The sequence below is a fragment of the Nycticebus coucang genome, chromosome 1, assembly GCF_027406575.1.
Source record: "Nycticebus coucang isolate mNycCou1 chromosome 1, mNycCou1.pri, whole genome shotgun sequence".
Classification (NCBI taxonomy): domain Eukaryota; kingdom Metazoa; phylum Chordata; class Mammalia; order Primates; family Lorisidae; genus Nycticebus; species Nycticebus coucang.
The window spans coordinates 171,102,110-171,174,198 of record NC_069780.1 but is presented as its reverse complement, the minus strand read 5'-3'; positions in this window follow the sequence as shown (position 1 = coordinate 171,174,198).

The window sequence follows — 72,089 nt, the reverse complement described above, 5'->3', positions numbered from 1 at the left end:
GCTGTAATAAGTTCATATGACTTAGCTTAGCTAAGTAGCTTCTTTTAGCCTTCTTTAGTACAATATAAGTATTTTTTTCTGTCTTCACCTATTTAAGGTCTGTTAGCATTGAAAGTCCATCTTACCTGATAAATGGAAATGTTTAATCAAATAGAATTTTGAACTTTAATTATAGCTTTCAGACAATGTCTAGGAATTATCTCTTAATTTTTTGAATTCTCAGCAAGTAGCACTTACCTGCCAATTAGTAGTCAATACGTAGTTAATGAACATGTAATCTTTATTATGTGATCAAATAAATGTTTTACTAAAGAATGAAGCACTTCAGTTTTCAAAATCTTTCAAAATATTGATGGCAAATAGTTCATGGATCAAATTTATTAGCTTATATGAAAAGGTACCTTTTTCCTACCTCTTGCTTGTTATAATAACCTTTTAGGTATCCTTGGAGTTGGGGATATGTATTTGAATCTACTGTACAATTTAGTAATAGAAGGAAAACTTTTTCAGATGCTAGCAATAAGAATGCCAAAATGAAAAGTAAAAATATTTTTCAAAGATAAATTTTTGCTTTAGAAGGATACTATTTTGCTCCACTTGGATTTATTGATCTTTCCCCTTAAATTGCTTTTCCTGTGTGTTACCTCTTAGCCTGTTCATGTAATCTCAACTGGAGCACTTTAGAAAAAGAGTTGTAAAGTTGAAGTAATTAAGCTACTTTCTATAATAGGAATATTTTGTAATGTATAACGCACACTTTTCCTCTTACGTTTTTGAGGGGAAAATAAGGATGAGCAATAAGGATGAGCAGGGCTCTGGGCTCCCTGGGCCACTGTGCCCTCCTGCCTGGGCCTGCAGGTACATGGGGTTCCAGAGCAGGAGGATCCAGAATCCAGTGGAAGCAGGAAGGAGCGGCCTCCTCCAGGTGCCACGGTCAGGGGAGAGGGTGGTGTAGGGCTGGCAATGTGGGTTGCAGCTGTGTGGAGAGAGGGCCCAGGCCCAAGTCTCAGACACACAAAGGAGGCCAGGAGCCCCATGCAGACCTTTTGAGGGTGAGCAGGGTGAGCAGCCTCAAAAACCCTGCCAGCCATGCCCATGGCTATCCTGGCCACAGCCCATGACACAATGGGTAGGGAGGGGTTACTGGGAGATAGGAAAGGGGCAGCCGTCACAGAGTGGGCTGCAAGCAGAGGGTGGTGTGACCGGCATGGTTAGCAGGGGAGTGACAGCCTTCCCCAGATGTGTCTTTCCCATTCAAAAGCCAACCACTTTCTTGGGGAGCATTTCCCTGAAAATCTGGGGAAAAAACAGGGGTGTGCATTATACACAGAAAAATATGGTGTATTATACTTTAAGACATGTCTTGATGAATAAAAATAAAGAAATTAATTTTACAGCCTTATTTTATTAAATAATCATAGGTACCCTCCATCATCTTCCTGTTATATTTATTGATGATAACTGTCTTATTCTAATTGTATAAAGCACAAATAGCCAATGCCCAAGTTGTCTGAACACAATGCACAAGAATCTACCATCATCCTAACACAGCCCGCATGTGTAGTGGAGGTCTCTTCCCAGGTCTGAGCACAGGAGTCCCAGGCACACACTCACATTCTAGCTGCTCTCTTATGATCCCTTCCAATATTGCAGCACTTTTTTTCTTCAATTATTAATTTAAACAATGAAATAGAGAGAGAACTGCCCTGGCTTGGTTAACAGCCTTTGATTATGGAGTGAGAATGGAGAAACTAAGAGGGGATTCCAAGTTGTCTCAACAGCATGCCGAAAAGTGTCTAAATAACATTTCCTGTTAACTAATCAGAACCATCTGAAAGTCACCAGGTCACATTCACAATTTGGTCCAGAAAAGCAGAGCACTGTTAGTGGGGAATACGCACAAAACGCTTCATTAGACAATCACTCTCTTTGTGCACAAGAATAAAGGGGACACGTGTTTATAAAAGACCAAGTTTTGCTACTGCCATTCCTATAGTTGTCTAGCAACTATGGACGGTGCCAAAAACATTGCATACATTTAAGAAAGAAAAAAACTATATTAAAATTGTAATACTCAATATATACCAATAACAAAAGATGAATACAGATCATGTTTTAGCACCTCTTATAATTGCAGAAGTGAAACATAACTTGGTATAACAATTTTAATATAGTTTTTCCTTTCTTAAAATGTGTATACATGTTTTTGGCACCCTCTGTATGTTTAAGTAACTTTGTCATATTGTTACATTCGAATTGTAGTTTCTTTCAGTCTTATGTTAGTGACAGTTGTAGTGAGGATGTTTGTTTATTTTTCTAGAAAGTTAGCAAGCTAGAAGCAAATATGACACATCATAGACTTCTAACTAAAGGGAAGTTAGAAAGGAATTCAAAGAATTTCAGTCATATTTTGTTGAGTTGGTTCCTTGAATCCATTAAATGTTCATTGAATGAAAATCTAAATTGAATTCAATCCCAAAATTTATTCACTTATTTACTCTTTTAATAACATCTTCTTTTGATAGGAATTAATGAACTAATAGGTGATATATAAGTTATTTTATTATATACAACATCCCCTCTTTATCACAGTTCTGCTTTTCATGGTTTTAGTTACCCTTGGTCAATTACAGTCTGAAAATATTCAATGAAGAATTTCAGAAATAAATAATTCTTAAGTTTTAAATTGTGTGCTGTTCTGAGAGCCTGATCAATCTCCCATCATCAGCTTCAACCTGCCCGACACATCAGGGTCTCTTTGTCGAGGCTGTATGTCTACTCTGTAGATGCTTCCTGCCTCTTACTCAGGTACATCTGGGCTTGTGTTCAAGTTGCCCCTATTTTATTCACAATAGCCTCAAAATGCGAAAGTAGCATTGCTGGCAACAAAAGCCATAATGTGCATCTTTTAAGCAACAAAATGAAAGTTATCGACTTAATAAGAAAAGAAAAATGATGCATATATTGAGGCTACTGAGATCTATGGCAAAAACAAATCTTCTACCTGTGATATTGTGAACAGTGTATTGTTATAATTGCTCTATTTTATTACTAGTTGTTGTTGTTAATCTTTCACATTGTCAAACACAAAGTAAATTTTATCATAGATACATATGTATAGAAAAAAGCATAGTGTATGTAGGGCTAAATCCACAGTTTCAGGTATCCTCCGAAGGTCTTGGAAAATACTCCCCCAATTAAGGGGGACTACTGTATCCTATACATATATAATGCATTTATTTTTCTATGTGTAAGAACAATGCTTAAATAAGGTAACCATTCCAAACCATCAGAGCTCAAAATTTTAAAATCTATTAACATTATTGAGATATTGAAATCAAGGTGTTTTAAACAATTTAAATATATATTACACATATTTATATACAAGTATGTAAAATATATTCCTAGACAGATTAATATTTTGATAGAATTTTACAAAGATGGAGAATAAAACAAATTCTCCTTCTTGAAGAATTTAGTAGTGGCTACTAAAGTGTGTTTTGTAGTATCTGGAGATAATTACGTACACATATGTCCCAAATATATAAATAGCATTGCATTACATCCTCTTGTTGCAATGATTTCACTTCTAGCAAGCTGTATGTTCTAAGAAAGCAGTTGTTTTCTGTGCAATACGCATCCTTTGAACAAATTATTTATTCAAGGTGAAGTCCATTAAAACCAGCTGTCCCTTATTACTTACCTATTACTCTTAATCTCATGTATAGTAATCATTCCCTCTCTTATACTCCTGTACTTTTAAAACATTGTTCTGTAACTCTGCCTATGAATCCATCTTCCCTTTTGTTTAAACATCTGTTTATGTGCATGTAGTAAGGATTTAGTACTAGTTTTTTTTTGTAGTATGTAATAAATTATTCCATTTACTGAGACTCAAAAAATTTGACTTTCTGATATGACTTCCAAATGTTTCCTTTTTCCATTCATTCTTTTTTAAATTTATTTTTATTTCAAAGTATTACAGGGTACAAACACTTTTGATTACCAGGCTTGCTTTTACAATGCTTGAGTCATGGATGTAAGTGTTCATTGTACCTGTTTGGTGGGTTGTCACCATTCTCTTCTCCTCATTGCTTTATTTCTGACGAGTTTTACTTCCCTCTGTACATATGTGCTCATTAGTTAATTCTTATTTAATAGTTAAGTACACATGGTGGTTTTTTTTTCCATTCTGTAGATACTTCACTGAGGATAATTGACTTCAGTTCCACACAAACTGTTGCAAAAAGCATTAAGTCATCTTTCCTTGTGCTGAATAGTATACCATAATTAATATACATATACCATGTTTTGTTAATCCACTCATGAATTCATGAGCACTTGGGTTGATTCCCCAACTGTGCAATTATGAACTGTGTTACAAGTAACATTCAAGTGCAGGTAGCTTTTTGATAAAATTACTTCTTTTCCTTTGAGTAAATACCTAGTAGTGGGATTGCTTGATCAAATGGTAGGTCCACTTATAGTTCTTTGTGGAATCTCCATACTGTTTTCCATAGAAGTTGTACTAATTTGAAATCCCACCAACAGTGTAGAAGTGTTCCTTTCTCTCACACCAGCATCTATTGTTTTTGGATGTTTTAATAAAAGCCATTCTAACAGGAGTAAGAATATCTCATTTTGGATTTAATTTGCACTACTGTGATGATTAGTGTTGATGAACATTTTTTTTCATGTTAACTGGCCATTTGTCTCTCTTCATTTGAGAAGCTTCTGTTCATGTCTTTTGCCTGCTTTTTGATAGAGTTGTTTAATTTTTTTCTTACTGATTTGCTTGAGTTCTTTTTAGATTCTGGTTATTAGCTATTTATGGCTTGTGACTATCTTCTCCTATTTCGTATGTTTTCAATTTGCTCTGTTGATTATTTCCTTGACTTTGCAGAAGCCTCTTTATTTAATCAAGTTTCATTTATTTATTTTTGTTGTTGTTGTGATGGCCATTTAATTTTTCATTAATTTTTTTGTTGTTATTTTTCGATATAGGGTCTTGATTAGTCATCCAGCCTGTGAATGAAGTTCAGTGGCATGACCCTGAGGTTCACCACACCTCAAACTCTTGTACACAAGCAATTCTCCTACCTCAGCCAACTAAGCAGCTGAGATTACAATTGTGTGTCACCACAGCCAGCTAATTTTTTAAAATTTACTTTTTGTGGAGACAGGGTCTCACTATGTTGGACAAGCTGATATCAACTCTTGGTCTCAAGCAATTCTCCTGCCTAGGACTCCTAAAGTGCTGAGATTACAGGCATAATCCATGGTATCCAGTCACTTAATCTTTTAAATTCTGTGTCATTATCTCCTGCTTAGAAGTCCTTCAACTTACAGTTTTTCCCATACTAAATAATGCCTTTATAAACCAATAGTGCTATGATATCATGCTTCCACACTAAAAATCCTTCACACTCCTTATCTTCTACCAGATAAAATAATTCTATCAAAAAATTATTTATTGTCTGGTTGGAAGAAAACCCTAGAAACAAACAAGCATTTTTTGTGTATTTTCCATGTGCCAAGATATCATTTAAATATTCAAGTCCCTCTGAATTTGACTATAATCAGCATTTTCAACAAAATCTCCAAATTTCTGACCTTCTTGAATTTTAAACTATAGCTAATTTTCTTTTATTCTCTCCTTTATAAATATCTTGTGCCTTTCCACTTTCCAGATTTTACACATTATGACTACTCTTTTCTTTAATAAGTAATCTAATTTTAAGACATAATCAAATTTCTGCTATTTTATGAAAGTTTTACAAACCATTACAGATATTACTAATTTATTTTCTGTTGTACTTTATTGTATTTTAATTGTAGGCTGCCTCCAATGTATTTAATTTTATTGTACTGATTTTTATTATGGAAGTCAGAGTTATATAATAATTAAAAATGCTTTAGAATTGGTCATCTTGGTCACATGTGAGTTCAAATTTTCAATAAGATACAACTGATGTGATCTTGGATAAATTAATTTCTAAATGAGTTTTCTACCTGCAAAGTGAAATGAGTAATAACTACTTCCTATATTAGAAGATTTCAATGACATAGCTTTGGTACTAAGTGATGACAATTGTCTACAGTTTTACCTTTTTATATTTCTGTTTTTCAACTAGTTTTTAGCCCTTGAGAGCAAAAGAGTCATTGCAATTTATCATATTAATAGATGTATATACTATTAGAAAGAGTAAAATCATAGAAAGCAGTTGTATCATTATGGATTATTTAATTTTCTTATACGTACAGGGAGACAGTAAATTGTGATACAAGAATATTAGAGAAAGATATTTCCTGATAAGTGATTAATATGCCAAATTATATATATATATGTGTGTATATATTATAATTTTGTTTTATGTATTTTTACATATAAATGTACATGTGTGCTATATAAAGTGCATACAGACATATATGTACTCAAACGTGTGTAGATCTATATAGATGCTTTAATCTATACATAGATATACATCACACACATATACTCACATACAAACATAATTAAATCAGATAAGAAATTATTATTTGGGGTATAAATATTTTTAGAAAGCATAGTGCTATTGGAAATACACTTGGAAGTAATAATGCACTGTTTCAGAAGGCAAAATATCAACATTCTAATGCAGATTTCAAGACTTCAATTTGAAGAGGGTTGGAAATGCATATTTTGAACTGATCAAGTTCAATTATATTTATTAAAGGAAGATCAATAAGTAGTAAAATATATAAGAATCTCAAAATTATGCTAATTGGAAAATTATTTCCCTGAAATTTGCTTTTAAGAAACATTTTTGGATTTAGGAAGAATTTTAAGTTTAATCTTACATTGCATTATTGATCAACTTGATGAAAGGAGAAACTTCCATTTTTCCCTATTTTATTTCTTACATTAAAATCCAAGCACACAGTTCTATGGCATTGTCCTTCATTTGTTCTTCTCAATTGGAATGCATGGCTAATCTCTCAAGGGAATATTCTTGATATTTGTTATTGATTTTATAGCTCATTTTATAAGTGGGCAGTGAATGGCTGGATTGCAGATAAGGAAATAACCACTTAGAAGAAGAAGCCAGCTGGACACTTGTGATAAATTGCTATTTTCTGTCTGAATTTTATACCTAGTTATAGGTAGTTTACAGAATTAAGCTCCATATGGACAAAATGCTACTGAGGAGATTACAACACAACGTGTGCGTAGTTACAGATGCTTCTCTCACTCTTTTGGGACACATTGTAGGAGAAACATGTCATAATTGGGGATTTAGAAATAATGAAAGATTTGGCTTTCATCTGTTTTTCATGGATTTACCAAAGCTGAGATAAAGGAAATAAACATACATAAATGTTAGGTGTGATAATATTAAAGCAGACTAAACACATTCTCATTGAGTGTGATTTCACACACATACACACCTCATTCCACTTCTACCAGTAGCACTGCAATTCCCAGTATAGAAATAGTTTGAATGGTTTTCAATAATGTACAAAGAAATTATCTGTTACAAAAGAAAAGGATCATGATGATTTACCCAGTTTTTTTTCTTGACATTATTATTGTATTAGTCAGATCAGGCTGATAAAACAGACACCTTAGGCTGGGTATTATGAACACCAAATGTTTATTTCTCATGGTTCTAGAGGATGGAAAGTCCAAGATCCAGGGGCTGACCAATCTTGTGCCTAGTAAGGGCACTCTTCCTGGTTTACAGATGGCTGTCTTTTGATTGTATCTTTGATTACAGAGAGTGGAGTGGGGTGGGGGGTAGGAGTAGAGAGAGAGAGAGAGCAAGTATGTCATTGCTTATAGGAGCTCTAATCTCATTCATTAAAACTTCATCCTCATGACCTAACCCTCTCCCAAAGACCCTATGTCCTAATACCTTAGTACTGGGAGTTAGGGTTCAACCTAAAAGTTTTAGGGGGAGGATACATACATTCAGTCCTTAACAACTATCCAGTCTAAACCTAAGTAACATAGATTTCTCAACTGTGATATGTGAAAATCCCTTCAATATATAATAATGATTTTTAATTATAGATTAAAAGTCTATAAAATCAATGTAAAGAATGCGTAATTTCGGTCTTAACCAGGAAACTGGAACCAGGTATTAGAAACTGACAAAAAATGTAATTCAGAGAATTTGCTATTATAGAATAACTAAATTTTCAAATGAGTGAGAAGTAGCACAGAGATTATCAAAATTATAAAGTCACTATTATTCACAGGCTAAAGAGATGACAGGAAGGGATAGGTAATAATCAGTCTGGGATTGGCCTGATATTTACAGGAGACATGGGTTTAGGCAGACCTTTCTAGCACAAGCTGGAATGATAAAAAAATATAATTCTTTCTGGAAAAACTACCCAAAGCAAAGAGGTAAACTGGATTATATCCAGTTACCAACTAGTACCTTCCTCTCACTAAATCCAGCCAGAAGCCAACAATACAGGGGAAACACCTCCTGCTGGACCAATAGCCTTCTGATTTTCCTCTCTGGGAAAAAAAGGAGTAATTTACCTGAGGGTAAAGAGATCTAAAACAGCATGAAAATATATCATTTTTATATTATAATTTATCCAACATCAAACTCTTTAAAATGCAATATATTACCTTGATATGCCTGATGCATATAGAATTTTATTATCCAACTATAAAAAATAGAAACAAAAAATATATTTGTCTTACCACAACAAATAAGTAAGCGAAGAGATGGATATGTTAATCAGTTCAATGTAAGCATTTCACATCGTATATCAAATCAGTACACTGAACCCCATAAATGCAGTTATGAGTTAATAAATAAATAAATAAATAAATAAATAAATAAATAAAAAACAGAAAAAAAAATTGAAGTTAAAGAAAACTTGTTTGCATGCTTGGAAATTTTAGTCTCTTCTCTTGTCAATGCCAACAAAAGCAAGTCAATTGTTATTGTAGTTTATCAGGCAAAGATAATAACTATACTACATCATTTAGACAAATATAACAATTACATGCTTTGCATGTCCTCATCAATATATCTTACTATTTATGTGACTGTCTTTTCCTAAAATCAACATCATGAGAAACAGGAAAATAGTAGTAGACTTTTAAAGTCAATTTGGTTCAATTTCATAGTTTTGTGAATTAAATATTAATTTACTTGATTTTAAAATCTTAACCTATTCCTAAGTTTTTAGTTGCTTATTATTCAAGAAATAACTAACCAATCCTCTTAAGGACAGACCATAGATTTAATTTACTAAATGCTTCACAGTGTGTTGTTCTAGCTATAAGTTAAAAGGGTCAAAATATGATGAAATCTTTCAAAATAAATTAAAAAGGATATTTTTGGTGATATACTCCAATTAAAAATCACTTAAACCCATGGGAATGTGATCAATAGAAATAAGCTTGTGGCATTTTTCTCAATTTATTTCCTTTAGTCCCTGGTGTCACACTGAAGGCCTATGTCTTTTAGTAATTATTTTCTGGCAAATAGTCTTACAAATTCAAGGAGAATATTTTTAGTAGAAATTAGAATTTTTACAAATTTCAGATGTAGTTATCTCCATTACATAACAAACTGTTTAATTATTATATGATGGCACAGAGAATAGTGAAAAATGACAGATCCTAACAACATCATAGGCTATCAGGATTTAGCACCTAAATCAGTCTTAAAATATTTGAAACACATACTCACTTTCTGCCTGATAGGTTAACCTTGAAGACACTAAATTTCTGCCCAACCTTGGATTACCCTGTAAGACAACAAAACACAGCAGACAATCAGGAAAAATCAAATGAAACAAAAAATATAAACTTTTCAAAAAATGAGAAAACGAAGAATGACCCCTGGCAATGTCTTTATAAATTGGCTCTTACTTAGACTTCATAGGAAATATACTAGCAGAACAAATAGAGAGCACTTATCTATGAAATACATTTAGCAGAATATACTTGATTTTTATAGAATATTCCTCTAAAAAAACCTGAAATGTTTGGGATTATTTAGGAATAGTCTTTGGCAATGTTGGAGAGGAAGCACGCTCTGGGAGCTGTGCTAATGGTGTTGGGCTTCTCCAAAGGAAGAAGCACGTGCCTGTGCCCTGGAATTGCTCATGGGTCTAATTTTACAATTTGATCCTTCACGTTATCTCATCATCTTGTCAAATTCTAAAGTTTCTTTATTAATTAGTGAACATAAAGTTGGGAAATAAGACAATATTCAAATGAAGAAACTGCCAACATTAACAGTACCTGCCATAAGACCTTAATAATTGTCATCCATTCCCTATGTATGACTCCTGCTTTTGCCCTACCTAAAGTCATGTCATCTCCAGGATATTTCGTGATATGGGGGAAATACAAACATTCTGCACTAGTTCCGAGACTAGATTAAAAAAAAAAAAATCTGCACCAAATCTTGACCTATTCTCACACAGCCATTCTCTTCCTCATATAAAGAAACATGGAATAATGAGATTAGAAGTCTAGATCATCATTCCTTAAGTCAAGAAAGTATACCCATTTGTGTTCACTACATGTTCATAAATACTTAGAAATATTTCATTTCCATTTCAGGAGGAAATACAAATCTGGATTAGTCTGTCATCTCATCATTATTTCCAGTTTATGGAAAATAAATAGAAATTAGAGATTTAAATATCATCTGATAATTAGCAAGCTTGGAATAGTCTGCTTTTGAAAGAGTCTACAATATTTTTGAATGATTAAAAAATAGTATTAGTCAAAAAGACTACAAGGTTTTGATATAAAGGATGTACTGGAAAGAAAACAGAAACCTCAGACTCAGAGATTATTTAATACTTTCATCTCTCAAGTGGAAGAAATCCTAAACACAAAGATTGCACAAAGATGCCTACTTTGGCCAATGAATCAGAACAGATGGGGCTAATGGACAAGGAGAAAGAAAAAGCAATGAATAAGCAGGTGAAAAACACCTTTTTTTCTTGTTATTTTTGCTGTTATTTAATCAGATTTTTAAAAATAGTCTTATTTATAAATTAACAGAAACAACAGACTTAATCACAAAATAAAGAGAAAATCAAACTCCCTCCATAATATGGATAAAAAGTGAGCACAAAAGCCCCCAATCCATAATGAGAACACTTAATAAGTGATAAGATACACTATAATCTTAGTCTTAAATACATTTATAGAAATCTACATATGCAGATATCTCATACTAATTTTTAAAATATGCCTTCCAATTTTGTTTAAAGATACAAAAATATTCTACACCAAGAGACACACATAAAAAAGTGATAAACCTATGTGTAATTCTAAGTTGATCAATAATATTCATCCACAGATACAGATTACAGTTGACAAATTTCATTTGTGTCTGCTATAAGCAGAGGAGCACAACACATGGTCATATTTATGTGCATACATGCAATCGACTTCTACTTACACATACTCACATAAACACTTTCAGAAGAGCTCAGTGATAGTTTAGTTACAGAGGGTATGAACTAGTGGTTGTAAGAAAAAGAAGCTTGTTTAATAAATATACTCATAATCCAAAGTAGAACTAGGCAACCACACTTCAGGGATAGAAATCTGATCGGACATTAGTAGCTCAACATTATAGTTTTCCCTCTTGAGCTCTGCTATTAATATGGTTTAGCCACCAATTCCCAGTACCTGTTTCTTCAACCGAGAGGAAAAGTCCAGCTTAAATTGGGCAACTGTCCATTCATTTGTACACTCATTCAGAAGTTACTGAGCTTCTACAATACACAAAGATAGAGTGGTCCCAGTTTGTCAGTTACCAATTCCCATGGGAGGACTCCCACTACATACAGAATAGCAAGGATGGTCACCATCAACCACCAGGAATAGCAGTCCAAATACAATCCCCCCACCGCATCTTGGGATACAGTGTTACCAACTATCTGAACCCAGTGAAACAGAACACTCACCTACAACAAGGTATTTAAAATGAGTTTATTACTTACTGATAGGGCCCAGGAAACAAAAGAAGCTTAGGACCCATCGTGAGCCAGTCTCCCAAGGTTTAAGAAAGTTGTCTAGTGGGGGCAGAGAAAGTTTAAACTATGAGTTCCCACTTTGACGTTCAAGGACTTCTAAAGTCCTCTGTGCCAGTTTATATGACTTATTGTATAAAGTTTTGAAGGGTATCTTACTTCCAGAGTAAGGAGGAACAAAGCCTAGGGTATCTCAGACAGTTCTTCCTTAACTCAAGACATTAGATTCCCTTGATGGTACAAGAAAAAGGCCAGGCTGATTCAGACAGTTTTTTCCTGTATCCCAGGATATTATAATCCAAGCACATTGTACAGTCATTTAGAGAGCTACAGGAAGGAAAGTGAGGGATAACTAGGTAGGTCTAAGGCGACCCAGAGAAGTGTCCTGCAAGTAGTACAAAGTATTGGATATACTGATATCCACAAATCAGACATGCTATAACCATGAAAGTGGCCGGGTGGGGCCACACAGGAGAAACATAGGACCTAATTTTTGAGAATAGAAAATAATGTGCAGATGGCCAAATAGGTATCCATCACATAGATAGAACACGTAAGGTAAGCAGAGGAGACTATGTGGTTAGTCAGACAAAGGAAAATAATACCAGGAGATAAGTGAACAAGTTGCCTGTCAGCTATTCTAAGAAACCACTTCCCAGCTAGACATCTAAACTCCATGTCTTCGTATTCTTTCATTCATCTGTTAGTTGCTATTAGTAAGGAATTTAGATTCAGTGAAATCAAATTCATCATCTGGAAAGATTTGATGACAGAAAGAAATATATTTCCATAAGAGAAGTTTCTTCTTTGGCCTACTACAGTTGAATTTCCAAAAAGTCAGCATCCTATTTTGTGTTTATAAGTGTTGTGAAATTTCACTAATAAAATACAACTCTGAAAAAATGGTCATACACTGTTGTCATTAATACTGTATAATATAAACTTCTCTTGTCACTTATACTGGTAGTTTCAAGTCAAGGAAAACTTAAATTTGAGGAATCTATTGCTTAATCTCACTTTCTCATCATACAACACATTCTGTTAGATTAGAGAATTACTAATTATTTCATGTGCAGGCAACACAAAATTTACAAATTCTCTAAATCTTTTCATATAGGATTTATTGGTAAAATAAGATAAGCATGCCACTTATCTTTTTAACTTATTTCACTCATTAATCAGGATCTTAATATATTTAAAGGAATATTGCATGTTTACTAAGGAGAAATAAACTAATCTTTAATTAATATAAATGGCAAGTAATTTTGAAACTTCTCTCTACTTCTTTCTGGCCCAACAGCATTACATTAACAGAAACAAAAATGAAACAATTCAGATTTTCCAATTAAATAAATCTAAGGCACCATGCATAATAAAGTAACATTTTGAGGTCACTGTGAGTGCACATAAAAATCAAACCATGACTCATTTTTTTTCTAAGAAAGACAATTTGAAAGATAGTAACCATAAGATTGTGGAGTTTGAAATATTAGAAGATGTATGAGAAAGATAAAAAATATAGACTTCAAATTAATAATTTTATAAAACTCGTAACATTGATAGAATAAAAAAGTGCAGCATTTTACCTCTCTGAGGGAATAGTTTCTCTCTGAGACATGTTGCCATGTGGAGAAAATGAAACCATCAAAAACTATACAGACAGTAACTTGTGAATTAATTTATTTTATAAACAATGATTACATGCATCCAGGTAGGTATAAAAAACAGACAATATAACTTCACAGAATAACTAATAAAGTCAACAGCTTAGCCAAGAGGTCAAGAGAGGCCACTGGGTCAAGTTAGGAGAAGGTCATATCTCACAATAGTTTTAATTGGCATTTTCCTAATGATCAGTGATACTGAGCATTTTTTTCATAAATCTGTGACCATTTGTATGTACTTGTTTCAGGAGATATCTGTTTAGATTCTTTGTCTATCTTTTTAACTTGGTTATTTATTTTCCTACTATTGAGTTGAGTTCCCTATACATTTTAAATATTAAATGGTTTGCAAATATTTCCCCCCTCTTTGAATTGTCTACTCACTTTGTTAATAGTTACCTCCGCTATGCAGAAGCTTTTTAGTTGGATAATTCCATGTGTTTAATTTTGTTTTTGTTGCCTGGACTTTTAGGTTCATATCCAAATAATCATTGTCCAGACCAATATCTTGGAGCTTTCTCCAATGTTTTGTCTAATAGTTTTACAGTTCAGGTCTTATATTTAATTCTTTAATACGGTGAAGTTGATTTTTGTACATGATATGGGATCATTCTTGCTCATGTTGTTATTTGTTTTTTCCACCACCATTTATTGAAGAGGCTGGCCTGTGGTGTGTTCTTGGCACCTTTGTTGAAAATCAACTAATTGTAAATGTATGAGTCTATTTCTGGGTTTTCTATCCTGTTACCACTTATTCATGTGTCTGTTTCCTACACCAATATCATGCTGTTTGGGTACAATAACTTTATAATGTACAAGGTCAGACAATTAACTTTGTGAACTCATCCAAGAAAAAGTGATAAATACCACCTGGCTGAATGTCACTATGGTCACCTTTAAGATAGTCCCCTTGGAAAACTATGCACCAATACCATCGTCTAGTCTACCCTTCAAAGCAGGTTTGGAATGCTTTTTATGGAATGGTTATCAAAGCCATTGTACTTTCTGACAATGAAGTTCACAAATTCATCCTAGAAAAAGTGCTACATACCTCATTACTGAACATCACTATGGTCACTTTCAAAGTACTCTCCTTTGCCATCTGGTGGCCATGGAGATATGAAGCAATGAGGTATGAACCACTTTTTCAGGGATGAGTTTGATCATTGTTAGCCCTTGTACAATAAGACCTCTGACGGCCATTACAGAAAAAGAGTTCCAAAATCTCTTTGAAAAGTAGACTAGGCACTGCTATCAGTGAATAACTTCCCAAGGGGAGTACCTCAAAGGTGACATTCAGCAATGAGGTATGTAGCACTTTTTCTAGGATGAGTTCATAAATCTAATTTTCCAACATCAGGTGTAGAATATAAAACAGTTGAACTCATAAAAGTAGAAAACAGAATGATGGTAGCTGAGGCTGGGATTGCAGAGGGAGGAAATGGAGAGGTATTGGTCAAAGGAAACACAGTTTCAGGGAGACGGGGTGATAAGTTTTGAGATCTATTGCATATTGTTGACTATAGTCAATAATATTGTACACTTAAAAATAACTAACAGAGTAAATTTTAATTTCCTCATTACAAAAATGATAAGTAAATGAAGTGATGGACATGTTAACTTGATTTAATCATTCCATATTTTATACATACATTGAACCATCATTTTGTACCTCCATAAAAATATAATTTTGATTTGACAATTAAAAACAATATTAATTTTAAACATTAAAAAAAAAGACTAGTAGAAGGAAAAGAGAAGTAAGAGACTCCATAAGAAAACATGGGCTAGGAAGTGAACCTATTTGGAAGAAGAGAATGGAGGCTAGGCTGCAAAGATATTTTGAAGTTCAGACCTGAAAGATGAGTCTGCCTCAGGAAAAAAAACAAAAAGTGAATAGGGGCAGTAGGGCTGCGGAAGAGGGCTTTCTAAGCAAAAGACTGATTATATGCAAAAGGTCAAAAGATCAGGAAGACTACAGAAAATATGTGTTTGAAGACATGAAAGAAATTCAGTAGGGCTAAAGCTAACCACATTAAGAAACTTTTACTTTTCCCAAGATAGATGGAAATAACCATGGATTTTCAGACAAAAACTAATGTGATGAGATTTCCAAAGATTTTTTTCTTTTGAAAAGATTCCTTGGACAGAGATATGATAGGATGGGAAGGAATAGTTAGTAGGTTTTCTCACAAGGGTGGATGAGAACAGATGAAAGCCCAGTGGTAGGGTGTCAGAGGAAGGAGAGAAATGGATATTGGAGAGTATTTTGAGATTTGCATTGATATTGAGAATTAATAAAAAAGAAAAAGCCAAAAATGATGTCTAATCATTGCTTAAGCAACCCAGTGGTAGTGTTATATGTTAGCAAAAGGGCAGTAGGAGAGTAGGGTCTATGTCTCATCATTCCCTTCTCCTCCCCGAAATATGAAGACAATAAGCAAGCAGATTAATGGTATTCAGTTTTGTATTATTCTAAGAGAGAGAGATAATTCAAGGAAGTCACAATTATTCAAGATGTCATAAAAATAATATTAATAAAGGAGAATAATGTTAGAGATGTCACAGTGGAAAATAAGACACAACAAAAAGTAAAAATAATTATATAAATGAGTTTGAAAACAGAAGGTTAAGAAAGGAAAATATAGCAGATTTGAAAGGTGAGCAAAAGAGAGGTGATGTTTGCAGTGTCAATTTGACTATTAGTTAACCATATGCAAATCTGACAAATATCTTGCAAAAGAAAATCTGGAAAGGAATTTAAAATTAGATTTAAGCAGCTTCAACACTTTAGAGGTTTTTAAATCATGTATATTATGTACTGTGAAATACATGTCAGAAACATTTATCCTTAAGAATATTCTTTTGAGATACTAGGTGACCGAACAAGACAAAACAAAATTGGAAAGAGTAATGCTTTGTAAAAATGAGAAGATGTATCTAGTGAGACATAATTCTCTTCCTCAGAAACCTAATGAAAAATGTTTTCACATATTAAAGCAGGCTACACATATTTGTCAAAAATAAATTGTGTCAAGCACAGTGTTTTTCTTTGATCTTTTAGGTAACAAAATGTAGTATATGCAATGTGGAAATTAGCCTGGTTCTGAACATTCACACTTGGCAAACAAAGATTGGCAAAAGAGAAGACTGATAGTTTTCTGGCATATCAAGAAAGTCAAAGAAGAAGTTGTAAAATTAGATAAGAGTTTTTATTGAATATAAAACATGGAAAACTTCAAAGAAAGGATTATTTCTTACTGTCACAATGAAAAAAATAAATCCATATGAGTGAATTTAATGATGTAGACTTGTTTCTTTCCACTAATTTAAAACTTTATTTTTGTTGAAACCAAATGTAAGAATTGTAAAATGGTGGTTGTCAGTTTTTTCAATTATTCAACAAGTTTTAAGTGCCCACTGTGTACCAGGCAAGGCTCTCTGAGGACAGAAAGATGAAAGGTATTATCTCTATCCCCACGGCACCTCATGGAGTCAGCAAGTAAACAAGCAATTGCAGCTTATGACTGACAAAAGAAAGACAAGGCTCTGTGCACATATCTGAAAAAACAATTAATATTATATAGTATGGAAATCTTCCCAGAACAAGGAAAGCCTTACTGAGATTTACAAAATTAACAGAAGCTCCTCAACAAAGAGAAGAAAAGTTTCAGACAGAAGGAACAGCCCATGCCAGTGCCCAGTAAGAAATTCTGTGTGTTCCAAATTGAAGTACAGAAATGAAAGAGGGTAGTAGCAGGGGATATGATAAACCTATATAAATACATTAGCAATCTTTATCAGAATTTCGTATTTTACAGAAATTAACGTTGTATGTACACTAGCATGGTTTACCTAATATGTCACAATGACTCAGTGGTTCATTGAACACCTTCTCAAAATAATAGGAAAAATACCTCCAGATATCTTTCTCAGCCAAATATCTTTATGACCATTTTTTAATTTCTGAACAATAAAATATTAGTTATTTGTACTGAGTTAATAAATAAAAAGATAAATAGTATTTTTATAACTTATTAGCCAATTAAAGCATTATCAAGTTCAGTGCTTTATCATTCTCGATGCTTTGTTTTTGTACATTTCTTTTTATTTATTTATTTATTTTGTTATTAAATCGTAGCTGTGTACATTAGTATGATCATGGGGCACCATACCCTTGGTTCATAGACCATTTGACACATTTTCATCACACTAGTTAACATAGCCTTCGTGGCATTTTCTTAGTTATTTTGCTAAGACCTTTACATTCCACATTTACTAGGATTCACATATACCCTTGTAAGATGCACCGCAGGTGTAATCCCATTAATCCCCCTCCCTCCACCTCCCTCCTCCCTCCCTCCCCTCCCTTTCTCCCTTCTCCCTATTCTTAGGTTGTAACTGGGTTATAGCTTTCATGTGAAGGTCCTACATTAGTTTCATAATAAGGGTGAGTACATTGGGTACTTTTTCTTCCATTCTTGAGACACTTTACTAAGAAGAATATGTTCCAGCTCCATCCATGTAAACATGAAAGAGGTAACCTAACACTGAAAGATCACCTACAAAAATTTCTTAACAATATTTACCAAACTTCTCCCAAAAGCATATCTGTTTTTATAGTATCACTCATATCTTCCAACACCCATCACATGCTACAGGAAAAGAAAGAAAAGGACAGGAAATGAAGGAAAGATGAAAAGAAGAAAGGGAGGAGGGAAGGGGGAAATATGACATTAACCAAAAACGCATTCTGCTTAACTATTATCAGCTTAAATCAAGAAGACTGTACTCATTTAACAAATGTGTATTTGTTTATTTATCTGGAAATAAATCTAGAAGAGATTGTTTACTATAACTGGATTAGTCGCTCAACAATGTAAAGACCAGCATCACTGGGACTTTCTTGGCCTTTCCCTTGTAGTAAAAGACTAGAAAATGGTGAAGTCTTGGACATTTTGACCACAGCTATAAGAAAGAAAGTGAAAAATATAATTCCATCCCCATATTTCTTTTTCAACAAAGAGTAGAAATCTTTCCACAGTCCTCCAAGAAGGCTTCCGCTTAAGTCACATTGGCCAAAAATGTATGACAAAGGAAGTGTAGACAACAATTATAACTTTCCTAAATATTATATTTGATATAATATAAAACAGATATAGTTGGTGTTAGCCAAGTGGATGAATATTAGGAATGAATGCTGGACCTACTAGTAATGATTAATATAATAATGAAAGAATCATAAATTTGATAAAGAAATATACATCTCCGAATTTATAAGAGGTATATACTTGTAAGTGAAATTATTATTGCCTTGTTGGAACAATCTTCTAACCTCTTTGTCTTCAATACCTTCATCGGGAGACTGAAATAATGTAAACCCTAGGTAATATAACATGTATGTTATAAAGATGAAATGAGAGGTCATATATGAAAATGCTGTGTGAGTTAAGAGGCCTATAAAATATTATTTGTTATTATTGGAACTGTGTTATTATTGCTGGGACTGTAATGGTCTAGATATGAATGGTATGAATCATCAAATAATTCTTAGAATGACAGAGACATTTCTTTTAACCACTTCCATTGACCTATTTCAGCCACCCCTAAGATGAAGGTCAAAATCAAAATGTCTTTAAAACACATTGAGTGTTTTAAAGTTTTAAAGTTGAGTATCTACAAGTATTTACTAGAAGAAAACACATTGAGTGTTTTAAAGTTTTAAAGTTGAGTATCTACAAGTATTTACCAGAAGAATACTCACTATAGCCACATTCACAGACTTTACATTTTTGAGAGCCTACTCAAAAAAAAAAAAAAGAGAGAGAGGTTTTGAAAGTTTAAATTTGTATATATGGTCCAAAATATTTGTGAAAAGAAGTAATAGAAAAATGAATTTAACCTCAAGTATAAAGGAAAAAATCATGATAGTCAATGTGGCTGATGAAAATTTCCAAAGATAACTGCAGCAATTTTCCTGTCCCACATGCTATTCTGCAATGTGACTTTGCCATGCCTGCTCTCCAGATGCATCTATTTATATACAGCCTATTGAATCTGGGCAAATCTTGTGACTGCTTGGGCCAACAGGCTATGGCAGAAGATGAGCTATGTGACTTCTGAGGCAAGGTGCTCATAAGGCTTGACGCTTTCAGTTGGGTCTCCTGTAGTGCTTGCTCTTGAGAATCTCCCCTCAAAACCCTGCCACCATGCTATAGGAAGCTCAAGTCACAGGGTGATACTAAATATTGACACTCTAGTTGAAAGTCACAGCTGAGCTCCCAGTCAACACCCAGTTTTAATCGTCAGCCATGGATCTGTACGTTCTTAGACCTTCAACCTCAGCAACTGCTCAGGTGTCTTCAGGCCCCCACTATCTGACAGAAAATACATCCAAGAAACTCAAGTGACAACATGTAGCTAAGCCCAGTCAACATACAGAAAATGAGAGGAAAAAATAATGGAGTGGTTCATTAAACAGCAAGAGAACCAGAATAATCAGAGGTGAATAAATGAATAAATAGCTATTTACATGACATTAGTTCTTTAGTGTTGACTGATTACTATGTTCTATACTGTTCTGGAGTACTTTACACACATTATGGCATTGTATCTTCACATGATCATCTCAGGTAGGGACAACCATTATCCCCATTTTACAGAGGAATAAACTGAGACACATACAACTTAAGCGAAATGGTCACCTAGCTAGTGAATCCTTAATGTCATTTCCATTAGGAATCCTTTAAACACATCAGTGGCAAGAATAGGTAAAGAAGTTATCCCTAGTGTACAAAGAGCTAGGTATTAGATTCTTGTTTCCAGCATGAGTGATTTTCATGCATCCCACTGGATGAAAGGAGGGGAAAAGGGGAAAAGGAAGGATGAAGGGAGGGAGAGAAGAAAGACGTTGAGTCATATATTTTTATACTACAATTATTATGCCCATAGTTATATGAAGAGTACTTCAGAATGGTAATTTACTCATCAATTCATTCAAGACATGTGAGTGATGTTTTAATACATATGTACCGAGCACTGTCTTATCCTTGGAAAATAACAATAATTTATAAAATGGGGAAAGAAAAAACAAAACAAATAAACAAACAAAACAGTCCTCATGCCAGCATGGAGCTCACATTCTCAAAAGCAGTGAGTTTCTTGTCAAAGAATAGACTGTATTTTGCTGTGAATTGTGTGTACTATTTTGCCCAAAATTTTTGCGGGAAAAATGAGGACACACATTCTACTTGTATAGTACTAATTCTGTACCTATATAAATGTTTTTAATTCTTTAATCTATGCTTAGTCATTAAAAATATAACTCTAGAAACCAATAATGATATCTGTATGCAAATAATACCTTGGAAGATGATAATCGGTTTTGTTGAATTTGCCACGAACTTGCAAGAAAAGTATTTTTTGTCAATGAAGAGTGATGTACTTTCTTCATGTCCTTTAGGCAACAGGTAATAATCTAGCTGATATTTTTATAAAAATTATTTTAAAAATCTCTTGGAAAATATTGAAACAGTTTTTGTACACTGTAGGCTTTAAGCTAACAGTTATTAAATACTTTGATGAACATGGCAAGACAGCTGCCATGAGCCACTTTGGACCACTTTCCAGAGAGTGTCATCTAATTGTGGAGGAAACTGGAAGAAGAATTTCCTCAGATGCCAGGACAGAAGAAGGCAATGAGAGGAAAACCTCCAAAATGGCCAGAAGTGGAGCAGGAAGTGAAGACCTAGATTCTGGATCAGCGTCCAAGTGAAATCTCTGGTTCAACCAAGATGATGCAAGAAGAGGATAAAAGAATTGCATGAGAGAAAAACATGGATGAGTTTTCAGGAACACCTAAATGGGGCTCTAACTTTATAAAGAGAGAAGGTTTGGTCGTAAGGATATTTACAAAATTTGCCCCCAAACTTCCAGCAGCCTATGAAAACCGAATTTTGGAATTTCATTCTTATGTTATCAATTTTCAAAAGACAACTTTGGGCTCGGCGCCCATAGCCCAGTGGTTAGGGTGCTGGCCACACATCAAGGCAAGTGGGTTCGAACCCTGCCCAGGCCTGCTAAACACCAACAACAACTGCAAGAAAAAAATAGACAGGCATTGTGGCAGGCGCCTGTAGTCCCAGCTACTTGGGAGATGGAGACCAGAGAATTGCTTAAGCCCAAGAGTTCAATGTTGCTGTGATCTGTGACATCACAGCACTCTACTGAGGGCAACATAATGAGACTCTATCTCAAAAAAAAAAAAAAAAGACAACTCTGAGCTGTCCTCAATCACCGATGTAGATGAGATCCTACTCAATTACATGTGCCAGCCTATAGAACTGTGGACATCCAAGGAGCAAAGACCCAGGCTGTTGAAGCTTAGCAGACATGAGGAAATACATATTACTGTTGTTCTAGCCTGTTGTACAAATGGGACAAAGCTACCACCTGTGATCATCTTTAAAAGAAAATCATTTCTGAAAGAAAAGATACCAAGTGGAATTATTATCTACGTGCATGAAGAAGAACGGATGAAGGAAGAAGGCATGGAAATCTGGCTTAACAGAGTCTTGTCATGAAGGCCTGGAAGATTACTTTAAAAAAACAAGATTTGCTTGCTTTTGATCACTTCAAAGTCCATGTCACACAAAGACCAAAACAATCATAGCAGACTTGAAAACCCAACTTGCTGTGATACCTGGTGAGCTAACCAGCCAACTGCAACCTCTTGATGTGCTAGGAAACAAGCCCTTTAAGGCTTTAATGAAAAAAGAGTGTGCACTGTGGATGCATTCATCTGGTAATAATTTGACAACTACGGGCAGAATCACAAAAGCATCCACCACCCAGGTTTATGATTGGACTCTAAGATCGTGGAAGGGTGTCAAGAAGGAAATAGTTGTGAGATCATTTAAAAACTGCAGCATCAGCAATGCTATTGATGGAACTGAGGACAACACAATTTACTGGGATGAGGAAAGTGACTCTTCAGAAGACTTCAGTAATGTAGAAATTGAAGGTGATACTTCTGATTTTGATGGTGATGAAGAGCTCTTTGTGTTCTGTAAAGCCTAAATATCATAAATTTATTACTGGTGCATAAAATTTCTTATATCCTGTATCTGTTCTTGTGTTTTGTAATTTTTTTGTTGCATGAGATTTCTTGTGCCATAATACATCTTTAAAAGCTAAAATTCCTTTATAACACAAAAACTAAGTGCCTAAACATCATTAACAATAATTTGTATTAAAAAACTAAAATAAAAATATTTTTCCTGAAAGTGTGGGCTAAAACAGTGGGTGCACATTATATATGGGAGGGCTTTGTACATGACAAAATACGGTACCTGGAAAGACAAGAAAACCACAAAGAAAAGTTATTAAAGACAAAATTCAAGAATAAGAAGAAGAGTTGCAATGGAAAGCTGATAAGCTTTGTCTTAGCCTCAAAACTTTATGACTTTACTTTGCAAGGAACTCATATTCACTTTTCATGGTCTGATAATCTAGGTCAGATAGATACAGTCCTGGTTAGTAGAGGAAAAAAAAAAGTTGGTAGTGTCTTTTAATTCCAGGAAGCTTTCTGTGAGTTGAATCAGAGATATTATTGTGTAGGGTCTTTCACCACCAGATTGCTCTTTCCTCCCTAGACTAGGCTGACCTCAGAACCGAATGACATATTTCTTCTTAGTATCTGCACTGCCACACAAATCCCTAATGACACCACAGCTATAGAACAAGGAGACTCAAATAATGTCTATTTTTGGAGGAAACTCGGGCTTTATCACTTTTTTGAAGGTGACATAGGAAAGTAGGGCAGGACTAATCACAGGTAAGATTGGATTTAAAAAAAAAAAAAACCTTTTCATAAAACACTGAATGTTATAACAAAAATGAATCATAGAATTTGTAGGTAAGGGTAAGAAATCATTACGAACAGAGCCAAATCTTCAATAAGAGCAACAAGAGATCTTTTCACAATGAAATGAGATATCTTTGTATTTTAAAAAACTTCAAACTATTTTAGTTCTTTTTAAAGTCATTCCTAAGCCCTCCCCAACTATTTAATGAATAAAATATTCTAAAATATTCTATTTTAGCTCATCTGAAGTGCATGAGTTGTGTTTCACAGGTAAATCATTGTTTTCCATGATCTAACATTTATTTTATTTGAAGGGACCTCCCTAATAACTCAGAAATGCCAACTTCCATTTTCACACGACCCTCTGATTCAAGTTATGACATCTTTAGAAAAGCCAAGTTGCAGAAAGAAATTCTACCCTGAATGCTGCTGACACAGGGCTGAGCTCCCCAAGGAGCCCAGATGAGCCTTGTCAATGCTCTGAGGTGAGATTTTTTTCACTTAATCTGTATGGTTTTTTCATCATTTTTGGTGAAGCTGATTCACATTCAATTCCACATTCTTTGAGGCGTTTTATTCAGAAAGCTCACACTGACATCAGGAAGAGGAACTGAGAAGTGCAGCTCCACTTGGCCTTCTCCACTTGGCAGAAGCTTCTTCTGCCCAAGGAAGCACAGGAGCAGGCTGCAGGCAGTTAATGTAGTGTCCAGACGCACAACGCCTTGCCTGACAGCCGCTATACACAGAAATGTTCTCATCTCCATTGACTTTCCCCTCAACTTTATCTGATGAATCTCTTCTAATTTACAAAACACACACACACTTTATTACTTAGTCACATGTTTTAACTGTTTCCACATGTAGGCACTATTTCCATGTCATATATAGTAGATAAGCATATTTTTCCTTTGCTTGTATGTGGATTACCTCAGTTAAGTCAGTCAGGCAGTGCTTCTGAGTGAGGGGAGAATTAGAAACAGGACATCCAAGTTCAGAACTTGGTCTTTAGTCCCAATAATAAGGACACAAAAATTGCTTCAAGGTCAGCTCTGAACCCACAAGATGATAGACCTCCTCACACCTACAAAGCTTAGAAAATTCCTTGCTGAATCCACCTGCTCTGAAGAACTCCAAATTCCTAAAACGACTCCCTATCTAGAGAGAGCACAGCGAAGACACTTCAGATGGATCCAGTGGGGTCATACATCCTGCACAGAACGCTACACGGGTGAGGACCTACTCAGGCTAGTCTGAGTGTCATCTCAGGCTGGGCATCCCATGGGCACATTTTTGATGGAATTTCATGTCTAGGCTTGCCTTGGACTGCTGTCACTCCTCAAAGAACACTTTAAGTTTTAATATAAACTCCATCAAGAATGATTTAAGGGTGATTCTTTGCTCACTTTGAAGCTAAGTGGGACCAAAACTCTTAATGGTATTCACAATATGGCAGCTATTTGCTTGTTCTGATTGAAGCATAGAATAGTGAGAGGAAATACTTATATTCATTAATTATCAGACTCTGTCAGCTGAATAATCACTATCCAGTCTGTTAACACCTGGAATTTTGCTAAATACATTATGGGTATTTGTTTATGTATCTTTGCAACAAACCTATGATTCGGGTACTCCCAGCTCCATGACTTATGCTCAAATACATAGAGGCACACACACTAAAAAAAAAAAAAAAAAAAAAAAAATTTAGGGAGTGTAAATGCTTACCCAATATTAGTCATGTTAATTGTCTGTCCCATTTTTACTACTTAGTAAATGTTATATTTTTCTAAAGATTACTTTTTTTATGAAATCATAGCGGTGTACATTAATACAATTATGGGGCACAATGTGCTGGTTTTATATAGAATTTGAGATACTTTCATCTCAAATGAAAGTATTAACACAGCCTTATATGTTAATAGGTTAACATAGCCTTCACCTCATTTTCTTAGTTTTTGTGTTAAGACATTTATATTCTACACTAAGTATACAACCTAGTTTATTCATCCACAATGTGAATCACTTCAATGTATGGAATTGCTAAAAAATGAAATAGAAAAACATATGCATAAGACAATTTTCATCAGTCCTAGGACATGGTCCTTATTAACCATGAGTTCAGCGAGAGCACCCCTATGTAGGCATGCAGTAGACTGGCTACTAAATGGGCGTGGGGTAAGGGTGTTTGACACACCTTTTGTGTGGGGGACACAACCACCACAGAAACTCTACCTAACAAAATCAAATATTTTGACCTGGTTGTTTATACCCTCACACTAAGCTGAAATGAATTTACTCTTCAAAAATAAATAAATAAACATAAGTTCATTTCTCTTTACTTTCTTGTACTAAATGGATATAGTGTTTCCCACTACACTTTCACTAAGAGTCTCTTCCAATTATTTTAAAGTGACCAAAATTAGAGTCGTTCATAGAAAATGTCTACATGTGCATGTAAGACATATATTTATGGAGTTTATCTCCATTATTTCAAAACATCATTATTTTCACTCAGCCAGTTTTTAGTTCCACATGCATTCATTGGCTGTGCACAGTACTATCTCTATTCCAGGCCCTGCAGGTGGCACTGGAGCTAGAAAGATGAAAACAGAGACTCTTCTTCCAAGACAGGCTGTCCTGGACTGGGAAAGAGACATTTGCAATACAGTGTGGAAATCACCGTACTGGAAGTGAGAACTTATAGAAGATAAACCTAAGTCAACACTAATAGTGCCCAGAAAGGTTTGGGGAGGAGGAGATGTGCAAGTTGAGAGTGGAATGAGTAAGAGTTAGCCGGGCAACAGAAGAGGAAGGTACAGCTGGCAGCAAAGTGAATGAGACAGGGCAGAATCCAGGAGCTCTATGTGAGTTGTTCAGCCTCCTATGGGACTCAGCACTGACCTCTGAGGGAATGGGCATTTGGTCAAAAGGTGGTATCTACAGGTCCAGGAGAGCCTGGCATTCTTATCTCACCAAGTCCATGGCAGGAGTTAAAAGGGGAAAATGCATGAAGTTGAGCAGTAAGTAGTCATACTTCATAATCAGCCTGCGGGAAGAAATGTAGTTAGTACTTTGTCCTGGGTATTTAGCCACATTCATACTGGGAAGAGATTTCAATCTTTACCTTGGATGGCAACGAAAGATAAAGCCAAGGGCAAATTATCCTCCCCTTCAGGGTACTGGAAGTCCCAGAGGAAATGTAATCAAAAGCCTAATGGCAAGAATTACCTGGAGCGGAAAGCACAAGATCAAGGGCCCCCAAGACTCACCTCAGGCACCCACAGCACAGACCCAGGGCTGGACACCTAATCCCTGACTCTGTGAGGTAGCTGCCCTTGGTCAGCTGTTATGCTCCCAAACAGACTCTCTTCCCAGGACAGCAAGGCAATCACTATCAATCCCAGGCCACACTCTTTATTGCTATGCCTTACCTGAGAGTGTGACAGGAACACCAGGGAAAACTCTGACTGGCCCATCTTAGATCACTGCACATTCTGGAACCAATCTCTGTAGCCACAGGAAGAGAGAACCTTCATTCTTACCAGTCTGGATCAAATCCCCTCCTCCATTCTGGCAAGAAGGAAGGTCTTACCACCACTCCGAGTCTACAGAATACCATGGAAAAGAGAAAGGGTAGTTCTGGTTCTCCATAAGGTATACTGACATGACAAAAATCAGACATGATAAGGTCACAATAATATATATAATCACTTCTGTTGTAAGCTCCATCATGCTTTTAATCCAAGGAATTAAGTATTTCTTATTTACAGTCATCAGTATCTCTCTAGTTCAAGTTATTTTTCATTCTTTCCACTGAATTTGCTTACTGGAACAGAGGCCAAAATTTGAGTTGAATGTATAATAATTAGAAGTCCAATTATCATGATAATAGTTGAAGTTTAGAAGAACTTTAGAATAAAGCATTTTTTGTAAATGATGACTGTACAGAGTGGAAAATGACAGCCAGCAAAACTGGAAAAACAATATACAGGATACATTGGTCAGAAGTATTTATAAAAGAGAACTATGGCACTGAAAAGTTAAAAACAGAAAAGAGAGGAGGAGGAAAACAGAAGGGAGAAGGAAGAATGGGAAAGGTGGAAGAAAGCAAGGTTATGATAATAAAGAAAAAGGAACTTTTGACAACTAAAATTTTGCATCTGTCTTTAGGCCACATACCAAACTTGAAACCTCATGATGCAATATTCATGTGTTTTAAATATCTAAGTCATTAAGATTGTCTGAATACATTTCCTAAGCACTAGAAGTAAGAAAAATAAATCCTTTCCTATGAACAAAGATTAATGACATAGTTTAGCATGGTTTTCTAAAGCAGCAAGTTTTCATTGGCATGCAAATTGAAGTCTCTCTATTACATGAATCACCCTGAAAGTACTAATTAGAACTTAAAATTCTTGTTTGCAAATCATATGAACCTTATGAAATATGCTTCTGCCTTTGAGAATCATTTCCTAAGGGCCACCATATGACCAGAGTGAGGAGCAGATGTTCTCAAACAGATGAAGACAACCTTTTAAAGCTCAGAGCAGCCTGTGATCACTGGGATAGCCAACCCCTATTGGATTTCTATAAGTAAGCTCTAGGAAAGCAAAGTGTTTTCACTAAGTGGTCCACTAGGCTTTTAGTTAGGGGAGCATCTGTACTCCCAGGTCATAGTCTCTGAAAGTAAATAAGTTAAAATCCCTGATTCAGTTAGGAAGATGCAAAAGTGTTCCACTTAAAATTTAGAGGAAAAAAAAATTAGAAACTGGGACTTAGATTCGATTGAAACTCAATCTTTATTGATCTGTGTGTACACTGTATGCCCTGGTGTCCTTAATGATCTCTTCAAACAGAGCTTGCTGCGCTTACCTCTGGGAAGCCATGTGGCATGCCCCCAACAGTGTAATAGCACTGCACAAGAGCTTCACTGCTCAATATGTTTAAGACTGATTCTGAAAGCACCTCTAGGACTGCTCCCCAGCCTTGCCAAAGACTTCCTGAGCTGATTAATCCTGCTGCCCATTGTCTTGATTTGGGGGGACCTTCTTGACATTTTTTGGTTGCAGCTGCCAAGTTTAAGCATTTCCATTCCCAACAGGGTTCTGAACCATATCTCAAAAACTGGCCCATGAGACCATTTTTAGATTTTGGTATTTCTGTATCTCTCCTACTTGGTCCATGCAGTCAAATACTCCTTTCTGAGTTTAAACTGAAAGATACTCAGACTGTAAATGTCTAAGTGTATTCTCCACATGTCACTTATTTTCCCTTTGACCCTAATGAGGTCTCCACCTTTCCTAACATCTTTTTTAATTGTTTTTTCGCCCATGATACTAAAATAACTGATCTCGAACTCTTTCTCATGTTTTCTGTAGTCATACTAATACTATGTGTTATCAACTTTGTCACCAACAAGATGTGTCCTTTGAGTAGCAAAGGCTGGGACAGAACCACAAAGGCATTTTAACAGTATCAAGCCTGCCTGCCCATCTGCAGATTTTTGGCACAGCTGTACCCCAGATCAAAAGCTGAGATTTAGCTCAGGTGACTCTAGTCCTTTGCCTTCTCATCCCCAACCCCTTCCTTTTAGGTGCTCAATGGTGTTTCCTGTGGACTCTAGCTTAGTGTTACTTTTGTTCAGAAGAGCATGCTTTGGTTGAAAGGGATTTTAGCCATCAGAAAGTTGGTTTGGAAATAAAGTAGGAAATTAGGTCTTTAAAAACCATATCATCTTTCCTGTTGTTTGAGATTCCCTAAAATTCAGAAATCAGAGCGGGGAAAATCTCTGAAGATCTACAACTTAAGCCTCACATACCTTGTATTTTCCTACTTGTTCCTCATATCTTTGTAAGAGTGTCCTGAATTCGCCAGCCACTGAGGAGAGCACAGGGTTTCCAATGACATTATCAGCACACTAGGAAACAGTATACTTATGTCACCAAAGAAGGACAGCTTCCAGAGTCATAATTACCTGATTATGAACTTGAAATTGTTTTCTATCTCTCAAAGTTATTAGGGAAAAAATGAGAATATTAAGTTATCTTGTTAGGAACTAAATTCCCTACCATAATATGAAAAATATTATTTTCTTAATACTAGTCCATTTACACTTCAGAGAAAAGATTGGGTCTTTTTCTTCAGGAAAGAACCCTGCAACCACAGCATAGTTAGTGCAAGCAGAGCATGGACTGTACAACCCTGAGAGTGTGCATGCCAGCAGGAGAAACTACAACAAAAGTCAATGTTAAACAGCTCTGAGTGGACAGGAAGGGTCACTGGAAATTTCATAAAAATGAAGGGACCTATGACTACATGAGGGGCTGGGGTTTAGTTTGAAGTTACATCTATTATAAATAGCACTCATATCTTCCCACGACTCATTGTTCTACTTTGTTTGATGGGTGTATATTTGGGATAGGTTGGACGAGACTCTATGTCATGTCTACACCATGCCACTGAAATGATTGCACAAAAGAAAAGAAAATGAGAGACAGGAGGGCTCTGGCAAAACAAGCACCATGCTCTCCTCAGATTGCACAGGCCTCGAGGATTTACTTGGCTTCCATCCGTGTTCTCAGATGTCCAAGCAAGTCTCAGAGGGTCAGGAAATCCCAGCTGACGTCTAGGTTACTCTGGGTTATCTCATTTCCCTCACTGGGAACTTTCATCCATCTGTTGGAGTTTTAGGAATGCAACACACTAAGATGCCTTGTGAGAAAGTATTTTCCCAAGCTAGCTGGGAAAGACAAGCTCTATAACCTCTTGCTTCCACTGCCAGATTTAATGACAGTTTTATCAGGGACTAGATAAGCAATGACCTGAAAGAAACTCACTATGGCCTTACGAACCTATAAAACGAGTTTGATACAAATATTTCAAATTGTACATAAAATTAGCACATTGTACCCCATAAATGCATTAATGTATACAACTATGATTTAATTATATATATATATATATATATATAAACAGAAAAAAAAATCAGTTCCAACAGATACAATATGTACATAAGCAACCAGGTCTTTTTTAGGCAATTGAGAGTGAGATAAAAAAAATCAATTATTAAGTGGGTCATTTTTTTGTTACTATCTGGACATTTCAGTCTAGAAATATATCATAGAACAAAACATTTTATCATGAATTAAATTTAAGGTTGAAGAAAAACTAAGGGAGTTTTTTTTTTTTTTTTCCAAAAATGTAAAGAGGTTAGTTCATATTCTTTTTAGTTAAAAACTTAGTACTGGAAGAATTATGTGAGCAACCACAGCTAATTAGTGCAGGCAGAGAAAAGCTCCGCCTTAACTGCATCGTAAAATAGAAAAGAAAGTTTCGCCTTGAATCACTGCTAAAGTATCCAAGGTATAGAGGAGAGAAAAAATACCCACCCCACTGACACACTTATTCCATTCTTCCTAACACGGAAGAGTTATAATGCTTCTTAGGCGAGGGCTATAAAATACTAAGAGCTCCCCAGAGAAGGGAGTAGTCTAGGAACAAGCCTTTATTAATTGCAGGGTTTATTAAGCATGAATCAATTTCCTTTACTTCTTCATATAACTTAGGCTTACTATTCATTTATGGGAATTTCTTGGTCCAGAACAATTTTTACAAGCCTTTATCTTCGCGGCCAGATGGAGGCCAGAATGCATAGTAGCTCTTACCATACTTTTTCCCCATGAATTAATATTTTATATTTCATCATGCCTTTTCCTTTATGGTGGATTTTGCCTGTTTTTGTTTTCTTGGGTCCCTTGTTAATTTTCAAATTTCAAGATAAGAAAAAGGAAAGAGAAAAGAAGCCCACGTTTTCTTCCACTTCTGAGAATTACGTTCTGTTCCTATTTGTATCCTCGGTGCCTAGTAGAATGCGTTGTCCTATGCCTATAGTCAATGTTCAATGAACAGTTTCTGAGTGAATGCCTAAGTTATCCTCCAGGGCCCATATGCTGCCTATTCTGGTTTCCTCCCAGCTTTATACTAGTCCTTCTCCACCAAGCTCTGGTATTAGGAATCTGGCTGGCCAGCATGGAGGACATCCACAGGCTCCCTTGAGCTGCTTACTCTTGACTTTGGCTACTGGTAGGTGAACTAGAGGGTCTGGATACTTCTTTTTTATGTTGCCTCACTGGCAGGTCACCACCAAAGAGCACAGCCCCTGTCAGCCCCTCCATGTAAGTTTTTTGTGGGTGTTTCAGGAACCACTCCTTGCCTGAGTCCTTTCAAGCCTTGGGGGACATAGGGCTCCACACTGTTGCTAGCCCCAGAGAACTGGTATCTCTATATCCTGCCAATGACTTTAGAAGGAGTCCTTTTGTTAAACTCTCCTCAGTTACCCAATTGATTGTACCTTCTCTTTTCTGCTGGAATCCTGGGTAATAAAGCTTTATGATAAATAAAATACTGGAAAAGTTCAAGTGATAATTAAATGAAATGTTCAACTTCTGAGCATTTTTTTTTTAAATGACAGTTGACTTTTTTGATAATCTATATACCTCGGGCTTTTATTTTTTTTTTAATCAGTTTTCATTTATTTCCTAAATAAATGTTTAACCAGTTTTATTGAGCTAGTCATGATGTGGGAGCTTTGTTCCGAGAAGGTGCTCAGAGGTGCTTTGTAGCTAGCAGCTACAAAAACAGCTATGAAAATATCTTTCTATTTAAAATATCTGTTAAGTTATCCTTCTGTGAATTTTGGATTACCAGTTAAGAATAAGAAAGGAAAAAACTATATGAAACATTTTATTAAGCAAAATTATTTAGATCATTTTACTTCACAATAAAATTTTACTAAATATTTATCTATACTAGTAATGAAGAAATTAAATTAGAACACAAGCTTCTAAATTTTCTTAAGTCGTTAACTATATTTTGTTATACAAGATTGAATCAATGTGTTCATATTTGTATTTTAAGCATGTATAACATAAAAAAATGTCATAAATTGTGAGAATAAACTTTTTTTTGAATATGTAGTGTCCTGAATTTTTCCTTACGTAATTGATTGTTTGAGTGTAATTTATTTGATGAAATACCAACATATGGTATCTTCAACATATGGTAAGAAACTAAAATTTATACTGATCCAATATTAGAGAAAAATTAGTCATTTTTAATCTTTTCCATGATCTTTAAGTTTTTAAAAATAGAATCGTAGTATTTTTCCATTCAGCTTCATATTAGTTTTCCCAATCAAATATAAAGATTGAGTTGTACAGAAAGGATACAAGAAAGAAAAACTAGAGGTAAGAGGCTCTCCAAGCTGTTTCTTCTTTTCTTTCCTCATTGGATTTCAACATGGGTATTCTAAAGCCAAATGGAAGCTTCTAAAACATAGTATTATAGCTGGATTTGATTAAACTCAAAATGTCCTGCAGCATCACACTGTTTTTTCTTGCGTGGATAAAAGAACAGATTCCTTTTCCTGCATTAGCATTTTTTCCCACTTGCCAATGTGTTTGGCAGGACAGGTAGTGGAGAAGTGGAGGTGGGTCACATGTTGATACTCTGATCTTCACCAGTTAAAAAATGGCTCTCCCACTCATTTGTTCTTAGCACCTGTCTTTTTCACTTTTCTTTGCACACTGGTGAATGCTGAACCTCTGACTCTCACTTGATGATTGAGTCTGAATCAAAATATTAGGGGTGACAGGAGAGGACCACACATTGAGCCAGACATAGTGGGATGTGCCGATAGTCCCCGCTACTCAGAGGCTGAGGCAGCAGGATCTCTTAAGAATTTCTGTGCTCAAGTATGCTATGCCAATTTATCCACACTAAATCCAGCATCAGTTGGGTGACTTCCTGGAGCAAGGGACCAATGAATTGCCTAAGGAGTTGTGAACTCCCATGCTAGGGTAGAGGGCATATCAAAACTTTCCTGCCAATCAGTAATGAGATCGTGCCTCTGAATAGCCACTGCCCTCTGGCCTGGGCAACACAGCAAGGCTCCATCTCTTTAAAAAAAAGAAATTATGCACAACTATGATTTAATAGTAAAAAAAATTCAGTTAGAAGAAAAAAAAAATTATGAGGACACACTGAGTTCTATCAGAGAATAAAATGGTTCACCCCTATTTCCCAGAGGGAAAAATAAGACTGTGAACCAAATTTAAGAATTCTGTTAGGCACATAGAACTTTCAACCAAAGAGAGATATTTATAAGTTACTTTTTAATTGAAAAACACTGCCTTTTACCACAGAACAAAAGAAGCCCTGTAAAACAATGTAGGAGAAACATTTGACAAAAGCGTCTACTTAGGCTCTGTACTTTCCTGCTTTCTTTTCTTTTAGCATTTTAGAACACATGTTAAAAGAATAAAAGTCGCCTAAGAAGGCTGTAAAAGTAAATAGTTCAAAGGATAAGGGTAAAACGTGATGATCTTTCCTCCTTCAGATGGAAAAAAGTCCTTGCGCTTCATTAATGCACAGACAGCTGTCACTTATCCCTGATGGAAGCCAGAGGAGACAATCTCTGAAACAATACATCTAGTTAAATAGAGAGAGAGAAATCTTGGAGGTACAGTTTAGGGGAAAACCGATACTATACAAATAGTCCCATGAATTATCCACCAAGTTATTGTGTGAAATTTGATGAAATTTTATAAAACGAATTTCTTCCTACAACAGTGAATCCATTAAGAGTATTTATAAATGATTCTTTTGAGTGTTTGGAGAAAATGGATGTTATATTAATAGAAAGGGCCTGTGCATCTGTCAAATGGTTCTGCTACCTATTAGCTATATGAGGTGATCAAATTACTTTCTGGGCCTCCATTTCTTTCTAGATAATAAAAATACTTGCCTAACCATTTCCACAGTGCTTTGGGGAGATCAAATACAAAAATGCATATGGAAGTACTTGGTAAACTACAAAGAACCACACATGTAAATTATCACAATCTAAAATACAATAAACTCAATAATCTCTACTAATCCACTTACAGATGAAGGCTCTTTTTGAATTTTTACCTTATTTCCTTCAGTATGATCTTATACCTTTAATCAGTCTGTTTTAATATTGAAATGTCCTTAATCATCATGGGTTCATATACTGTGAATTTGAACCAACACATTATTGGGAAAATTAAGATGTATGTGTAACCATTTACTTTATAGCAAAAATGAGCACAATAAAGGTGGGCATCTTAAACTTAGAAAGTAATTGGACAGACAAAAAAATACAACCTATTTTATACTTTTAACATTTATATATTTGGGAATACTAAATTGGGTTTCTAAGGGCCTAATTCATCAGAGAAAAATGAACTGATAAAATCATGGTTTAGCTAACTTCCAAAGTAGTTGCTACTTTTGCAAAGTTTTTCCTAGACCCTGAGGATCAGTGGCAAGTCAATATCATTGTATGGGTTGTCCCAAAGGTAGGCAATAAAGTTACCATATGTAGGGAAAATGGGAAATTGTGGCTAAATGTACCTTTATTTACAAAATATTCATTATAAAATTTTACAAAATATTTTCTACGTGTTTGCCACCTCTCTGTAAATGAATTTTGAATTCATTTTATAATGAATTCTTTGTAATAAAGGTACATTTAACTACAATTTTCCATTTTCCTTATGTATGGTGATTGTATAAGCAACCTATGGGACAACCTGTATTTAAATGCTTAGAAAGTAGTGTAATTGCATAACAAAAACTGGACTTTTCACACTTAATTATAACACTATTAAATGTACCTTGGTTTTTAGAATTTCTAAAGAAAAAAGAAAAAAATAGATTCTGAGATGTCTAATGATAAACATACACACACTTGGGCATAGGGAGATGCCCTGTCCATGGTGTAACTCTTGTTTCGGCGTGCTACCTCTGTGCAAATCAAAACACATGGATCACCTCTGTTATGGTAGGAATGCTGACAGTAATGTATTATGACCAGTCCGACATAGATTCCCTCCTGTTTCTTTCACTAAACATCAAGTCAAAGCCAAGTGTAGACTGGAGCAGGTAGTTAGAAAATAATTTCTCATGGAAGGATACCTACACACTTGTCTGTGGCATGTTCTCTATATCTACTTAATATACTTAATGTTAGAGCCCTGGCTTTAAATTTATAACACCTGGCCCTGCTGATAACTTCCCGTGCCGTTAAACTTTGTCTTTTCAGTAACAATTTCCCATGAGTTATATCCTGATAGGGACTCTTTAAGACAATGTCTCCATTTCTGAAATTAACACTTTAATTTAATTCCCTACTCTCTTGAGTTATCTAAATAATTGAAGTCAAGATTAACTTAATTAATCTGAGTATTGTATCAACTGTCATTATGCTACTCTAGTATTTGAGCTGAGAAAATACAGCTGTTGAGTCAACCTACAGGTGTAACCTTGTTCTTTTCTCTCTGATTTATATAACAGCTGCACCTTTTAGTTCAACTCCACACAGTTCAAAGGCGAGTCTTCTACAAAGCCTGCTTTTGCTGGAGGCCATTACCTAATTGGCTACCCTCTCATCTAGATCCATCAATTTTCAGACAGGTTCTTCGCAGGTGAAGCAAAGTGGAGGCATGTCACTATTAACAGTGAGACTCAGGCAAATATTATTGAGGTTATGATCAAAAGATAAAGAAGTATGCACGCTGTTTTCTCTGATGTTATTCTCTGGCAGGCTGAAGAAGACAGAATCAGTACAACTGATCTCAAATGATCTCTAATGTTGGATTTTTGCTGCTGCTGTTACTGCTATTAGTGGTACTGGCAGTTACAGTTGTGGTACCATTAGCATCTCACTCCAAGTCACATGCTAGTGAAAGAACCAAACCAGCACCATCTTAGGAGTTAAGTTTCGCCCCCCACCCCTGCCATTTAGTTTCACCTTCCAGGCATGCCCAGGCCAGCTCAGGCAAGACCAGGCATCATGAGACAACTGCCCACTAATCAGGGACCCCCCCACCTGACCAATCCAGAAGCGCCCCTTTGTTTCAAGCTGGGCACGCCCACCTGCTGTGTGGGACCATAAAAACCCCCAACTCCAGAGCCCGGGGCTCCTGGCTTGGATCTGTTGTAATGGAGACCCCAGGAGTCCAAGTTTGAACTTGCAATAAAACGGCTTCTTTTGCTTTTGCATCGGATTCGGCTCTTCGGTGGTCTTTGTGAGGATTTCAAGATCTGGGCACAACACTAGTAAATGGGAGATTATGGTGTTTATTCAACAAAGGTTAATTGAATACCTTTCTGTACCAGAATCTATGCTGGAATTACTACCTGCAACATAACACAAAGACTACTGGGTCCCCTAAACCACAACCATCCAAAAACACTGTAACTAATTGATAGGTATTTCATTTGAAACACAGCTCATTGCACTGCTAAGGCCCAGCTATAGATAGAGAGATAGCTAATGACATTAAGGTGATAGTGCTAAAGGGTATTGCACCTGAATCATATATATTCCCTGATTGTGTGAATTTACATGTGTGTGAAACCACTTATCACTAACTTGATAATTGTGATCCTAAATGTCATTTATAAATAGCATAAACAAAGTGATGAATGGTATGTAATTTTCTGAATATTAGGCAGTCAGTAATTATTGGTTACTTAAAGTAATTGCAGGATTTCAAAGTAAGAGCACTCTACTTGTGGTAGCAATGAACAAATGTATCAAAATATGAGCTACGATTCAAAACAGGATATGAACCCAGAATAACAGTACACAGTATGAGAGCTGTGAGAATTGAAAGGTAGAGGTGAGTATAGACAGAGGAAAAAAGTCTTCAGAGAATAAAGGGAAAACACATTTGATTTTAAATAAAAAATAGAATTAAAATAAACAAGGAAATCAGTATCTATAATCCTTGCTTTCAGTTTCTTGGTTTAAAAATTCTCAACCAACTTTAGAAGGATCAATTTATTTTAACAATTTAGAATAAATTATAGTAAGTAAGATTGGGTGCTCTGTATTAAACCTAAGAAGCCCAGCAACTGTCATTTGAGTCTTACCTTGGAGTATACAATTAACTAGTTATGACTTTTCACAGAAACACATGTCTTTTCACTCAATGATTTCAAGTATATTAACTGGAATATATAATTAAATGCCACATACTATGTTGAAAACTCAGCTTAGCTTGAGAAGTAAAATCCCTGCCCTCATGGGTACTTTTTAATGCAATGGGAAAAGCACATAATAAAAATAATCAATAAATAATGTTACCATTAAAAATTTTTATAAGTCTTAGAAATGAGTGGGTTTCCAAGACAAAGAGGAAATGCTATTTTGGAAGGGGAACAACACTTAAAAAGAGAGGATAAGAAGACATATCCATGGAGAGAAACTAGGTGCCAAAATCTCTTTGAAGGAGGAGACAACTTTTAAAAGGAGAGGCAAATGTTGTGTATGCAAAGGGCCTAACTGGGGAATTGTGAAAACGCCATACGGGAAGAATTGTTTTGGCAAATCGCCCAAATCATGTAGGTACTGAAGTGTCAGAACAGTCATGAACCAGTGCAGATGAAGGGGAAAAACAATGCAGGTGAGAGTGCTGAGATCGGCAGGGGCCCGTTAGATTCAATAAATTGTGGGCCTAATGCGACTGGAGATGCCCTGAATAAATTACAGTGATATTATCACAGGTATGCTATGAAAAGATTACTTTGGCAGGAGGGAGCAGTCAAAGGCAGGTTTGAATTAGATTATATCACAATCGTCTAAGCAAGAGAGGAGAAGAGCTAGGACTAAGGGGAAGGTACAGAGAGTATTAGAGGTAAAAGCGATAGGACAGGCAGGTCCTAGTGCACAGAGGGGATAAGAAAGAGATAGGAACCAAGGACTGAACAAATGATAGAGAGCCATTTGCTCAAAGAGGTACATTTAGGAGGGATTAGATCTTAGAGGAGAAATCCATTTCTGACTATTGCTATGATGTGAACATGTGTATCCACCTCCCCAAATTCATATGTTAAAACTTACCCTCAAGGTGGTGGCATTAATAGGTTGAGCCTTTGGGAGGTGAGTAGACCCTAGGAAGGGAACCTCTTGAATGTGTCCCTGCAGCAGAGGCTGGAGGGAGCTGGTTTTGTGTCCTTCTGCCAGGTGAGGACACATAGAACCTCCATCAATAAAAAACGGTCCCTCATCAGATACCGAATCTGCTGGTGTGTTGATCTTGGACTTCCCAGTTTCTAGAGCTGTGTACAGTTAAATTTCTGTTATCTATAAATTACTAAGTCTAAGGTATTTTGCTATGTCAGCCCAAATGGACCAAGATAGCCATTGGGTGTAAATCCTGAAACACCCAAGAGACACAGATGTAAAGGTGTCACTAAGACCTGTCCTAGTCTCAGAAGAGAAATTTGGTCCAGAAATTTATAATTGGATTTTTTTTTTCTTTTTGCTATATAGATAGCACTGATATTTGGAAACAAGATGTAGTCATCTAGCTATAGAGTTGAGGCAGAAAATAAAAAAGATCTAGAACAAAGCACTGAAAAGAATGCTAACTTTTAAAAGTATTGTGAAAAAGAGAGCCAACCATCATGACTAAGATGAAAGAGGAACACTAGAAGAATATGACATCTTAACACTAAGAAAAAGAAATGTTTCAAGATGAAGTGGTTAACCAGGTCAAATGTTGCTAACAGTTCAAACATGTTAGGACAAAGGATCAGATCATAGGATTTGGCAACTTAGAGCTTTATGATTGTCTTGAGGTTAATAGTTGCACTGGAATTTTAGGATTAGAAGTCAAATTTAAATAGATTGAGAAGTGAATGGAAACAAATAAATAGATATATGTAGATAACTTTGTGTTTTGAGAAACTTATCTATCTGCTTTAAAGCCTACAGGGAATGATGTTCATTTAATTTTTTTAAGATAATGGATTCTAGAGAATTGTTTTTTGATATAAATTATTTGGCAGTGATTATGAAGCTAATTAAAAAAGATAGAGCAGATATTGTATGTACAGGTAGTCCCCATGTTATGAACGAGACAGGTTCTGTAGGTTTGTTCTTAAATTGAATTTCTATATAAGTTGGAACAGGTGCATTTACATATTACCTGTAATAGTGTCCACCCATAAATGCAAGTTGTGCATAATTTGGATGTTTGTAACTCAGGGACTGGCTGTACTTGACATCCTTGACAAGGGGGTGTGAAATGCATGAGGGTATGGCCTTTGATGAGAGAAGAGCCAAAGGGAGTGTGGCTGATGTGTTGGGGGAGAAGGACTAATTAACAAGGCTTATAATTTGGAAAAAGGAGAGCTTTATTTCTCATAAAGTGTAGCTATCTGCTGGGCAGCCATTCCAAAAGGCTGGGAAGCAGAGCCCTGGCCAGAAGCCAGACACACGTGCTTCAACAAAGAGACAAAAGGCAGTAGGATTTTATACTAATCAGGGTGGTTACATATACATATTTAACAAGCTATAGGAGGAATCATAAATATTTATGAAGGGAAATCATATGCACACAATTGCGCTTATGTCTTCCATCCCTTCATGGCTGGGAACGTAGGTTTTAGGTGCTTCTGTTGTCCCCTTGGCTAAGAGAAGTCCATTCAGTTAGCAGAAAGCTCAGGTTTTTATTTTTAGTTCACAGCCCCATCCTCTCTTTTGGCCACAATATGCCAGAGGCAATAGCAATGGCCAAATTTTATTTTGTTCCATCATTGGTGGGTGAAGTGACTTTTTGTCCTAAGTCCATCCAGGCCCTCAGTTGGGCCCTCACCGGAAGATCAGGAGATGACAAGTACATGAAGATTCGACCACAGATTTGGTGACAGTCAAAAAGGAAATCTACTGACAGCTTCTATTTTTTTCAACAAGTGATTAGTTGAAGTTATAGTGTCAGTGAGGCAGGAAAAGGAAAGAAGAAAAGTGTATCAGTTAGAAATTGTGTTTGGTTGTGATTGCTCCAGATTAACAGTAGCTTAAACCAATCTTAAAGAAGCTCAAAAGTTGGCAGTTGCTGATATTGTAACCTTGGGTTTCCTCTATAGTTACAAAGTGGCTGCTGTCATCGCAGCCATCATATCTTTTGTCGAGAATCAAGGACACAATAAAAAGTAAAAGGAATGTTTGTTTCTGGGGAAAGCAAAACTTGCCCAGAAATGCCCAGATTTACACATGTGTGATAGTATCTCAAATAGCCACTTGGTTACTGGTACTAGGACAAAGACTGGTATTTGACAAGACATTTAGCTGCCTTAACCAAAATCGTTGAATCATTAGTATTGAGGAAAGAGTGAAAAGACGTTGAATAGATCATTAGCAGTGGCTACCAAATAAAACAATAAAAAATTCATCTGAGAGAGAAAAAGAGAGACTTTATTAGCAAATCTCAGAAAGATTTGCAGGGATTGTGGAGATTTGGGATGATTAATTTCAAGTCAAGTTGTGATGGTCTGAAGCAATTCCTCCAGTCTCAATTCCCAGGCTTCATAGAGCTGCCAGGATGCATGGGTGAATGATTGAGTTTATCCACGGTTCGTAGTTTACAGAAGGCTAAGGAAAAGGTAATAATGTGAGGTTATATTTTAATAGAGTGATAGAAAAATGAACTATGGACTCAAGAATGGAAGTAAAAACATAGTGACAAAATAATGGAAAATGAGTGATTACAATGATGCATTTTGAAACATAAGCTATAGTGAAGGAGAAAGAATAAGATATGGCTATGAATAATAGATTTCTCTTTAACTGTATTAGAAGTCAGAATGTTACTGATAAATTGTTGGAGTAAGACTGTTGACCTAAGAAGATGGTAAAGAGAAGATTGTGGTCATAGAGGATAATTTTTGCATTTAAGATTTTGGAGGTCAGAATTCAGAATATAGAGAATGGCTAAAATGAAATTAAGAAAATGGTCATGAGAGATGAAGGCATAAATTTGGAGGCCAGGATTCAGAGTTGTGATACACATGGATTTAGTGAACAAAACAGTTGACAGTTGTTGCAATGAAATTCCCTTTATTCTTCAAGGAATATGGGAAAATCTCTAGAATGCTTGAAGACAGAAGTCTCAATAGTACAGAATTTTTGTGAGAAGAAATTGTCTGCACACAACAATGGGTAGCTGAGAAGATGTATCTTCCATCTCATATTTCTAAGCTAACTAAGAAATATTAGAAAATACAACCTCCACTTGAGATGGATGCTAGAGAAGCAGTTTCCTCAGGGGACTTTCTAGCTTCTTTTTAGGTGGGTTGCAAAGAGTCAAAGTTAAAAGTTATAGAAGATTCTGTTGATTGTAGAAAAACTCAGACAAATATTAATTATTATAAATTACTTAACTAACATCAGTAATTATAAAATATTAAAGAAAACATAGGATTATATTCAAAGAAGTATTAGCACCTACGAAACAAATGATATTTTTGTATTAATTACTGAATTATTGAACCTCATGTACATAAAATTACTTTTCTTTTTATCCTTAAGAAAATCTTTCTATCTCTCATCTGTTCTACTTCTAAATTTTGAGAACCTGAGTAACTATTTAAAAATTTTTGGTTGGCACTTTTCGAAAATAATTTCAAAAATTAAACTTTAAAATCCCTTATATTCATTCATTTAATCAAAATCTAAAATAGTCCACTATACATGTATTTTAGTCTAGATGTTTATAGCATATAAGTAAATAAAATAAATATTCTTGTTCCCATGATGCTTACATTCTACTAGTCTAACACAATAACCAAAAAACAATTAAATTATATTTTATGCTTTAAAAAAGGATAAATGTCATGGAAAAAATAAAAACAGAAAAGCAAGCAACAGAAATCCAGAGCAATGGGGTAAGGGACTGAAAATTTAAATTTTATGTTCAGGTAGGCATCAAAGGAAATATGACATTTAACAAAGACATAAAGAGGGTTATGAAATGAGAAAGTGTAAAGAAGGGAAAGAAGCAGTGCAGGTGGAGGAAAGAGCCATAAGGGAGTGTGGTTGATGTGCTGGGGGAGAGAGACGAAAGAAACGTCAATGGAAGGTGCATCCAGAGAGATAGCAGGGACTAGATCATAGAGGATTCTGTAGACACTTGGAAGGACTTTGGATTTTACCCTCAGTAGAGAAGGTATTGAGAAAAGAAGTATAATTATTTGGCTGTGTGTTGCGTTGAAATTAGATTATGGAAAAGTCAAGGGTAGAAGCTGGTGAATCAGTAGGCAACGGTGGTAATCCAAAGGGTACCTGATGGTGATTTTAAGGATAGTGGCATTGGATGGCAAGAGAAGTACTCTGGTTCTGGATCTATTTAAAAGGTATAGCCAAGGTTTTTCCAAATATTTCAATGTGAGCTTAAGAAAAAGAAAGGAGTAAAAAATGATTTCAGGCTGTCTACTTCACTGATGAAAGAAATGGAGATGTTCACCAGAAGGAGATAGAAAAGTTTTGGCCACGGAGATCAGACATGTATATTGTCATTGTCGAGTCAGAGATAGCTATTAGACATCCAAGTGTAGACAATTTATTGTACTTTGACTTTTTTAAATTGATTGAAACTTCACTAGTGTCAGGAAAAGAAGATACTAATATAATAAAGCCACAAAGCTTAAGAAAGTCACATTCTTCTTTAATGCAGAAGTCAACACACTCCCTTTGTAATATTTTGTTACCCGATAGTAAATATTTTAACAATATTTACCATTTCCTTCAGAACTATTCTGCCCTCTGCCATAATAGCACAAAAGCAACCATAGACGAGAGTAAACAAATGAGCATGGCTGTGTTTTAAGAAAACTTTATTTGCAAAGAGTCAGCAAATCATATTTGATCTCAAGGCTATAGTTTGTTGACCCTTGTTTTAATAGAAATTTAAGACAAAAATTTTGAACCTCAAATGAGATTACAAGATTTAGTCTTTCTGAAACTGTAAATATATAAGAGGACTTCAAAAAGTTAGCAGAAAAAGTTGAATTAAATGATAAAATAAAAAATATAAACTTCATTTCCCAACATATGCTCCATCAAGTTCAAGACACTTGCATAAGCAATGATATCAGCCATTTAGTATCCCTAAGGATATAAGTGTTTCAGAATTTTAACCTCGTGAAAGAAGTCTTTGTTATATAATTAATAGAGGGAAAATGGACACTTTAACATTAAAAAATAGGAAGTTGTGAGAAAATGCCAAAACAGATCTTCAAGGTGACTGCCTAAAGGATTCTCATCAAAACTCTCACAAAATTCCTCTCATATGAGGAGCAGAATATGTAGGAGCAATGCTGTGGTAGAGAAGGACTCTCTGGAGAAGATTTTCGAGCTTTCTGTGAAAGTTCTGGCTAATTTTCTCAAAACTCTCTCAGATAAGCAAATATTATCGTTCTTTGGCCCTCCATAAAGTCAACAAACAGAATGCCTTGAGCATCCCCAAAGCTACTGCCATGAAATTTGCTCTTGACCAGTTGACTTTTGCTTTGTTGATTAGACACTTCCACCTCTTGACAGCCATTGCTTTGATTGTGTTTTGTGGTCAGGATTGTATGTGTAAAGCTGCATTTCATTTCTTATTACAATTCTTCAAATGCTTCAGGATCATGATGCCACTTGTGTAAAATTTCCATTGAAAGTTGCGTTCTTGTCTGCAGCCTATCTGGGAACAATGTTTTTTTACTCATCTAGTGGAAAGTTCATTCAACTTTAATTTACCAGTCAAAATTGTGTAATTTGAACCAGTTAAAATGTCTGTAGCATAGGCTACTGTTTCTGCTCTTGATTATGATCTTCTTCAACTAGAGCATGAATTAAATTGTTTCCTTACATATTAGTATGGATTGCCTGCCACCATAGGCTTCATGATCAGCATTGTCTCAGCCCTTCTTAAAACAACTTATCCATTTGTAAACTGCTGATATCTTTGGGACATATCACCATAAACTTTGTGAAGCATTTACCATTCCTCCACCCAAGCTTCATTATAAATTTGAGTTTGATTTTGCTTCAGTTTTACCAGAATTCATGTTGCAATCATAGGGGATCTTTTCAAATGAATATCATCATTCCTAGTGCTTTTACCTAGATCCTGTTCACCCACGTTTTAATTTATGGGTGCTGTTTATTTTGGTGCTAAAAACTTTGAAACTTATATAGATCTTCCATGGGCTCTTTGAAAACACCTCCAATATCCCTAGTCATTTACAAAATTATTTTTGGTGTTATATAGACATGGCATTAAATAATCTTAAATAGCAAAATAATATATATGTATATGTTATACGTATATATATTTACCAATATTTACCAATACCAAATATTTACCAATATTTATCAAAATTATTTTATTTGTAATTCTCTATCAATTCATTAGTTACTTCATGAAAGTCTCATTTTGGTACAGATATGACTGACTTTACCTACAGCTTGTTACTTGATAGTCTTCCTTTATAATGTAAACACATTATAAACACATCTTTGGTCTCAAAGATTTCCTTAAGCTAGAAATGTAGTCAATCTGATAATATTGTTAAAATTTTGTCAAACATATTTGACAAGTTTCTGTTATCAATAATTATTTCCAGGATCAAGAGTAATGTAAAGTGTCAAAAAAATTCAAGTAAAAAATTTGAATGATATTACAACAATATAAAGTTAAGCATAGTACAAGTGGTGCTCGTAACTGGTAGATACCTTACCTTAACACTACTCAGTGAAGCACTAGTCTGATTCAGCCGTCTCAAATGGAAAGGGGGGAAAGAATGATAGTGCTGAAACTTCAACCATGAAACACCCATACTCAGAAGATGGCTCACCTGAAAGCCCTGCTTCTGGAGACGTCTAAAGCAAAGAGAATAAATTTCCCAAACTAAGTATACATTAAATGGCAATGAATTCAGTAGAGTTGCTAGGTAAAATATAGACATTCAGGTATATTTAAAAGAGGCAGAAGACGGGGGTAGTGGAATAGGCAACGGCTTAAGTCAAACAGATTTAGTTGCTCTGAGCCTCATTTGCTGGGTCTACAAATGAGAATACGAATACCTACCTCATAGGTAATGGAGTAGTATGATAATTATGTGAGACTATGACAATAAGCTCTATAGCACCATGCTTCTTTATCACAAGATGCTCAAAATGTTAGCTAAAGAAAAACTTTTACAAAGAAGGGATTCATTTAGGAAATTCCCTTTGGAGATTCAGGAAGGATTTGTGAAGAGCTAAACAGAGGGAAAAACAAATGGCACATGGTTTCCACCAAAAAAAAAAAAAGAAAAGGGGGGAAAGTGGCAGATTGGTTGGTTGGCTTGTCCTTTGTTCACACAGCTTGCAAATGACAGAACTAAAATTAGAACTCTTGAATCTCACCCAAGTGCTTTATCCCCATCACCAAAATGGCCTGGTTTCCTTTGCTGGAAAGGAATTGTACAATTATGAATTAGGTGCTTGCCTAGAAAAACCACCGTGTTAACCTCAAACTGCCATTTCCTTATTAGGTCATAAACAGAAGAGACAATAGAAAGAATAATGATTTCTTTTCCTTTCGGATGCATAGTGCTGTGCCAGGAACAAATGAGGCTGAGGTTTTCAGGTCTCTCGCTTTTCTAGGCCCTAGCAATATGCTCACTCGATTGGTTTGTAAAATTTATAAAAATAAAATATTTGTGTATATGTCTTTTTGTATAATCCTTCCAAAACTGTACAAGCTTTAGGATCTCCAAGACTTTAATTTCTCTCCATGTGCCTCCAATCCTGCAATAATTTTATTTCAATTTTAAAGAAAAAAAATGATTCGATCAGGCAAACAAGAAATCTACTCTTCACACTATCTTCATCAATTGTTTTTGGAAAATTGAAAAATGTCAGGAATAGATATCACGATCTTTGTAAGAACAGGGAATTCAACTCAGTGCAATTGTTCACTATTGGTCAGAAATTTCTTTTCTGGGATGTCCAGGAAGCTCTCTGCCTTATTCCTTGGCTCCATGCCTTTTTCTGCTCAAATGTCATTCCGTGAAGAATCCTCCCTAAACACCATATCTAAAGAGTCCTCTCTCAACCTTATTTCCTTGCCCAGCGTTATTTTGTTCATTGCATTAACATTTATGACAACTGACATATTAGTTGTTTATCCGTGTGTTGTCTCCCTCCCTCCTTCCCTACCCCACTTGCCAATGCAAACGCTTGTGAGCAAGGAGGCATTATCTGGTGTATTTTATTGCTGTATGTTAACGTCTAGCATGTGTAAAAAAAAAAAAAAAAAAAAAAAAACACTGTAAAATATCAATAGAAAATTGTGCAGTAGATGCATATTTACAGAACACCTACTATATGCCAGACTGTGTAAGCAGCTAAGCACTGGAGATTCAACATTGATATCCTCCTCCTGAGTGTTAATAACTAAATGTTGGTGCAGTAAGTACTTCAGAGTTACAGGTGCTTACGGGGTATATAGCAAGAATATTGGCCTGGATTGTGGGAGGAAGGAAGACCTGCTTGTGACAGTGATATGTATGTTATATGATTCCAGAAGATAATGTATGGTTATTACATGCTAGGGAAAGAAGACCATGCCAATTAGCTTCTCTTTCAAGTCATTTGAAGCAGAAACTTACTTCATATTAGAAAAATGCCACCACACCAAATGAAATGTGCTACCTCAATATATCCTGAATGTTCCATATGACAAGAAATATTTAGACAAGCTGTCATATCAGTTAATACGACAGGCAAAGGGTGAGATCAGTTGAACTTGAATTTATCTCCTACCTCAAGAAGGCTATAATTAATTACTTTATTCTTTCATTACATAAATATTTATTAAGCACCCACTAAATGTCAGACACTAAAAAGCTAAAACTCAGAGTGTTGTCTCTGTGAATAAAGAGTATCCTAATTAGACTCATCTCTTCTTCGTTTGCTATATTTCAGCTCGTAGACAACTGCCAGCTAATTTTCACACACATCAGTGCTCAAAATATTCTGCACTTCCCTGGCCCTAAAAGCAATCCAAATCCCTTACCTGGCATTAAAGACCGGCTATTCTTGGCTCTAAATTTATTTCCCAGTACAAATCAACTCTTCCCTAATGCTATGATTCTCTCTTTATGTCTCAGAAACACATGGGATGGACTATGGCTCTAACTTTTGTCTACAAACCTTCCTCAGCCTCTGATTTTAGCCTTTCCATAGCACAGAAGAAAAAAAATGCCTCAGTCTAGGAGCATCAGCCTTTCTAGGGCCAGAACTGAATATGAACAATCCTTCATACGATGTAGGGTGGGAAATGGCTTCAGAATAAAACTCCTCCTTACATGAAATGTGCATCTTTTGTAGGTTTCTAAATTGCAACCTTCCTAGGCCCTTGGCCTTAAACACCATGTAACAGGGCATCCACCTCAATTTTTTGTTTGAATTCCACGTCCTTGTTGATACTAGAGTCCTGGTCAGAGATCTAGCTTTCTTGGCTGGGTCTCTGACTCACCCCCCAACTCTTGTCAGCTTCCATCCAAGGCAGGCTGGCTCCTGGGCCTCTGCTCCTTTACCCACGGCTGCTGAGTTTGGACTCAGATAAGCCTCTATGGTGGTGATCTACAGATGATGAGAGCTCGACTGGGCAGAGCTGGTACCTGGACTGAGTGTAAGTATCAGCTGTGCCAAATAGACCACTGCAAGTGAACAGAGAATGGGCAAATGGGGCCAAACACTGCCAACAAAACAGAGGCATCCAGAATCTAAGTAGGTACCAGGAAATGAGCTGGTAGGTAATGATGTCATGTGGGGCCACAGAGTGAGAGTGAGGGAGACCTTTGCCATAGCGGGGGCTGCTGTGCTTAGTCTGTCCTTTGGCAGGTGGGTGCCACTTCATGGCTCATTGGCAAATAAGCAGAAAATGAGAGGTAAACAGCTGATCTTGTTCCAAGGAGAATTGATCATCCAGAAACAAAAAGATGACATCTGCAATCAGTGGACAGTACAACTGCCCATAAAACCCAGTTACCTTTCTCTTAGGCATCAAACCCAGCTCTAAACGTACCCATGTTCCCTGCACCACAACCTTGGACAACTGAGTTTGACTATGTTTCCACCCAGAGGAAATCCTGTTGCTGGCCAGTTTGTGCATCCTGGATGCTGGATCTCAGCATTCTCCTATTCCTTATACTTTTGCTTCTGACGACCCGTTTTCCTCAGTTGGACAGCACAGTCCACCTGAGAAGTCCTCCTCTAGCTTTCTGTTTCTCTCTGCCTTCAAGATCTAACTGAAGTTTGTCTTCTTCACATTTCATATGTATTTGGAACCATCTTCAAGTGATCTCTCCAGCTACTGAAAATTATAATTTTATTTTTAAATATCCTTTGCTCATCTAACATGTACGTAGCACTTCCTATGTGCCAGGCACTGAGAGTGTTATAAAGATTAACTCATTTAATCCTTCTAATAGCTGTACATGGTAAGCATTATTTCAATACCCATTATGGAGATAAAGAAACCGAGTCACAGAGGAGCTTACATAACTTGCTCAGAGATCTTCGGCTCGTAAGAGCTTAGAGCTGGAATTTGAGCTGAGAGAGTCTGGCTCCAGACTGTTTCTCAGATTATGGTGAACTTGGTTTGTAGATTATGCAACCCTGTATTACTTGTAAATACACAAGTAAACTGTAGATCTGTAACTTCCAGAATGTAGGGATTATGCATTTGAGTGCCACGGCTTTATGTACATTATAAGTATATCTAGCTTCACATGAACAAGCTCTTTTATACACGTTTATGCATGCTTTATATATTTAAGGCATCAGTACATGTCTATTAATTATGATGATATTGAAAATAATATAGATGAATTAAAGATATTTAAGATACTACCAATAAGTTAATTAGCTCTTAACACTTCATGCAAGGTGGGATGTCCTTGAATAATTTAGCTAACCTATTTATTTTTCTTTGAAACATACAAATGATTTGCACCAGCCACCTTCTGTCTGTACAGACCTCCTATAAATCAATTGACTAACACTTTGCAATGACATGTCCCTGAAAAGTGCTATAGAACATGAAATTTGATATCTTTCCTACTTGACAGATAACAAACTTATAAATAAACCATAATTCCTTCGAAAGGACAAAAGACCTAGCTTTGATCAGCACAAGAATTACGGGACATATATTTTTTACTTCCACTGAGAATTGCCACTCTTGTGACTTCCAGAGCTTGCCCATTCTTCTTGATGCCATGGTGACTTTACAGGAAATAGTGAAAAGGGCAAGCGTGTAAAATAACCTGACACTGAAGGATAGAATCTCTCTAAGCAAAGTGTGCCAAAGAATAGATTAGGAGCTTTCCTTCATGAAATTCATAAAATGAAATTATAAGCAATAGGCAATTTTAGGCTGTCAAATATATAATTGCTATGATTTCTGAATTTGATACAATGTGGCTGTGATTAGTTTTGCTCTTCTGCCTACAAACATTATACATGTTCACTTACCATATATTTTACATTTTTGAAAACCCAGTAAAAATCATGCAGCTAAATTTCAAAATTGTTTTTTTTAACTTCTAATATGTAGTTTCCATTTCCTTCAACAAGCTATTATAAGGCTATTATGAGGATTTTTTTTCCCTATCACCAATGCTGAAATATTTAAACATCTGAAAGAAATACGCAAATGTTGCTATGTAAAAAGAAACAGTGTTCTTTGGAAAACATGAATTATATAAACTATAATTAGAGCTTCAAAATTGAAAGTGTTTAAACTAAGATTACAAATTGCTGCGGTAAAAAGTTACTGAGACACTCCGGGGAAAAAATTAAATGCCGACTAACTAAATTAATTCTCCCACATCCTAAGCAGTTCAGTTTCCCTCATGTCTCTCCCTCTGCCACCACTGATGATCACAAAGACATTAGAACCAATTTCTGCAATTAATTCAGGTTAGATTTGCCTGCTTCTTTTGCCATTGTAGTTAACTACTTGAAAAATGTAAATTTCTTCTAATAATCTTCAGCAAAACATGGTCTATTACAAAAAGTAAACTGATACAACTTAACGTCTACGTTTCAAAGTAGAAATAACCTGCTATTATTTTGGAAATAAAATGAGTTTTGTGCATTTTTGGGAACACATGTAGAAACTTAGAAATCAATTAAATCTCTTTAACCTGGAAACATAGCATTGATAAATATAGGCAGGGGTAAGAGTGGAATGGGCTTGAAGGTCCTAAAAGTATAACTCTCCAGAACAAAAAACGTGCTATATAACAGATTACTATCAAATTATTACTTAGTGGGGGCTGTTTGATCTATTTTTCATACAATACTATTTCAATTATATTTTAAAGTAAGACTTCACAATGCAGAAATTATTGAAAACATCAATATACACATTAATTAGCCATATTACTATGCAGTTAAATATTTTGGTTTCAAGTGGCAGAATTGTGACCTCTACATTGGTTTCTAAAGAGCTATTGTACTTTATAGTTGAGAGGGCACAGGGCTTCATTTATTTCTGTTACACTGCCAAAATATACTTTACCAAAAAAATTGTGGCTAAATTATAGGAACAAAGTCATGTGGCCAGTTTTTTCCAAATTGGAAAAAATGCATTTTTTGACACCTGAGTCCCCAAAATTAGATGCCATTGAAAATACTTTGAGTACATTGTAAATACTTGAGACGATTTTATGTCATAAGTGGCTTTCAACCTGTATTCTCTCGTCATATTATGTCCAAAAAAATAGAATATTTTAAATACATTACTAGAGCAATAGTGCCTGAATACAAAAGCCCTTTTTAAATGATGTGACACACCCTTCTACCGGCTGAAGGGATCGAGGTGATGGCGGAGGCAGACGCAGGGACCAACCCAGCCTGCAGGAAAACAAGACCCCTGGAATGGCGGTGCCACACATTTTGATTAAGGGTGGCCAGATAGTACTCAGAAGAATGTTTAAATAGTTTGAAAAGCTTAGTCTATACAATTAAGTAAAAAGAACACATTTCTACAGGCTTTCGAGTCCTTAGTCACTGAATACAGGCAATTAATATGCCATGGAAATTGGCTGTGGTGTCTACTTGAGTTTAACCTTCTCCTGGAATGACATGTCAAGGCCCTACAAAGTGGGAGAAGAACCCGTGAGTATTGAATTGAATGAGAATAAAGAAGCACAGGGATAAAAAAGTTATTTTTATTTAAATAAGCTGTTATGAAATTTAAAAGAATGGTCACTAACCACACATACAATAGTTTAAAAGTGTTATTATTAATATCCTATTATCATAGTTAGTTCTTTATCCATTACAATTCTTTATTTATTTATTATTTTTTTTTTTTGTAGAGACAGAATCTCACTTTATGGCCCTCGGTAGAGTGCCGTGGCCTCACACAGCTCACAGCAACCTCCAACTCCTGGGCTTAAGCGATTCTCTTGCCTCAGCCTCCCAAGTAGCTGGGATTACAGGCGCCTGCCACAACACCCGGCTATTTTTTGGTTGCAGTTTGGCGGGGGCCGGGTTTGAACCCGCCACCCTTGCAAATGGGGCCTGTGCCCTACCGACTGAGCCACAGGTGCTGCCCATACAATTCTAAAATTCCAAAGGACGACCATTCATATTTCTCTTTACAGTCTCCTCAGTATCTACCATAGGCGGTTTAGCCACAGTCGACACCCAGTTAGAGATGCTCACTTCCCTACACGTGTATCAATGGGGAACAGCAGGTTTCTTTCATTTCTAAGTCACTTTTCCATGTTTCCTATTAGCATAAATTGGGTGTCGTAAAATACCAGTAAGTGGATAGTGGAAACAGAGTAGATTGCCCCCTATAAATTAAATGTAATTAAATATAGCTCTGACTCATTCAATCAGAAAGTTCTTCCAAATACTGTATTGCCTGTATTGAAATAAGATGCGTGTGCCTTGGCACTCTACATACACTGCTAGCTTGTAGGACTAACCATTGTTTAAAGAGTATTCTTCCTTCATTGTTATAGCACAGGCTACAAGATACCAATCACAGCTAAGTAGCACCTGTCAAGAATCAATTTACCTGGTTTAATAAATGTCCAAAATGTTTACTGTCACTCCAAATGTATACTCACTATTTGGAAGTGTTTGCAAGGGAATCTGGCACACTGAGCACTGCAGGAAATATAGCAGTGTTATAGATGGTAATTTTATGTAAATCCAACTTATTAAATCAGATTTATTAAAAGTGCACATACAGAAAAAGATTATGATGATTTTAGAAAAATCTTAATCTGTTAGTGTTAATAATTTGTTTTATGTAGCATTTCAGCAATCCAGTGACCTGTACTTTTTAATAAAAATTATTTCTAAAAGGTATACAATTAACAATATTAAAACCTTTTCATATTTAAAAACAATGGAAATTATGTCTATATGAAATATAATTTATTGTAAGACAAAGAGGGGGAAATACAGTAGAACCTCTATAGTTGACCTCCTCCATACATTGACCACCTCCCTAAGTCTAATTTTCACATGCACAGTAGGCCTAGTTCCTTATGTGACCACCTTCCTTTGTTGATCAGTTTGTTACAGTCTGTTGGGTGGTCAACTTACAGACATTCTACTGTGTATGGAAATGTGTTGGCGTCTTCCCTCATTGCATCATCACTTGGTCTTTGACATTCATTTTTTCAGTTAAATCTCTCTAGGCCAAACGATGATCTGAGTTCTTCTCTCACTTTCCCTCAAAGATATTTTTGGTGAACATCCACAGAATCACAACAACCGAGTATAATGTACATGATTTGGTTAGCTGATTCAATAGGTTTCCCTCTAACCTATTGAGCTAACTTTCAAGACACCCATCTTTTATTTTTTTTTTAATGTGTGTGTTTTTGAGGCAATGACTTTTAAAATTTATTTTCTTTTTTTCTTTTATTAAGTCATCTATACATAGATCATGAATATTTTTTTGCCTTTGTGGGATTCAATGTGTTGATTATTTGTACAAACTGGAGGGCTTACATCCTACTAATTAACATAGCTTTCACCTCATTTACTTAATCACAGTATTAAGACATTTGTGTTCAATGCTTGATAGATTTGACTTGTACCCTTGCAATATGCTCTGTAGGTGTGGTCCCAAATGTCCACCATTAACCCTCCCTCTATCAAACCACCCCCCTCCTTTCCCATTCTTCTCCCCTTCCCTCCTTCATCCTGAGCTACAGATGTGATTCATCTCTCATATGAAAGTGTGAGTGATTATAAATTGGTTTTATAGTAGTAATGAGTACATTGGATACATATTTTTTTTTTCATTCCTGAGATACTTTACGAAGAAGAAAGCTGCATGCTCCGCCCTGCCAGAACTGAGAGCACTGTGCCCCACCCTGCCAGAGCCGATTGCCACGCACCTCATCTAAAATTTATTTTCTAGGCTTTCTCCTAAGTCTGAATCTTATTAGATGGAAGAGAAGGGCTGAGGCTGTTTTATTCCTTGGAGGGTTTCTCAATAAACGCATAGAAATTTATAATCCCATGATTGATCAACCTGGCTCAATTGTATAGTTCCAAAACCTAAAAAAAGTACCTAAATTTATGATATTTGATAGTTTATGAAGCATCTTCACAAATGTTTTATTTGGTCATTATAAAAACCTTTGAGGTAGGTAGGGTAGATGAGGTAGGGAGGGAAGATATGGTCACCATTCTATACATGAGCAGGATAAAATCACAGCTGATGCAATGGCAGATTTTAAACTATTGATAGAATCCAATTCTCAGATCCTTTCTCTAGTCCTCTTTTCCACATAGCTCCTCTGATATGTGGGGAACTGTGTAAATATCTCTCATGTCTTACTTTGATATGTTTATACATTCTAGTACCATGATATAAGGATTCTTAGTGTTACCCAAATAAATTGGTAAATAAAGATTTTATGTCTTCTGAAGTTGGCCATATATAAGGAATGAAAACACATTTATCTTTCCCCAATATAATTAATGTTTCAAACAGCAAAACTAATAAGAAAATTTATTTTCACACTATAAATATTTAGTATAAGGTCTTGTTCTCTTAAGTTCCAGTTTAGCATTCACTTTTGATACAATAAATCAACATTATAAAAGCTTCACAAACTGAGAAAATATATCCACCAAGTAATTTCAGTGAAAAAAAAAAAAAGATTTCCATGTAACTGTTTGGCTTTTAATATTTTAAATATTTAAACACTATACACAAGTATATTATGTATGTTACTGGTCTCTGATACCTTATCATGAAAGTCAATATTATGGGAAAAATATGATGTATAAGTATAAATATTGTCAAAAAACTTGCAGACCAAGCACAAAAGGGAAATCACCATGAAGCATTGCATAGCTTGTTCGTACAAGAAGCAGTCAGAAATCACACACAACGCAACGGTACATCAGTGAGCCACAGGCCCACGCAGATCGCTTCAACCAGAAGTGAACAAAACTCAGAAAAATCCACCTGGTGAACAAAAACCCAGCAGTTTCCAGTTATCGTGTGAGTCCAGACAGGTCTTAGTTGAAGCCAAGTGTTCACATTTACATATGAGACCAAGGAAGAAATAGCCACAAAAAAAAGAGAATAAAAGGAAAAACAAAATAGTTCAATTTGGCTGTCCATCCACTAACTCAATGAGAGTTTACCAGGCCAAAGGGATGGAGAAGTGCACAATTATCCAGTAAATTAGTTTTGATCAAGAGAGTCAATCTGGGTAATTGAGGCCTTGTGATTCACTTCCACTTGAATCGTCCTGCACACATTCAATATGCTATGTAATTATGCAACTCTCTCCTTCAACTTCTAGTCATGGATTCATTGCCAAATGTGCGTTAGGGTTGTGAGATTATATTAATATAAGATGATTACAGACATCCTCAGAGCTCACTTCCTTTGTGATCTTTTTTTATTTTCTTTCTAAGCTTACAGTTTCACACAGTGCCCTGTCTGTCTCTATAGTAAGGAAAAAATTCAAATGTTAATCAAATACTTAAAATTGAATTAAACCAGTCTTCTCCCTACCAAAATATATCCAGATTGATTTTACATTGCTTTGATGTATTTAATTAGTCATATTTCAAATATAAAAATGAAAAAAATATTTTAGTTCAATAGATATCACAAACCCCTCCAAAGGTGAGGTCAGAAATGATGTATTGACTTTGTATATATCTACCCTTTATCACATTAACTTGATATTCTCTTAAAATTTTTCTTCAAAATAGCTTAGGATTTTTCCTCAGGAAAAGAAGAAGCAGAGCAGGGGATGAATAATAGTCTAGTCTATTCATTTGGGATGAGTCAGAAGTTAACATTCCACAATAAAGATGACTTTATGCCACTTCTCGGTGGAAAGTGTTCTGAAGATATCCCAATGAGAGTCTGTCTCTATAGGTTTCTTAAGAACACTGAAAAGTTTATTATTTCTTCAGGCTTTCTCCTGTATACAGTATTAAATACCACACAACTTGGACTTGAACCATTTAATTATGAAGGTCAGAAAATATTAGTTTTTACTATTATTATTATTATTATTGAACTAGATTCTCTAAGGCTGTGATGAAGTTTTTTTAGGAGACTTTAATTAACTTTATTGTAGCAATGGCTTGTATTTAATTCATTTTCTTGTTATAGTTCAATAAACACTGAGTGCATGACATATATTAATCCCAGTAATGTATGTGCTGGAGATGTAAGAAATGAATTTGAGTAGGTCTCTAACTTCAAAGACCTAGAATGCAATGAAACACACATACACTCTCTCTCTCTCACACACACACACACACACACACACCCCTTTCAAACCAATGCCAGTGGTTTATACAAGATTCCATCAGAGAACAAAAAAGGAAATGTTCCTGCTTGAGGTAGGGCCAGTGAGAGACCACAGAGTTCAGGAAGCCTCCCTAGGATAGAGGAAGCCTGAGATTTATCTCAAGGCACAAGCCAATATTCTCTAACAAACAGAACTCCAAGTTTGGCGCCCACCTGAAACTGAAAATGACAGCCCCTCAAATTTTGTGCCTCTCTATTCCCTGCAGAGGAATAAAAAAGAAAGAAAACACTTGACACAACCATTCTGGATCATTGGCTAAGATTATATGCCATAGAGTATTATTCAGAATAATTCCTGAATGCGCATTCCTGAATGACTTGAATTGTTTTATGCGTGATGTGATAGTTAAGCTCACTGGAAAATATTGTCGTCTTCAATAAATATGCATGCCAGGGGCTCTGTTCCCAATCAGATCTATAGGGACTCAATTATTCACCTGATTATGAGAGAGAGAGAGAAGGACATCCATCCATGGGGTATTTTCTATTCTTACATATAGAATTTCTAAAATCTCTCACAACTGGTAATTTCTAGGGATACGGTCTAATTTACCATCCAAACAAAAATACTTTTTTTGAGTAAAAGGAAGCACTGTTGATCATTTTGTTGTAACAATAGACATAAACCAAGACTGTTCCAGGCAGACTAGGATGCACGGCTATCCTAATAACTCATGTAATTTTTATCAACCAGAGAATTGTATGAAACTCATCACTCATCAGCAGCTTTTAATACAAAATAAGCTTCCTCCTGGAAATCGCCATCATTGGCGGTTCAAAACCAAGCAGTGATGTTCTTTTGCCTGGCCTCAAACAGCACGCAGGCTTGGTTGCATCTATGTACTATTTTCCCAGACAAGGGGGTCGTGACCACAAATGCGGACATACATTGATTGCCCCTCCTCAACCAATCACATGAGTCAAAAAATGATAGTCCGGGGGAATTAACCTCACACAAACAAGACATATCTGAGTAGGTCACACAAGACCATGCTTTTGTGGGTGGGCGGGGAGAGCTGCTTTTGCTCAGCCTGTTGGAGAATATTGACTCTGAGCTACTCACTTCCTTCAGCAGGAATTTTTCTTTCATTTGTCACTCTGACCCCTCTCAGCTGGGACATTTTCTTTAAAAGAGTTCTAGTTAAAAGGAAACTCTTGTTGCTTATATAAGAAAGAAAACAAAAGGGAGGGAGAAAAATAAAGTCAAAACTAAAAATGGATTATTTGAAGTGTCTCTTCCTTCAGGATCTGGAGATATTTATAGGGCAAAGTGGGGTCAAGTATAAGTACAAAGTAAAGGAAAGAAACAATTTACATTGTAATTTCAGCCTACTTCTCCCTTCTCCTCTCCTTTTACCCATTGACTGCTTCTTTGATATCTGTCTCCACTCTCCATTCACTTCCTCTGGCTATAACAAGGCAACTCCAGCTGATACAGAGAGGTCTAATATTGGCTATGAGACATTTTCTTTCTTTATTTTCAGAGATATGTGGAAGTCATATACCCAAAGGTCATTCTAAGTCATTAAGATTGCTCTACCTCCTCCCAAAGGCCCCACTGAGCTGGTCTTACCCTGTGGTTGAATTATCGCCCACAGGACACTAGGCTTCACTTTAATAATTCAGCATTAATTCAGAGCCTCAGATTTTTCACATATTGGAGAAGTAAGAATGAATTAGGCATATTTTATGCCATCAAAGGAGTTTCTTAAATCACTTCAGGGTATAAGATATCAAAATAAGGGTTCCTATTTTCTGGACTGTTGCTACCACAAAGCAGGAAAACCCCACCACACAATGTGTCGGCTAGATATACAATTGGGAGTTTAATAACTCTCAATCTTGCCCTGGAGAGACAATCCACCAAAGGCCAGACTATCAAAGCATAATCACCATTGGCTGTGCCAAATATCATCAGACCCCATGTATCCCTTTGAAAATCATCTTTGTCTACAAGTTTGTGTGCCAGTCATCTTACAGCTACAAAATCTATATCATTTATAATAATAGTGCATCATTAACTGATTGTTTAGAAGGCCTCTAGTAAAAAGTAATGTCTCCTCCTAAAAATCTGCTATAGAAAGAGACACTAGAGCTGACATTTACAAATTCAATTGTTCTTAAATACTATAATTTCTTTAATTATTTCATTTTAGTTGATGTGATATTGTGCTTATTTTTTAGATAAGTGATATGTTTACATAGCCCCCAAATCAAAAGAAAATAAAAATATGAATAATAAGATTCCTCCCACCTTGTCCCTTCAGCCTATTCCATCCCTGCCAATATACACATTAACCACTTTTATTTGTTTTATATCTATCATTGTCTTATGCTTGTGCAAGTTATGCAAAGACAGGTTCTTAATTATTCACTCTTTTTTAACATAAAAATCATCAGAAATGATAACTTATCTTGCCTTGAGGGTTTATTAATATGTTCTATAATTTTTTCTCTTTTCAAATTTATTAATCCCTGATTTTTATCTTCCTCTATTCTTTCTTTTTAATTTTCCTCAGATGATTTTGCTATCCCCTTTTTTTCCATTTTGAAGTGAGGGCTACACTAAAAACTGATTGCCAAATTCTGCTTCCTCTTCTTTCTGAGTAGCTAACCCAACTCTATGCTTTCCAGCATCCCTGGCCAATCAGAATGCCCATATAAGTAACCAAGCCAATGGAATAGGAAGGAAGGTGATAAAATAGTCTTTCAAGAAGAGTTTGCCTCTTCTCTGTGGTTTGTGGTGCTTTCTATTTGCTGGCTCCTGGCAGGTGATAATGAAGCCATGTGATATGATAGAACCTGAAGATTAAAAGAGCCCAGAGGCCTGAATAACATTGTGTTTAGAAGAGCCCTTAGTGACCAGTAACATTGACCGGGATCTATTACATGAGCAAGAAATAAACTTCCTGGTTGTATGATTCATTTTACAGTATATGTTAGTGTAGATGATACTTTCATCCTTTCTGATATGTAGACAGTATAGTATTTTTGCTACATTGGCTGCTAATTTATAATTCATGTATACCCACAGTGTTGTTTTTTTTTTTTTTTTAGGTACTATCTATTTGCTTTCTACTATTAACAATGATTAAAGTAGCATTTTTCTTCATGCAATATTTTTAACAATATTATTTTGTATGTTCAGATACTACATATGCTTTATTTTTCTCTTACCTCAATTTACCGAAGGGAAGAGGCCCATGTTTTCATATATTAATATCTCTGCAATTGAGCTGCTATTATCTTAAAATCACAGATTTATGACAACTAGAATTGGAGATCTGGGGTTTTGTTGTTGTTGTTTTATACTAAATGGTAGATCTTTCCTCCTCTATTATAACCACAGAGACTTACATTCTATACCATCCCTCTCATCCATATAATTGTTTTAATCTTTGTTCTAGAATAATGTATATTCAGTGTTTACTTCAGTCTTTTGGATAAAATTCTCCCAATTATTTCCATGACCCAACAGACTGCTCTGCAACTATTCCCTCCCCTGAGTCCACAGAGGCAGACTGCTTCCTGCGAGGATGGCGTCTCTTCATGAAGGCTGACCTCCTTGTCTTCTCAGACATGAACGGAATCTGCAACAGCTTTTGCTCTAGCCAGCTCCCCTGAGTTTCAACAACATTGTTACAGCAACAGGTAAATATTTTGTCATTTCAAGAAGTATATGTTTGCTTCTCTTTTCTGAAAACTGCTTTCCTTGGCCCTTCTTGCCCCTCTCTTTAATTCCTTTTTCATGGTTTCCCTCAGATCTCAGACGTTCCTGGCAGCTCCTACATATGTTTCGAGTATATATGTATTAGATCTGTACCTCGGTTCAATTGAAAAGGAAATGTGTAGGGTTTTGTTTCTTGGTTTTCCATGCCCTTTATGGTTCTTTCTATGATTTGAAATAAGATAAGGGTGAAAATGCTGACTTCTGCAGCCACATTCAAACATAAAGACAACTTTATTTCTTTCAGGGCAGTTCTCCATCTACAGGTGTGATAATCCAAATGTAAAAGGAAGCAGAACTTCGGGATTTAGAAGTAAACTGAATTCACTTGATGTAACAAATATATTTTTGGAACAGAAGTTTGTATCTACTTAATCTTAAATCTTCATATGTTAACAAACAAGTCTACAGAATATAGGTATGTGTAACTTGATGCAACATTTGGAAGTAAGAATAGTTGTTTACCTGGAATTATTTAGTGCTTAAGTAAGAAAATGCAAGGTATTGTTACTTAGAAAAATTATTTTTAAAAAGTGTGTGTGTATTTTTCAAATACTCAGTAAGCCTGTACACTAAAATGCCATCTTAGTTGTAGAAAAAAGCACATACCTATTTTGACTGATTTCTTTATTTAATCTATCACTTAATACACGAAATAATATATTTATAGCTAATGCTAAGGAGATTATCTATACATTTGCTTCTTTAAATTGCTAATACTCAACTCAAGATATTCTGGGAATGAATCTACCAAGTTCTCTATTAAATGTGAATCAATATTATTCAAGGTTAAAAGCATCCTAGTCAATAAAGAAATAAAATCCTTAAAACTCTTCAAAGCATTAATCTTTCCATCATTTATTTTTTCTCTTGGAAATGATCCATGAACAGTAAAATTAAAACAAATTTGAGAGAACTTGAGTGCAAAACTTAGTTTTATACAATTCTGCAAAGAAAAATGTTGTCTGATAGAATGTAGAAATATTAACTCATTCTTCAAAGCCATGATCTAAACTATTAAAATGCTCCTTATTGTTCTGTTTTCATAGTTTACTGCCATTAAATATGTGATATTTATGTTAATAATGTAATGAAGATGCTGAGAAAAAATCCCAACACTCTTGAAAACAAATTAAAATAAAGATAATGTCACGTGGGTGTTTCTTCTCAGAAACTAGTTTTTGTTGCTTTTGGCAGAATAATGCAGCTATTTGACAAAAGAATAGTTTTTACCCCAAGACAGCACACATCTTCAGGAGGGGTGCATAAAAATTAGTGAGGAAAGAAGGTCCACCTACACCACCAGGAGAATTGATAAAATCAGTTCTCATGGATGATAAATATTATATTCAAACTGACTGAATAGTCTGTACTACTTCTAGCCCAGGGATGATGAATGAGTGGCTTGAATGATACCAATCCTGCTTTTCATGGCCATGCCAGACATGGCTAATTGATGGCAGCAATCCTTCTTCCGTGTTTGAATGCAGCCTCAGAACCTTTGCAACATAGCATGGCAAGTTGCCATCTCCAAGTGATCAGAGTGCAGCTCTCTTGAAACCCATTTCCCAATCCCGCCTAGTGTAGCACCATCTGTGTTTTTCTGAAACTAAGTCACACCCCTCTATCTTTTGCAAGACATATTTTAGAGCCTCAAAAGACTTATCTAGGTCTAAATTTTTAAAATAGATAATGAGCTTTTGAATGCATCATTCCTTGAGCTCCAAAGTCTGGGCTGATTTCAGTTCCTCAAACCACTGCCAGATGCAGGACAGATTATAAAGCACAGATGTCTTGGAGTTCTCCCAAGAGTGTAGATAGGGTCTGGGGACCTTACCAGGGAGTAGATGGGGGGATATAACCTCCATTTAAGTCACATCTAGCAATTTCAAGGTGTCTTTGGATGATTACAGCCTGGAGCCATCCTGGTGGAGTGGCTCTGTGCCTGGAAGAGCTCTTCTTGAGTATGTGACATCCAAGATCTCAGGCACACTGTAGTGTCATGAAGGGTACAAAATGTGCACAGGTGATGAAGGAGGAAAAACATCTTGCTCAGCATCTTTTCATTCAAACCCATCTGCTACTCTATATACATTTTAATAACTTACTTAACTTTTCTCTCTTTTGTCTTCTCATTTATACATTGCAATAAAAATCTTTCTCAGAACATTTGTATAGAGATTAATTAAAATGATACATGTCAAAATGTCTGACACATAGAAATGCTCAAGACATCTTAGTTTTCTCTCATATTTTCCAAATCAAACATTGGTTCAAGAGTGAGAAGAAATCACAAATTTCCTATATTTTTATCCAGGAATTTCCAATCTAGCCTTCTTCAAAATGTGTAAACTGATGACCTAATGATGTGAGATATAATAATGGCAAATAATGATGCCCAATGCTTACTGTGCCCCAGAAAAGAAATGTATGCAATCCGCACAACAAATCTAAAAGTTCAATGAAATCATGTCCTTCATTTTACAAATGATGAAAATAAAAGGATAAAAAGAAGAGATACATTTTCTACCATGATAGGACTTGTAAGTGGCAAAGCCATGATTTGAATCCAGAAAGTTGTTTCCTTAACCTTAATCACCATAATTCTTAATTAATATGCATGGCTAGTTTTGCTCCTTATTTCGCAAACTAAAAATCTTTCATTTCACTGTTTCTATAACTGTCCCAAGTGCTTTTGGAGAAATAATTAAGGAAATAAAAATATGTAGTCTTCATAAAGAAAGGGACTTCTCCAACGACTGTGGCGACTAGTCATCGGAGGTCATCGGAAGCATATACTAATGCTTCTATGTTACTGTTACTATCATCTATGCATTGAATATACATCTATTACTATCACTGCTACTATACTATTCTATTGCTTGTATTACTATTACTGTTACTCTGATTTATGCATTGCAGTATAGTCAAGGTCCATAGAAAGGTTCTGACTAGAATGTGTTGCCAGAAACCAGGGTCTTTTCTACCTCCAGAACCAAGGCAGGCACATTGTAGAGCAAGAAGTTTTAGTTGCATCTCAGAACTGTTTATTTGATCTCTCTTATAAAAGAAACCACACAATAAAAAATTCTGGCAAGGACATAGTGAAAGGGGAACTCTTGTACATTGTTGGTGGGCATATAAACTCATGCAATCACTATGGAATATGGAGGTTCCTCAAAACCACTATGGAGTACTGAGGTTCCACAGTATGGAGTTCCTCAAAAACTGAAAATAAAACTCCCATATGACCCATCAATCCCACTGCTGGTAGTAAGTATCTAGAAGAAAGGAATTCAGCATTTTAAAAATGATATCTGCACTCCCATGTTTATTCCAGCACTAGTCACAATACCCAAGTGTCCATCAAGGAGATGAATGGATAAAGAAACCATGGTACATATACACCATGGAATATTATACAGTCACAAAAAAGAATGGAATCCTGACATTTTCAACAACATGGATGGAACAGGAGAAGACTGAAAGTGAAATAAGCCAATCTTGCATGGTCTCACTCATATATGGGGGCTAAATATTAAAAATAATTGATCTTGGGCGGCGCCTGTGGCTCAGTGAGTAGGGCGCCGGCCCCATATGCTGAGGGTGGCGGGTTCAAACCCAGCCCCGGCCAAACTGCAACAAAAAAATAGCCGGGTGCTGTGGCGGGCACCTGTAGTCCCAGCTACTCGGGAGGCTAAGGCAAGAGAATCGCTTAAGCCCAGGAGCTGGAGGTTGCTGTGAGCTGTGATGCCACAGCACTCTACCAAGGGGCATAAAGTGAGACTCTGTCTCTACAAAAAAAAAAAAATAATAATCGATCTTGTGGAGATAGAGAGTAGAATGATATTAATAGAGACTAGGAAGAAAAGTGAGCAGTGGGATAAAGTGGGGATGGTCAATGGGTCCAAAATTACATATCATATTTAGATAGAATGAACAATACTTGATAGCACAACAAAATGACCCCAAAATGAGTTAGTGTATACTTTAAATCAGCTAAAGGAGTGGAACTGGAATGTTCTGCATTCAAAGAATTGATAAATACCTTTGGTGACAGATACACCAATTATGCAGACTTGGTTGATTTACATCGCATGCTTGTATCAAAGCATCTCATGTACCCTCTAAGGACATAGAACTATGATGTACCCATAATAATTAAAAATAAAAAATAAGAGAAAAATTATTCATTTGACATTACCTGTAATGACTAACAATATACATTTTGAAATGGAAAAAGAGGAAAATGCTTGATTATAGAAATCTAGTCTTCTATATTTGGATCAAAAATTGATAAGCCTCATACTTGTAAAAGTAAACTCTTTTTCATACTTTGGTGGCTTGTCGTTTTCTGCATTTTCTACAATTACAGCATGTGCAAGCCAAAGGCAGCTACTTCCCCTGTCTCGGAGTCAAATCACTGGAGACAAAACACCACAGTAATCACACAAGACGTTTTCCTATCATTCTTTGTCTTCAGACCTAACACTAGGATAGTCCCCACAGCTTCCAAACAATTAGATTTTCTCTGTGTTTTATTCTTAGTGAAAATAAAGGGGAAAAGTAAAAGCCCTGTGATTCTTTTAAGACTCCTTCCATGAATGTAAGGAAGGATTTTCATGGAATTCTATCCCAAATTTTTCTACTCCTAATACCTTAAATTTTGATTGTGACTCTTTTATATTTTTTTTTATTTTCTGAAATATAGGGCTTAGCTTTCGTTTGCCTATGAATTTTATTTTAAAGCTAGACTAAGAGTTAATGCTTATAATACAACGCTGAAAAAAGTAAAGAGACATTTTTCTCTGTTCCTAAACAAATAATATGACACAGCTGAGCTCACCTTGAACAGGTCTTACTATATTTAACACTCTTAGTGTGAACATGAGCCTTACCATAGCTACATACTGCCTTTGCTATTTTATATAGTATTTACACTCTACTCAACCTTTCTAACATCAAAGATCTCATGGCCTCCTGTACATGTACCTATCGTTCCCTTGTTTTTAGTTTTTCTAGAAGGAAAACATGTTAAACATCACAGTGCATTCAAAGGCTGAGACACCTGTTATAGTCTGATGTTTTGACACGAGCAATCTGCGGAAATCTTTTTCATTGCACAAAGAATAAATCAGTCTTGTCTTAAAATTATTGTTCTAGTTGCTCGAGCCCCTTCCTATCCAATATCCATTCACTTCCTACAGTAGTTATTTCCTCTTAATAATTCTACTCAGGCTTTTATAGCTGCTTTTGATATTGCTTCTGCTTCTGTTCCAGCACTATATAATCAATAACTGGATGGACCAAAAATTAAATCATTTAATGGATTTCTGGTTGAGTTCATTTAGGTCACTAGATTTCCACTCTGGCTGGCAGCCAGCATGATTTTATATTCCTGTATTGTCATAACAATACATGTATCTACTTGGCTGCTGTCCTATGGCTCATCACACCAGGAGGCAGTTTAGCTGTGTTTTCTAGGACTCCACAGAAATAGTTGATATCTACGGCGAGGATTGGAGAAATGCTGTTGAAGGATACATGGTTTTTATCCCCAGAGAGAGGAAAGAAACCGCCCTTAATCTACAGACATATTTATTAACTGCTTCAATAGAAGCCTTAGAGCATAGAGCATAAATGCACGTATGAAGCAGAGGCACCATGAAGACTTACAGTTTCAGCTGAGTGTTGTATAACCCTTAATGTTGTGCAGCAGATGTCTGCTGATATATTCTGTGTCCAGGACTAGCCAGAATAGAAATATGTCAGATAGCATTACTAGTCATATGCAAAAGCAAATTCAAACTGAAGGATCATAACTACTTCTTATTTGGTCATTAAATTTTATGTTTTCAAAGGAAATGTCATGCTTATGAGATGGCAGATTCACCCCTCATTTTTCAGACTGGTTCTTTGTAAGTTATTTGACCTAAAGAGAAGGGAATCAATTAAATGGTAACTTTTAACCTCCAGCGCTGCTCTCTGACCTATCTGCTAAGATATCTCACAAGGGTTCCACTGTCGTCTTGTGAAAACCTCTTTCATAAAGCTCGGCAGATGTAAAATAGGCATGCGTGTGTATCTGGGGTGAACTCTGGCTGGCTCATAGGCAATGCACAGCCTGGAACCCTGGCTCAGTGCTCCTCACTAAATGTGCCTGTTAGCACCTGGCTTGACCTATGACCTCCGCCCCTGACCACAGGGTGACCAAGAGGTTCTCCTTCATACTCTTCAGCAATTAAGACCCTCCCAACCTCCAAATACAGTGGGGAAGGGCAAGAAAGACTCGTATAGTCAAAATCTGTCAGAAATGAAATGTTTGTTCATTCCATATGTTAGTGACTCTCAACTAGGGGCATTGTTGCACCCTGCCACCACCATCCCCAAATATTTGCAGACATTTTTGGTTCCCATAACTATTATCAGGTAGTCCCTGGCATCTAGTGGGTTATGAGTTAGCAACATTGATAAACGTGTTACAGCATGCAACACAGCACACAACAAAGAATTATCCAGCTCGAAATGACAATAGTGTCAAGGTTGAGAAACCCCACAATAATGCTTAATGAATGAAAGACTTTGCACTAGCCCCTGTTAGTGAGGTGCCAGACTGACCTCATGTAAAACTATGAAACAGTCTCATTTTTATTTTATTTTACTTTAGTTTAGTTTAGTTTATGAGCAGCTTCCGGGTCATTGTGATAACCTCATCTTATAGATACCCATTCTCCATGGTTCTGAATCTCTTCTTCCACAATAACCTAAATAATTGCATATTTTACTCTATGGCCCATTTTCTCATGACACGTTTTTCTAGTTCCAAAAATCTAATCTTATGAGTGTTTCTATATTAATATATTGAGCCTTGTTTATATAGTCATGAGATTTTGATGGAAAAAAAACTAAAGACAAAGTAGTGTACCTAACATTAAGAATATAACACCCAGCTTAATTCCACCCCCCCTTCTGCACATGCACACACAGAGACCCTCTCGAGGGATTATGGTAACCATGGATTACTTATGTAGAAAGATATGTATGTGTTCATACTTATTATAATCCTTTGAGAATATCAAATTCTGATTTTAGGGTAGGAAGAAGACATTCTGTTTGATAATGTTTTGGATAAAATACACTCCCAAAGTTACCAGTTCTTAGCTCTACTTAGGCTTCTTAGCCTACTAAACAGAATGACCAAGAAAGTCATTATATATTTAATCTAAAGCAAAAGTATATTTAATCAGCTGATTTCAAACAGAGCCAGCTTGGACCACAAAAGATAAAGATCACTCTCTTAATACATGCCCTGCAGGGCCTCCCTCTGCAATCTCTTCCGTACTTGGCCTCAAATGCCACCTAAATTCCACAAACGTTCAAATGTATACCTCTGGATAGACCATTTCCCTGATCTCCTGAGCAATCTGCCTACTCAGCCTCATCACTTAAATGCTTTAAAATCAGCTTAAACTCAACAAATCCTAAATTCCTTTCTGTCTACAATCTACCCCTATCCATCCATAAGGAAAAAAAAAAAAGTTATGGCCACTTATCAGGTCATTTTTTTTCTATCTCAATGAATTTTATCCATTTATTCAGTTGTATAAATCAAAAACCAGAAAGTACTTGAGAACTCCCTTCTCCTCTCCCCATATGCCAAATCTATGACCAGTCAATACTATGAGTTTTCTCCTTGTCAATCTTCTTTCCCATTCTACCATTGTTAATTGTATCTCCTGATACTACCCAAAGCCAAGCACCATCATTTCTTTTTTTTTCTTATTAAATCATAGCTGTGTACATTAATGTGATCATGGGGCACCATACACTAGTTTCATAGACCGTTTGACACATTTTCATCACACTGGTTAACATAGCCTTCCTGGCATTTCTTAGTTATTGTGCTAAGACATTTACATTCCACATCATTTCTTGACTGAGTTGGCCTCTACATCCCAGTCTGGCTTCCAGATACTCCATCCACCTTCCTCTCCAGCTTTGCCAGGTGCTACACCATCTTTGCATTTTGTGCTCCAGCATCTCAGATGCCTTATTTTCATCTCAAACTAATCATGCTCTTGTTGACTTTGTGACATTGTACTTGGTATTGCCTCTGCTTGAAATAATCTAGCCCTTTGACTAGTAATTCTTATTCATGATTCAGATTGCAACTAAATGTCCTATCTTTACAAATCTTTAAACTCTTGATTACCACCCACACCTAATATCTACAGATTAGGTTACTAACATGTGCTTTTAGAATGACTTCTGCTGTTTCATACAAATTTACTACGAAAGACAAATGACTGTTTGATTAAAGCGTTGTTTCTCCCACTAGCCACCAAACACATCATTCTTTCCTTTGTCCCAGTTGTATAGACTGCAGTCAATATCTGTTTATGAAAAAAATACATGCAATTTAGACATAACACACTCATAACACAAAGTATTTTGTTAAATACAACTGCAGGCTCAAAGAATCATTTATTCTCTTCATATATTATTTTATTTCTAATGATTTCCTTATAATTTTTATGTTATGCAGGAAAATGACATCATTTGTTCACAGAATATTATAACTCAGGGGTTCACAAATCAGAATGCCTAGGCTGTAAGATATTCACAAACAACTTTAAAATGGCATTAAAAATTTTGTGTAATATTTATTTTTCAGTGAATAGAGTTCAAATCTTTTAATGGATTGTCACTTTGACATAGGAGAGGTTAAAAATACATGTTATTAATGTTTAGCATTTACTATTAAAATGTCACTGTTACTGAAACTACTGAATGTGGCAAACAGTGTTTATCACTGATATTTTCTATTTAGAATATGCTCCTGGCATTGTTTGAACTTGAATTATAAAAATGGGACACCACAGATCAGTGAAATAAAAATGGTCTTTTTAACAAATAAACTTGATGAAGATTATTATAGAGATATATATATAGTGAATCATAAAAAGTAAACTTCATATCATATTAAAAAAATCCATTCCAGATGCATTATAAAGCTAAATCTAAATGACAATAATATTCTAAGTAGTAATATAAAAAACTTCATGAGTCTGAGTTAGGCAAGAAATTTTAAATAAGACATAAAAAAATACTAGTCAAAATGGAAAGATAGATAAACCAGATATATTGAAAGGAAAAACTTTTCATCAGAAGATAATATTAAAAAGACAAAAATAAGTATAGAGTGGGAAATAAGTTTATAGTATATTTTGCACCAAAAAGATTTGTGTAAAAAATATCTAAAAAACTTCTAAGTTATGTTAGATTAATGGACAAAAGACTCAAGGAAGCACTTCAAGAAAAAAGATATCCAGATTGTCAATGAATATGCAAAAAAGACACCTAATCTCATTACTCACCAGGGAAATCTATTAAAATAACTCCCACATGGATGGGGAAAATTGAAAATATTGACGAGACTGAGTATTGGTGAAGAACTTCCAACTTAAATAGCAATTTACACTCCAACATTGTTAATAGAAGGGCAAACTGGTATGAAGACTTTGAAAACCTTTTTGACAATATCTTGTAAAGTTATATATACAAATTATTCAAAACTTCCACTGTTAGCGCATTTGTATGCCCAGAAATGAAGCACTGCAGGCCTTATATGACAAGAACATGGATATTTGTAGCAGCATTATTCATAGTAGCCAAAAACCAAAAGACATTTTCAGTAACATAAATAGATCAGGGTACACCTAGAAGATCTCTAAAACAAGCTATCATCTATAAATATCTATAAAATGGAAACATATACATCCATTTAAAATAAATTACTACATTCAATAATGTGGATTAATCTAATGAAGAAAATATTGAGAAAAAGAAAACAAACACAAAAATGTGTATCGTATATGATTCCAATTATAGAAAATTCAAAAGTCAGGAAAATTTGTCTATAATAGCGGAACTCAGGAAAGGGCTTACATGCGAATAAAGGCAGTAACATGACTGGATGTGGAGGAGCCAGGCAAGGTCACAGGGCCTGGGGCATCCTCCTGATTAATCTGGATGACAGCATCTTTGGTATATTCACTTTGTGAAATTTACCAAGATGTCTATTTAACATGTGTAAACTTTTCTCTATGTATATTTACATAAATAAATTTATTTTTTAAAGGGAACATTCTTAAATAAAAATGTCTGTATTAAAAGAATAAATATATAGTACAGTCTTGTATGTAGTTGACTATCCTTTTTACTTGAATAATAAGAAATGACAATCAGAGTACTGGTAGCTACAGAAAATAAATAAAATGAGTGAATTAGGAAACCATTTATCTTCCCCTAGGCAATTATATCTAAAACTAGAATAGCTATAACAAACACACAGAAAAGAAACCAAAAGGAACAGGGAAATTTTAAATAAATGGACTTTTTCATTTGGGCATATAACTCTCCTCATTGGATACATAACTCTTTTCCTTGGATAATCACGTAGGCATAAAAAATATATTGTTTAATTATATTTTTCCAATTTAAGAGAGAACAATTATCTCCAATAGAAGCTGAGAACCAGTGATCTAATTAAGATATATATACTCAGACACCGTTGAATTATAAGGCTGCATAAAAGTTATGTAAGTTTTTTACATGTAGACATACAGTTCTCCCAACACCATTTATTGAATAGGGAGTCTTTCCCCCAAGAAGACTGCCATGGCAATTGCAACAACAACAAAAATAAACAAATGGGACTTCATTAAACTGAAAAGCTTCTGTACAGCTAAGGAGACAATAACCAAAGCAAAGAGACAACCTACACAATGGGAAAGGATATTTGCATATTTTCAATCAGACAAAAGCTTGATAACTAGGATCTATAGAGAACTCAAATTAATCCACATGAAAAAAGCCAACAATCCCTTATATCAATGGGCAAGAGACATGAATAGAACTTTCTCTAAAGACGACAGACGAATGGCTAACAAACACATGAAAAAATGTTCATCATCTCTATATATTAGAGAAATGCAAATCAAAACAACCCTGAAATATCATCTAACCCCAGTGAGAATGGCCCACATCACAGAATCTCAAAACTGCAGATGCTGGCATGGATGTGGAGAGAAGGGAACACTTTTACACTGCTGGTGGGACTGCAAACTAGTACAACCTTTCTGGAAGGAAGTATGGAGAAACCTCAAAGCACTCAAGCTAGACCTCCCATTTGATCCCGCAATCCCATTACTGGGCATCTACCCAGAAGGAAAGAAATCCTTTTATCATAAGGACACTTGTACTAGACTGTTTATTGCAGCTCAATTTACAATCGCCAAAATGTGGAAACAGCCTAAATGCCCACCAACCCAGGAATGGATTAACAAGCTGTGGTATATGTATACCATGGAATACTATTCAGCCATTAAAAAAAATGGAGACTTTACATCCTTCGTATTAACCTGGATGGACGTGGAAGACATTATTCTTAGTAAAGCATCACAAGAATGGAGAAGCGTGAATCCTATGTACTCAATTTTGATATGAGGACAATTAATGACAATTATGGTTATGGGAGGGGGAAACAGAAGGAGGGAAGGAGGAAGGAGGGTGGGGCCTGGTTGTGTGTCACACTTTATGGGGGCAAGACATGATTGCAAGAGGGACTTTACCTAACAATTGCAATCAGTGTAACCTAGCTTATTGTACCCTCAATGAATCCCCAACAATAAAAAAAAAAAAAAGTTATGTAAGTTTATAAGGAAGTAGGTTGACTAACATTCTCATTCTAACAATATGGGCACTAGGGGATTTACACCTTTTGTAACTAAACAGAAATCAAGAGGGTTCTTGAGTTTCAGGTTTTCTCAATTTAGAATGAGTGGTAAACTTTTCTTTCTCATCTCAAACCTGGTGCTGCATCTATCACCAAGAGGAGGTGGTCAAGGTATATTTGATTGACTATCATTATGGATGGGGAGTGGCCTTCGATTCTCACCTGCTAGAATTTAATTCACTAATTCACTCAAAAAATATTCGTTCAATACCTACTATGTGGAAGGCACTGAATTAGGTACATAATTCTTGTCTTTCAGCAGCTTGCACTATAGCAATCCAAAAAA